Below are 71,408 nucleotides of genomic sequence, written 5' to 3'. Positions count from 1 at the left end.
CGTTGAATCAGTACGCTTTTAGACACTGGAGCTTGGCCTATTTTGTATATCGAAATTATTTAACTTTACTTGGTTATCTTACTGTTTTTCTTACCCTTGATTAGCTCGAAAAATCAAGAATAGATATGATTACTTGAACCGTTGTGAATAACCTGTCACCCCATCAAAATATTTTGCGGTTTTATCCTGTTACCAATTATCACAGAAAGAGAAGATGTTTTCCCGTACTTAAATCCCCAATACCTAGTATCACGTAATTTAGCATCAGAAATCATTTTTATACGTCATTGATATCAAGGTTTTGTTGTGCAACTGTCCATGTTATGTATTTTCAGTTTTATTTTGCACGTTTTTCTGTTAGCGCTTGAAGTATAGCGTGAACGAGTTCGTGGAGATTTCCCGTTTTTGCGATTTCTGCGGTATTATATAGCATGTATAATATATATTATATATCACTACCGTCCGTTAAGGCGTGAAAAAGAATATGCTGTCGTGGAAATGTTTGCTTTCAAAGCTATATCACTTTCTCCTGCCGTTAGCATATCCCGTAACAATCAAGGGCGACCACAAACTACCTCATGGTGTTCCTTTTGCTTCTCAGCTGGCCGGCGCCGTTCCGTTCTGTCCTCTGTAGCTACTAATAAGCCTTGCCGCATTCGGAGTGGGAACCAATGAACAGCATCATTGCAGCATTAATCTTATAAAAGATGGGTCCCTGACTCAACATATTACTAATCATAAAACTCGACTAATTTTATGTGTAATTAATAACTCATGGTAAAAACATGATGATATCTTGGATCATTGATATCGTGTTGTTAATTACATATTTTAAACTGCTGAGGAATTTGTTTGGTAAAATTTGAGGCAATATCTGATTATACTTCGTCGCACGATCTGTTGAAACTTATTTTCCTTTTGTATCAATATTATGTTTTATGTATAAATAATTTAATTTATCGATTCGGTTATACTCATGGTATTCAACGCAAGTTGCTTTTGTTTTGTAAAGTTATTGCATATTTTCCGAAGGAATTCTTGCTTTATATCGCAGATGTTCTTGTTAAACAAGGCGGTCTAGGGAAGTACTAATAGTACTCCGCGTGTATAGAGTATCAAATATTTCTCTTCTTTAATAGTCACTTTGTCTTTCATGTACTATCTGCTAAATCCACCAGAAATAATTTGCAGTCGCATGCATGTGTGCTTACATTATATCGGATTGGTAATATTTCTCTCCCAAAAATACTTTTTAAGTTTGATGTGGAAATATATTAATTCAGTGCTTGATATTCAATGAAGCAAATTGTAAAGTTATTTTGTATTATATCGGCGAACAGGCAGTTACTGAGAAACGGACTTGAATCAGTCATGAAAAGATTTCTTTCCCTTTGTCCTACTTCAAATTACCTCTGGTATCCTTGGATACTCATCGGACTATTGATCACTATAATGTCAGTCGAAATATATTAAATTTTATGTAAGAAAAAATATAAGGAGATTTTTGGCAAGAAGTCAGCGAAGAAGATTTTCAGAAGATAGATCATATTATCAAGAAAATAAATGTCGATTAATAGCCCATATTATAGCTCATTACCCCGTGGAATTCGTATTGCTTAGGCCATCAGTGACGAGAATGACGACTTATTTCCAATATTTATTCCAAAATATTTACAATAGCAAGGATTATTAATGAAACTTCATGAATTTGATAGATCACATCATCAAGGAAATAATTGTCGATTATCAGCCTAAAGTATAGTTTCTTCTACAGTTATATTCGAATCGCTTATTCTATCAGCTACGAAAGTGGCGACTTTGTAAACCCGTTTAAATTCGCGCAGGTGGCAAAAATCTAGAGACTGAGCGGAAATCCTCTATTTAAATATTCGTACACGTGATGTTAGAGATTAAACCTTTCTGATCCAGAACTGTTTCTCGGAGAAATTAAATTTCAAGACTTCTCACTTTAAAAATGTGACATTTTCCTACTCAGTCATAAATATTGTGGCAGCTACATACTTCGCTATTAAACTTGGCAGCTCAAAAGAACACGTAGTTTAAATCTTTGCTGAATAGAGCTAATATTTTTTTACATTTTTGATGTTACTGAGAAGTTTCATTGGGCTATAATGGGTCACATGCTAGTTTCTAATGACTTTTGCTTTTTGAGTTTGTGATTATACAAATTATTTTTGCACGCTATATCAATTACAGCTCATGCCACGAACTTTTTGGTGAGCTCGGGAGAATTGTGAGTGATGATAAGTAATGCTGGGATCACTTACCAGGACCTTCATGGTGACTTCCTTGCCTCTCAAAGAGCTCAGGGATGGATGCTGTCGGTGTCCGCGGTCGGTCTATATATACATCGTCCGCCCCTCCGCGCTTCACCCCAGGCCCCATCCTCCCCGCCACCGCCCTTAGTCTCCTTCCGTCTTCCTCATTGGACCCCACCCATTTCTCCTCTAGCTGTCTCTCATTGACCGAAATGATTCAAGACCTTCGATGAGTTCCCAAAATTATATCCGGTGGAAAAATAATATAGAATGAAATAAAATAATTTTGTTTTATGCCACACTTTATTTTAAATAGCACGACCCGGGTTTCAGCATCTAGTGCTATCATCAGGTGCATTAGTTGCTGAAACCCGGGTCGTGCTATTTAAAATAAAGTGTGGAATAAAACAAAGTCATTTTATTTTATTCTATAATGAAGCAATTCCACAAAGTAACGCCTGAGACTGTCTTATATGAAAAATAATATCTTAAGAGGACGCATCACTTTTTTTCTCCCGGACGTATTTTATCTTATTTTCTTGAGGATTTACTCACTTTAAATTACACGAGTGGGTTGGAGTCCAAGGGGTACAAGTGATTTCTCTTTTCTATACAGAGTGCGGTGCAGAAATTAGGTATAGAAATCAAACGAGATCAATTCGATACTTAGTAGTGTATTTGATTTTCCACTCGATCTCATCACAGAACAGAGACCCACTTGTCTCCCTTGGCAACTATGTATTTGTGTATTTGCTCTAACAATTAACTTTACCTTACTCTGTTGAGAAAAAAATCACTTGTACCCCTTGGCTTCCAACCAATTTAGATTAGTATCGTGAAGTTTGACATTATAAACTGTAAATTAGTGTTGTCAGGGAGCTGTTGATGAAAAAGGATGGGGAGATTGAGGAGGTGATAAGGATGAGGGAAAGTTGCTTGAAGGAGTGAGAAAGTAAAAAAAATGTAATTAGAGGAAAATAGAGGTATGTTAGAAAAAACAATCGTCGGACGCTAAAGCATATTGAAAACTATTGAAATATTCAGGGTATATAAAGTAGTGCTTATTCAACTTTTGCCTACAGCTCAAATAAAAAATAATAATTAAAGACTGTATGAAAAAAGTAACTTCAGTAACAAAAGTAGCAGTCGCGCACCCAAGTACAAAGTTTATGAAAAAATAATTACATAGGACGATGAGACGAGTGAAGCAACACACAGGTTGTATGTCAAAAATTTCAATAAAAATTAGACTCATTGGGATCAAAAATGCAGCATAATAATTATGTATAGCGGTAATAAAATCAAGAGTCGATCTCTCGTCAAATCTTTCGCTGAGCAGCTATTGCGACTTCACTGTCGTCGCTAGCGAAATTCGCTCTTGGCGAATGTTTAAATTCGCTGTATGCTCGCCAGACTGAACGAGAATAACTTTCCATCTCCAGAGAAACGAAGCAAAGCATTCCTGGCGAATTAGCTAGCGAATGAAAACGAGAATACGAATGCATACATCGTTCGCCAATCTTTTCAAAAAATCTCATTGGATTTAGCCAGAAAGAATCAGAATCAGGCCCCAGGTCTCTTTATTTCTTACTCTGATACCCTTGGCTGTCGGTTACCTCCTCGAAATATGTACCTATGACTTCAGTAGGAACTTTGCTAACGCATTATATTTCTGGCCAAGTTAAGCAAAGCCGATTAAACCGTTATGCCTCGAAGAACGTATTTAAAAGCCTTGCCGGCGGAATTGCAAAATTTCCGGATTTCATACTATATCGTTGTTATAAGATGAGTTATAGGTTGGAGTTTAATTGGTTTATGTTCTATCAATCCTTCGTTGTCACTTGGGTATTTTAACCTAACCTCAACTGCGCAGTGTGCTTAGTCGTGTCACGTTTACTTTATCGTAGTGTGGGGAAGGTCATACTCCATGTGCTTTTAATTTAAAATAATATTTAACAGTTTTTCAAGCTTTAAAATGAGGCTTGAAATTCCGTGGCATAGCCAAAAATGTTAACCCTTTATTAAGGTGGTAACGAATGACACTTAAAATGCGATTTATGACAAATGACTCGGAAATATATCAATTCCATTAAAAAATACTTTGTTATTGCATATCTATAGCAATGAATGAAAGAATAAAATAATTTCTGTGTTACCTCCTCGAAATATGTACCTATGACTTCAGTAGGAACTTTGCTAACGCATTATATTTCTGGCCAAGTTAAGCAAAGCCGATTAAACCGTTATGCCTCGAAGAACGTATTTAAAAGCCTTGCCGGCGGAATTGCAAAATTTCCGGATTTCATACTACCTGTATATCGTTGTTATAAGATGAGTTATAGGTTGGAGTTTAATTGGTTTATGTTCTATCAATCGGTTAGAAATATGTATGAGATTCCATAGTGTCAAATGTCTATGCCCTATTTTCAGTTATGTAAGGGTGAATTCATGTTCGTTTCTGTATTTCCTCCGGCCTTTTTGTACCATATTCTCCACGAAGAAATACCTGGTTAAGTTAATATTGATTTGGTTTATGCTTTAGAAGAAATTGTGCCAGCCGACAAGGTTAAATATTTACGACTAATTACTATTAACAGATGCGTTGCTAAGGCAAAATATTTGTCTCAGCATCGAAGCAATTTCATGAGGAGTCATAAGAAGCCTTTAACCATTAGCGCCACATGCACCAATAATAAAATAGAGAATGGGTTCTCTGCTCAGCCACTAGATATTTTTTACCCGCCGCGAACTTAAATGGGTTTACAAAGTCGACACTCGTGTCGCCGATGGAAGAAGCAATCAGAATTTAATGGAGAAACAAACTATACAGTGTGATTTTAACCGTCATTTATGTTTATGATGATGTGGCCTATTTAATTAATGACGGGACATCGAAGAAGTCGCGGGAGTTCTTGCGAAACACGATATATAGTGACGCGCTTTACTTGTGTCACGTAGACTGCCGACCTCCAATGCAAGGCCAAGGACCGCTAGCCGATGGAGATGCGAAGCGGAATATACGAAGCTAAGGGCACTTGCGGAGGGTTATGCATTGATCAAACATCAAGGGCTATAAAATGCAAAATGAAGGAACACCAAAGGGGCACCACGAATAGACAGTTTCGCTTATCCGCCATCGTCGAGCACGTATTGGAAGAACCAACGCGCATGTGAACTTAAAAAATGCGACATCATTGCTAGACAGAAAAATTACTATCCCCGACTCATACAAGAGGCTATCAAAAAAAGCCAAAACGTGTAATTTCAGCAGGGAGAACAGGTATTCGCTCTCCAGCGCCTGAAAGACCCTCTTCCACAAACCGCCAAATGCGGAGGCACTTGGAAAAAACCAAGGCCGTATACGACGCTCAAAAAATTGCATCCAACACGTCAAACCTAAAGACGCCTTCTGCAATGCCATAGACACTGTCGTCACGAAGATAAAATGACGCGGAGGAAAACCCGGATACCTTGATACGACCGAAGTTTCACTAGTATTTCTCGCGGTTGTAAATATTTAGGAGTGAATATTGAGAGTATAGTCGTCACTATCGTCGCTGATGGACCTAGAGATCCCGATTTCACTGTGTAATAATCTATAATATGGTATATAAACCAACATTTGTTTCCTTGGTGAAGTTATCTATATATTTAATGGCGTCTCATTAGTGTTCCTCGCGATTGTTAATATTTAGTCCCCGAGTAAATATTGAGACTATAGTCGTCACTCTCGTCGCTAATGGACTAAGCGATCCTAATTTCACTGGGTAATAATCTATTATATGGTATATTAACCGAAATTTGTTTCCTTCGTGATGTTATCTATATATTTAATGACGTTTCATCACTATTCCTTGCAATGGTAAATATTTTGGAGTAACTATTAAGAATCGCCCCTTTACCACGCTACAGAAACTTATAAAGCACTACAATGTGCCTTAAGAGCCCCCGCGTAATGTGAACTTTTATAAAGCAACTATTTAGTTGCTTTGTGGAAGTTCAAATGAAACACACGGCATTGACTGTGGCCCCGCGCACGGGCTACTTTTTAGTTGCGACATTTGAACTTCCACAAAGCAACTAAATAGTTGCTTTGTTAAAGCTGCCAGTGCAATTAGACCCTAAGTGGTAACAATGATCATGCTTTAAGGGTAACCACTGATGGCTCCTCAGTGCAGTCTCCTTGGTCACATACCGGGGAGACTCAAATCACTCGCGCAGCGCGGAGCAACCAGCGAAAAACCATGGCCATATTCCAATCCACTTTGGGGTATACTAGGCCCACTTCAATTTCCCTTGTTTCCTGATGTGATGTGGCGTTTTCCGACTATGGGCGAACTTCACACCCAATTTTAAGACGTAGAACGGCTAGCACAGCTGAAGGCGTATATCTTTTTCAATGATTTCTACGTATTAAACCTAACCAGCACCCACGTTTTATTCTCCGAGAGACGAAAAGCTAGTTTTTTAGTAAATTTTATGCACTTTGTGGATAAAACTTGTTTTCAAAATGTTTTTTATCCTACTTTTTATTATTTTCTTTATCTTATTCTGTGCTTACATCCGTCAGGCTTCGTTTTTGGCGATTTTTCCTTTAAAACATCTCATTACAATTGAATGGGTGAGAAGCCAAGGAGTACAAGTGATTTCGCAGGAATGGAAGGATCAACTGCTTTGCTTTTTCCGCATAGTAATTTATTGAGACCGACCATGGTTTCGTTACAGAGTAACATTATCAAGGTGCACCTTTCTCAATAAATTACCATGTGGAAATAGCAAAGCTGTTGATCCTTCTATTCCTGCGATTATGGATTTCCACCAAGTTACGCCCGTTACTATTAATTATACAAGTGATTTCATTTTTCTAAACAGAGTTAGGTACAGAAATTAGCTATCGAAAACAAACGAGATCAATTATATACTTGGTAGTGCATTTTATTTTCCACTTGATGTCAGCGCAGAGCAGAGACTCACTCGTATCCCTTGGCAACCAAGTTTTTGTGTATTTCTTCTAGCAATTAACTTTACCTGTCTCTGTTGAGAAAAATGTCACTTGTACCCCATGGCTTCTCACCTCCTCAATTAAATTTTATAATAGATGACTTTAAAATGATTATGATTAGCATGAAAAAATTTTGCTTTGAAATTCTTGTATTCTGAACAGTTTAATTTTTCGACATTATAGGTCCTTTTCAAACACTCATTTTCATAGGAGTTTTTTTTTTTGTTACTGACCATCCAGTCTGAAATCGTTGCAAGTGTATGTGACGAAATAATCGCGAGGTAGAGTTTATTTTTATTTCTAGTAATGACGAGCTTTATGTATGATTATTAGTATATACTGATTTATTCAAATAATTTTTCTGGTTCTATCTGGCCTGATGAGATTACCAATATTTATAAACAAATTTACTAAAATTTGTGCGTTTCTCATGCGGTTGACTGAGAGCATATCCGGATATGAATTGTTCTAGTTAATTTTTGATATTTCCAGTTCTATGCAAGTTTTAATTTTTAATTTAAAAAAATATCACATAATTACTCGGAACTGGTCGGCGTGAATTATCATGATTTTCTTTTCTAATCTTATTATGAAAGTGTGGTGAGGAGTGAGCAACTACTCATCACTTAACTTCAAGGAAAGAGAGTTGAATGAATTTAGACGATTTTATAACTTTTTAGCCAAACTTTTTTTCCATAAATAAAGGTGATAGCACAGTGCTAATACTTGACGAAGCATGGTATTTCCTTACTTTCCGTCCAAAAATATTTTAGTATTACCAGAAACCTTGTTTTTCATTTTGATTCTTAAGTTTTTTCTTGTAGATTTTAAATATTTATTTTTTACCAGAATTTTGGATTGCCGTGAAATCAATAATTTGTATATATAATCATAATCCGTGTGCTTCTAAAACCCTTAACTAATTTTCTTCCCTTATTTCTCCTTTAATTTCCTCAGTGTCCAACAGTGCTGATGCTTCGATCTAGGACGTAAGAGCTGGCAAGGACACATTAAAATGTTCTATTTATGGTATGAGGTAAGCGTTAATCAAGTACCACATTATATGTAGTTGCCTTTCCTATTTAATCCTATACTAAGTGCTCTTACTGATAAAAGTTTATTTTCAAAATGCACTAATCGTTATACGTTAGAAATATATGTAACTTGGAGGAAGCAATATTATTTGCCAATAGTATTCGATAACAGAACCGTTGAATAGCTACGGCTAATTCCTTTCCGGGCAAATATATTCAACAATAACTCTATCTTAACCAGAGCTATCCAACGTACACCAAATTGATGGCGTTTTGGATGTGTTGTCGCCGGCACTGACCTCATTGAGCGGCATGTGATGATTTTCCTGGTAAATATTCATGGAGAAATTTGTACGCCCTTGACTTATTTAAGCTGTTCTCAGTGTCCGTTTGTGCTGATGCTTTGATTGAGGTCTTTAGAGTTGGCAAGGTAACATTAAATGTGTTCCAGCCCTGGTATACGACGAGTGAAAAACGACCATACAAGAAGCCATTGTCACTTCAATTTATATTTCGCCGACTAGTTTATAGAGTAGATAATTTTTTTGGGGTTCGTTAATTGGAATTCAGGAGTGAATGATCGATTTGAAATAACGAGTATATATATCGAGTAACATGCACAACGTATGAACGTTGACGTGAAAAAATCACTCATATCAGCCGGGATTCAAAGCTGGATCTCCCAATTGCCGGTCAGGTGTGTTAACAGTTGCACCACCAAGCCATCTGCTCCTATGGAATCTCAGACTGTCTTTTACAGAACAAGGTGCTGGCGTCTCAAGTCCATGCTATGTCACGGGAAACAGAGGTTTAGTAAGCCACTATAGGAGAATAAATCCCTCATAGTCGCTATTCCGTGATGGATGTTTTCCAAAGCAATGAATAGAACAAATGATTTTGCACGCAATCACACGCACATGTGCCAAGTTTTGTTCATCAAAGATGAAGTTCACCATGGCGAGTATATAGAACATAAATTTGTAACTGTGGGCGTGACTGCGTACAAAGTCAATTGTTCTATGCAGAGATTTGGATGTATATCATGATTCGACTTTACTGGTTACTAGGATAAGCTTTTTAGGAAGAAAATTGGTGGTTAAATTCATTTTTGAGCCATCCCGAGTTCACAAATGCCATGAATGAAACGAATATGATGACTCAATCAGCTACAAAACAATTTCTTATTTTTGGCTCATATCTGTTTTCATATTTTGGTCTAGGTTTTATGCATTGAAAATAAGTGAGATTTCAGTCAATGCAACAAGACCTCTATCGCCTCTTAATAAAATATTGATCTTAGTTTCTGGAAGGATACATAATACATATAATAAAGTAGAGTAGTGAGAGATAGGGAAAATCAATAAGAATATTAGGATGAACAAAGGGAGCATAATATATGAAACATAAGATAGCTATCGGGTACTTTGAAGAGAAATTTTAACTATGTACAAATTTGGAAATTTTATTTCATCCCTAGGTGTAAACTTTTATTAAACAATGTACTTATCAGTTAATTTTTCCAAGCATTAAATGTATGGAGGATAGAATGGTGAGCTATTTTGTGTAAAATTGAATTAAAAACATATTTACTTGTCATACGATATCATACCACTTGTTATATTCAGAAATTGTCTTTAAATTAACTCGAAACTATAAGTGAAGCATAAATAATAAATCGCTATTGTACTTTCTGCCGTGATGCGCTACAGCTTCCGTACGAACCTATTAATTTAATATTTAGAGCGTAGATTGATGTGGAGACATTTTTATGTTCTCGTCATTTGAATCGCCCAGCCATTGAAAAACTGTATGCATAGAATGGAACAAATTAAGAATAAAGACGTGCCCCTGTTTTGACTGCTGCTTTTTCTGAATAAATGACTGCCTACCTTGAAGACGACAGTTATGATGAAATCTAGAGGTTTTAGTTAACCATCCATTGAACGGCATTCAATGAGGGATGATCAAGTCAGCACTTTTATAAGTGCAATATTAACTTTTTTTAAATGAAATTTATCTAACGCTCGAAAATTTCTCCTTCCCTGTTTTAGGTAGCCAACGCCCAACGATGAGACGGTTTTTGATGCTCCTATTTGCCGGTGAAAGGTCTCTTTAGTTGTTTATGGCGAGGTCAGATTCCTAATGGGTTGCTAAAAGACTCTGAAGGAATGAATGATATATTAGCTCGATACCCAATTGAAGGTACGGCCTGTTATATAGATGACTATAGCTCTAACGAATATCAAAGAATGAGATATTGTTCACGTACATTATTTTGATGAATCGAAGAATCGTCCCCTTAAATAGGCAGTGGTATTTAATTTGGGGCTTGATATAAACGAGCATTTTTGCGCTCCAATTCTTCAAGCCGGTAGCCGATAGATAAAGGGAAGTTGCTGTGTCAAGTGTGATTTACTATTGTGTCCATGAACGGAAAAAATAGGCAAAAAGTCACTCAATACGTCGAAAAATGGGAAGAAAGGAGTATGTGTATAATCATTTCGCCGTTAACCTTTTGAGTGCCAATCAATTTTCTAGGTACTAAGATAAAAGTGCCGAGGTATTTTTACTGATATTGCTGTAGGTTAGGAAAAAAATCAGGCCTCAAAAATTACTAAAGGTGTATATTTAAAAAATTTAGGAAATCCTTATTATATGCAGTTTCAACTTTTTAATGTATTGTTAGAGGAATTTTTGGTAATATGATTTAATTTTTACAATTTAACGTAAATAATTTATGTTAAAATAAAGTGATTATTGCCTATTGAATGGTTAGATGGGTTAGGAAAAAAATCAGACCTCAAAAGAACTAAAGGTAGATATGTATTCAAAATCTGTAGGATATCCGTATTATATGCGGATTCACCTCTTTGATGTATTGTTTGACGAATTTTTGGTTATATGAGTTAATTTGTATAATTTAAAGTTATTAATTAAAGTGAAAATAAATTGATTATTGACTATTGAATAATTAGTGACTACCAGCATCTAAGAGTAAAATTGCCGGAGGAGCGCTACACCGCTCCCGGCACTCTCAAGGTTAATAATACTTCAGGTTGCGTTAGCAACACCTACATGTACGGAAGATTGATGTATAACAAGAAATTTTCTTTTTCATAGGAAAATATTTATTTCTTTGTTGAGGAATATTTACAAATATTCACAATCAACTCCATCGGGGTCGGAGCTCTCCAGATGTTACGGGTGTGTCGGCCCCATAGATGTTCTCATGGAGCTGTGCCGTCGAGATCTAGTTCCTTGGTGTTGGTGGTAATAGGACTTAGTAGACGCGGACAGCCAGGGGGCTGCGGTAGGTGGTGTAGGCGACTGGGGACACGAGGGTGCGGACCACAGGGCTGGCATATCGGACGAGAGAGCTGCTGGAGTAGGACACGGGTGCAACGACAGCGACGGCACCGCGGCGGGTGCGGCTCTTGGCTTCGGCGTGAGCGGCGAGGTGCTCGGCGCGGGCGGCGGCGACCTCAGGGGTGTCCTGGACGGGCTCGGGTCCGACAAGCTCTGGGACTTCGGGGACGGCGGGGGCGACGGGGAGGTCGTTGGAAGCCACGCGGAATCCGTGGACGGCATCGGCGGTGTAGTGGGTCTGGACGACCTTTCCTTCGGGGTTCACGTAAGAGTAAGAGCCGGTGACACCGCCGAAGGCATCGCGGACGGCAGAGTGGGCCTGGTTGTAGGTGGCGTGACCGTATGAGGCCTGGCCGAACTCATCCTGTAAAGAATGGATGAATTTCGTGATAACAAATTGATTGTAAACCTTCTTTGAAAGAGGAACATGGGTATAATATCGAATTTTCAGTTAAAAGAATAAAGTTTAGGTGTTTATCCGGTATATTTCTTTTCGTAGTTACAAATGTGCATCCCAAAGTCTAATGAAGTGATTGAAAATGGAAAGTGATGGTTAAATATTTTTTTTTAGGCATTTCAATGTGAACACCCAACGAATGTTAGATAAGAGGTTAAGATTTTCAGTGTGAATTGGATTTTGGTAATAATTTTGTGAATTTGATTTATATGGTAAAATGTTTTTAGTAGCAAAAAACAGTAATTACTTTCATAATTGATGTTAACAGTATCTCTAGCACATACATTGATTTACGAGAATTATAAAGATAATTTGGGTGAAAATTCTGGAAAAAGCGAGTCTGTCATAAATTCGAGATGTGATGTAAGTATTGAAATGTTTTATTGGATATTAGATAATAGTAAACAGTGGCATGAACTCCATGCAAATTTGAGAGTGATTTATCATAATCGGGAATTTAAATCGGTAGTGGGTAAATCTAGCTTCTAAAATTATCCCAAAATATCAATGAAAATACATCTCATTTAAATAGCAATTTGTGGAAAAAATAGCATGCTGGCATTGAACTCACCTGAGCGTGATACTGGCTGCTGATTCCTCCGTGGTAGGCGTACGGTGCGACGTTGTAGGCGTAGGGAGCGGCAATGGGGGCGGCAATGGGTGCGACAGGGGCGGCGACGGGTGCGGCAACAGCGGCGCGGAAGCCGTAGTAGCCGTTATAGGGGTAGCCGGAGTAGGGATAGGCAGAGTAGGGGTAAGCACCGTAAGCGCCGTTCCAGTAAGGAGCAGCGGAAGAGTAGGCAAAGCCTAAGTTTCCAGCAGCGGCAACAGCCAGCAGGGCGGAGATAACGACCTAAAAGGAATATGAATGAGTTATTTGTGTAGAAGTATAGACTACACGGAGTTAACTCAATACCCCGGATTGTATGTAGCATGAGAGAAAGATTTCTGTACGATCCATTTCGATTTTACTCACCAGGACCTTCATGGTGACTTCCTTGCCTCGTGGAGAGCTCAGGGATGGATGCTGGTGGAGGAGTTTCGTCCTCTATATATACTGGTCTTCTCTTCCGGAAATCTGGGTCCGTTTTCCCTCCCTGCGTTCGGCCTCCAACCGTCACCATGCTCTTCCATATCTCACTCTCCTTCTTCCCAACCCACCCTGTCCTGCCCAGTCAGTATACCGAAAAGTTGTCGCGACCTTCGAAGGCTCTTGTTTCCACTTTTCCTTGCAGAGCTTGTGACACTAGGACAACTGTTAGTTTTAAAGTTTGTCTCTTGCTTTTGTAATTTTAATCGACAGTTAGTGATGCACTCGCGGGATGAAGATGAATTTTCTTACTCTTTTAACTACGATGTTTTGAATTTTTTTTAGTTTAAACGTCTATTTCATTTTAATTGAAGCTCCTTCTACATGTGAAAAAATTAACTGATGTTACATATGATTTGATACTTTCCCGGCGAATGATGTGGGTAAACTCTTTTCAGGATTCCCCCGGGTTAATTTTTCCATAATGTACTACGTTTCAAGCTCCGACTCGCGGTTCATCCTCAGGGTTAAATTTTGTTTTATTTGTTTGCCGTCGATAAGTCACATTGTTAAAATAAATTTATTTTATTAAAATATTTAAAAAACTATTAAATATGATTCCAGTACTTTCATTGCTCCTGTATGTAACCTATGAAACACTCTATTTCCTTAAGTGACTTTAAATTATCTTCTTTATCTGTATTAACGAGCAAATTTGGTCCAATGCATCATGATTGGCTACTTCTGTGACGCTAGATGGCGATAGTTCCGGATCTTACGTCTTCACGAACTTTCCGTCACTTATAACACCTTATGTATAACGGATTTCCAGTCATTACCGATGGCGTAACCATAATCTCAATTGAAGTTAATTTCCTCCAGCTTTATTTCCATAGCTTCCTTCGTGAGGCGATAACAAAACCTTTTGGTGTGGCAAAGTATTTTCGCCTCTTCAAATTTAATTGTGTGGTCTTGGCTCACGCAGTATTTACTCACTGTTGGCTCATACAATGGCAGATTTTTCCAATTTCCCAACTTAAGTGACCCTTATGCTCCTTGAGCCTAGTCTCGATATTTCGACCAGTTTCTGTAATATAAGTTTCTCCGCAATCACACGGAGCACCGGTAGACACCAGAAGTCTTGAGACCGACTAGGTCCTTTACTTTGAGCAGCTGCTCCCTTAATATGACTGGAGGCACGAGGATTTTTACAATATTGTGTCTCCTGAGTATCTTTGAGATGTTACCTGAAATTGTGGAGACATAGGACAGGCAAGCTTTGGTGAACGGGTTAATTTTTCCATAATGGTGAAACGTTGGCCATTGTGGAAAAATTAATTTGGTGGTAATCCCGAGAAGTGTTTAACTAGTGTAATATTCTTAATAGACATTTAAATGCTTTTGGATATATTGTTCAGCTTTTGGAGATATTTTTACCATTGCATGATATCGGTGGCGGCGGGGTAAAGTCCTCGCCTGCCTAACCAAAGGTCGTGGGTTCGAGTCCCGCCTGGGTAAGTTACCCTAATCCAGGGCATGGATGCGCTTGATTGTTTTAATGTTATCAACCCAATGTAAAGACCGAACAGTGCTGTTTTCGGTGGTGTGTATAATAAATAAATTCCACAAGTGAAAGAATTTTAAGACGCTATTAAACGAATTTTATTTGTTGCCTTATCCCTCAACGTAGTGGCCCGAGCAAAACACAAATGTTTTACAATGAATTGTTAACAGTGATCATCTGAAATCGTTCCTTTTTTCTTATTTCATTATACAGTGTTGCAGAAATACCTCAATAATAGTTTTTCTTTCCAATTGACACATCTACTTTTTTATCTTTTGTAAAAGAAGCTACGACGCGAATTCCTTTGGAATCCTACTGCAAATATGGCTTAGTGGTTTCTTTTTTCTTGTCTAGTTTTTTCCGTAATTACCAAAAGATTTTTTCCCTATAAAGAGATGTACCATATCTTTCGTGCGATTAACTCCCGCTTACATATATTGCTTAAATATATTCGCGTAATACAAAAAGATTTTTGTCATTACAAAAATACAGCGTTGTTTCATACCTTTCTTGAATCCAAGTTGCTATGTGGAGAGAGTTAATGCTTACTTAATATGTAACCCGTTCAAAAATGTCGTAATTTCACGTTATCAGGGAATAATTGTGTTCAGGAAATGGTAGAATTGGGATTTAAATAGAGAAGAAGGTGTATCGTAAAGTACTTTATTTATATTTGTATTCTTACAAAAATATGCAAAACATATGAATACAATACAGGTAAAAAGGTTTGGTACCAGGAGGAAAAATCATGATTTCTGCCACTGCATAATAGCACGAAATTTACAAAACTTCTTTGACTATATTAGAAGTAGAAATATTGTCGTCTGTAACATTTTGGGTATGATTTTCTTAAAAACAAGCATAAATTTCACGGAAATTGCGAACTCTGTCCATGACGAAACTGTCCATGCGAAAAAACGGGTTCTGAAAAGTTCAAATTTTTTTGTTATCAATACCGTTTGATAATAGTTCTTGAATACTCTTAAAACGATATTTTTATTTATTCGTGATACCCGTTATATTTTAAGTTCCTTATACACGATGTCTCTTTTAGAGAAGGTTAAGTCTTCTTAATACTTCTTAGATTTTACTTTTAACATTTTTAATTTTAAGTATACCGGGACCAGCCGCGGTAATAACTTTCTACGGAAGTCACCCAAAATGCACAAATTGTGCAAAAAATCCTGACCTAGGCGAATGATTTTTTTCACTGTGGATTTTTCACACAATTTAATAGTTTTGCCTCCTTATGTTAAGCGTCTTTGGTTGAGTTATGGATGATTTAAAATGGGCTTTTAAACCTTTTTTGAAGTTTAGAATGAAAATAATGTATGAAGTTGATATACCTTGAGTGAGTAATCGACATGGAAAAATCGAAACTTCAATTCTAATCAAATTAATAAAATTCAGGTCAAATTAATGGGAAAATATTGAAATTTGAGATTGAGATTGTATTTGCATCAGAAGCCGGTGATTTCACCTTTAAAATGATACGTAATTTATCACTGTAGGTCTAGCATTAACGGAGCATGTACGTAATGACGGAAAAAGACCTTACCGTAATAATATGTGATGGTGAAAGATTGAGATATGACTCGCCAATTTGAGTGCAAAGACCTGCCACCATTTGTGTGAACGAGAGAATTTTTCAAGAACTATGAATAAGGAGGAGTATAAGGATTATTTTCATGCACAAGTTATTCATAAAGTGCGTACATAATATTATTTTTATTTTCAAATTGCCATAATTTCGTTTCTGTAATGATTTTTGAATTTTTATGAAGCAATATAATTGCTATTATAATTTATTACGGTTGGAAAATATCTATGAAACTCTAAACATTAGTAGTAACCAGACAACTTCTTGGGTGAAAGTATATTTGATGAAATTCACGTCAGTAAAACAATGTGGTCCTACTATTTGAAATTCTTCTCTTTTATGATTTCTCCTGCAATGGGAACGACTACACGATAAAAATATACTTTACACTGAAAATTGTAGTGAAAGCACTTCATTTTTGATCTACGTACTATTCACAATATTCCAATTTGACATTGCATGCTAATCTTTCGCTCCAAACGTCCCACCGCCATGGTTGCTAAGCGTGACGTCAGAGTCCAGTAAGCAATATTTTTACCTGGTGGCGGCCAGTCTGATAGAAGACTACTTTTCCAAGTTGAGAAAAACCAAGGACTCTCTCGATACTTTTTTCTTAGAAAAGTTGATTTATTTTTATGACAATACGTGTGAATTTCATCATTAGTCATGTAACAGATTTGCCGGCCTTGGTGGCGGCGGGGTAAAGTCCTCGCCTGCCAAACATGAGGTCGTGGGTTCGAGTCCCGCCCGGGTAAATTTCACTTATCCAGGGTATGGTTGTTGGTGTACGTTTCATTGTTGAATTTGTTGAATACCCCGATTTAAAATGGCCAATGATAGCTGTATTCGGAGGTCTGGGAATAAAATAAAATAAAAATAAAAATATTAAATTATTAATAGGGCTATAAAATGTATGCATACCGGAAGATGCAGCTCAGTTAGGAAAAATAGCACTTAATACCTTTTTCATCCTCCTTATCTACGGTGACTTATACTGTATAAGATTTTGTTCTCACTGTATGTTCTAGTGTCACCTTAGCTCAAACAATGCAATCGCTCATTTTTTCAATTGAATATATCCAACGGCGGAATTACCTAATGTATCTCTTCCATACCTAAGGAATGCTAAGTAAATCGGCGTCAAATATGTTCCATTGACTGCATCAAAATCGTTAACTTCTCATATTCCAATACCGTGAGTAAATGACCGTAGTTAAATGAGGAACAAACCTTGTTCTAGATTACTAGCGAGTGGAATATTTGATAAAATTTGTATGGCCTTACAATTTTGCGGCTTTTTCACTCCAAGCCGACGAAATCGCCATGGCCGCTGAAGTACCATGAATTAATCCACCTAAGGAATATTCCCAGAATGCACCATTACGTTGGAGTTAGCAATTGTGCAATATGTACACCGTAAAATCGTTAAAACTATTCGAAACTGTTTTCACACACCCTTAAGTTATGAATCACTATCGAAGTTATTGTTTGTTATTGCAATAGAGCAAATTTGCTCGCCCGTATTCTGACGTCACCGGCCGTTCCTGTAGCGCGAAAAAATGTTGTCCCTTTCGCGAGCTTTGAAGCTCTATACCAACATGAATATTGAGAATTATTAAGTCATATTTTGCATACGTCAATAACATTAACTTACCTATCAAAACACGTCAAAAATAACAATATCAAATTTATGAGAGAACTCCATTTTAAGCAGCTATATAATAAACCACTATTAAATCTATCTATATATATAAAAGAAAGTCGAAAATCGTGTTAGTTAGAACACTTATAACTAGAGAACGGCTGCACCGATCTTAGTGACATTGGGCTCTTTGGATTCGTCTCAGCCCCGGATAACATATAGGCTATTAAAAATAGGAAAACTTCGAAAAAAATTCATCTTTATCTTAGAGATATATTTTTAGGAGTTGATTGTTAAGACGGTCAAAAAAGTAAGATTTTTTTTTCGTTTTTACTAATGTATTGACTGATCTTTTTAACAATATTTAAAAAAAATTTAAATGTTCAAACATGCTAAAAATATTAAAGTAATATTAAAATAGTATAAAAATAATTGAATTAGAGGTAAGCTCAGCTCGAATTGGGTGCTTTCCATTCATACGACTCACGCGTCGACTTGTGCCGACTCGCGGTAACTGTTTATAACTCTCCTATTCCTGTGCGTTACCGTTTGTTGACTTGTGTCACAACAGTCGGCGACACACATAGAATGGAACACGAAAACCGCGACGCAAGTCGACATGTGTTGACGTGTGTCGATGAATGGAAAGCACCCATTGAGTTGTAAACAAACACATAAGTACCGTGTGTGTAAACAAATCTCCAAGCAATTATTGATTATCAGTAATGTCCGTATACTCTGCATGAATTTAAATCTTTTAACTTTGTAATAAACGAAGACGAAGTCACCAACTATATATCTGAATATTTAAAGTACTTGGACGCACCTGGCTTACCACGGTACGATTTAAAGCTAAAGGTAGGCTCTGTGTTCAGCTGCTGGCCCAAGTGTCTAATTTGAAAACTGGGATGTAATCATGATAAATGGATCATGCAGTAAAATAATAATTTCGAAAACATTTTCTTTCTTCGTTAAGGGTAATCATAAATGTTGACAGTGAAAGTTATCAGTGTTTGACCTCTCAAAAACTCACAAAAAAGCAGGTGATAATAGACTATCGAGATCAAAAACGTATAATAGCATTGTATGCTGTTTTGACGAGATCAAAAAGTTTTGAGGTAATAGAAAGATGAAGGTAGTCTGAATAGATGTGGACAGCAAAAAGGCTGCATGTAGATGTTAATGCTGGCTTCTGGGTACATGTATCTTTCTATATATATAAAAGAAAGTGGAAAATCGTGTTAGTTAGAACACTTATAACTCGAGAACGGCTAATCGGAGAACCGATTGTAATGATATTAGGTTCTTTGGATTCATCTCAGTCCCGGATAACATATAGGACATTAAAAAAGGATAATTTTGCAAAAAATTCATCTCTTTCTTAGTGATATGTTTTTAGGAGTTAGTAACGCAACAACAATTGATAATGTTAGAGCGTAGGTTTGTACGATTAGGAATTTATTCTTGAGAATATTTGAGATTATTTGTGGACAATCAATTCCTTTAGTGTTGCGGCTATAAAAACATACTGATATTTTGGAAATGATTGGATATGAAACACATATCGTTGGATGGCCTCCGTGAACAAATTCCACAAAGATAGTCTCCTTAAGAGTTGAAATACCGACTTAAGGGGGCCTATTACGTAACTTTGACTCGGAAGCTAGAGCTATCTGTCACTCCGCCCGGATTTGTTTTGATTTTTAGATCCAACCCTATTTCGTACCGGCTGGAGTTACGAGAAGTCTCCGAAAGAATGCGGAGCAATAGTGGTTATGAAAAATTCGGATAGCAAATCTCAAGAAATGAGTCAGCTCATAGGAGCTTAGGTATCCGGTAGTCAATTTTTCTGAGCAGACGGGTTTAACGTGAATTTCGGAATGGAGTCCCAAACTTGTATTTCGTAAGTTAACGTAAAATAATTAATAATAAATATATAAACTATAAATTGTTGAAATGTTTATGCTTTAAAGCATATTCATATACAGTTATATGTCATCCATTGTATACAGTCATTCCTGTATCGTCGAATTCAAGTCTATTCTCTGTCCATGTTCCTATTATGACAATGAATACGATTTTAGATACCGGCAAAGGTCGGAGAAAATGAGCAGGAAGAAGTGCGCGGTGCTCACTAATTTTATGAGTGACCACAGAAGCCTTGCCCTTGGCGTATTCCAAGGAATAACCGGGAAGGCAACAATGAATAAAATGTGGGATGAAGTTACAAACCTCCTTAATATTTTATCGACAATAAAAAAAATGTGCAAGTGAGATTGACAGATGCCAACATTATAGTCTGCACATTCGCAAATGACGCAAACATGCAAACAGAGCGAAGATATTTGAACACTGACCGACACATATATTTAATACGAATAATGAAAATAAAAATGTCCAATATAATACGAAACGTTTAATTTCCTTCTCTTCCGTCAGCATGGAAGATTCAACATTACAAACGTCCATAGTGATATAATGAGAAATCTTTAATAATATTTGCCTGTTTTTCCACGCTTAGTCCAGATATTCTGCGTTTCCTTGGTGTGGGTCCCAGAGGCCGGCAGAATATTGAAAAATGTCTTTAGACACTCTGAAAAACATTCGAAAATGGTCTTCAGTTAATTCGATCGGATTGTGGGAATCACTTATTCGTCTCCTTTGTAGTGTCAGTTGCCTCCTTCTTCTTAAATACTCCGCAAACACTCTCATCATACTTCCCCAATTTATGTTTATTGGTCAATCCATTGCCAAATCCGCCAAATCTTTCAGATTCCGATGGCAGACATCAAAAAATGACAGCTGAGAAGCGAAGGAAATCGAGCTGGAGTTATCATAAGGACGGGTCTTAAGCCTGCGTTATTCCAGCCCCGAGATATCTCCAGTTCGCAAATCCTATCGGAGTTATTTTGACTAGGTACTGTAATCGCAAATTGAGCTAAGTCAGTCATCATAACTCTTATAGCTCCATAGCTCCGGAGTTATGACTTACATAATAAGCCCCAAAAATGCGGGACACAGTACGGCGCAAGTGAATGCTTTTGACGCTATGCTGTTGGCTCACCCTTTCTTACCGTATGTGTCCATTTGAAGCGGTTATTGATATGACTTTTCGAAGCCCTCATTATGATGATCAAGGAAAGGCATTCATGAGAAGGAGCGGTATTTAAGACGACAACACATTTTTCATAAGAAAATATTTATTTATTTGTTGAGGAATATTTACAAATATTCACAATCAACTCCATCGGGGTCGGAGCTCTCCAGATGTTACGGGTGTGTCGACCCCAGAAGATGTTCCCATGGAGCTGTGCAGTCGAGATCTAGTTCCTTGGTGTTGGTGGTAATAGGACTTAGTAGACGCGGACAGCCAGGGGGCTGCGGTAGGTGGAGTAGGCGACTGGGGACACGAGGGTGCGGACCACAGGGCTGGCATATCGGACGAGAGAGCTGCTGGAGTAGGACACGGGTGCAACGACAGCGACGGCACCGCGGCGGGTGCGGCTCTTGGCTTCGGCGTGAGCGGCGAGGTGCTCGGCGCGGGCGGCGGCGACCTCAGGGGTGTCCTGGACGGGCTCGGGTCCGACGAGCTCAGGGGCGGCTGGGACGGCAGGGGCGACTGGGAGGTCGTTGGAAGCCACGCGGAATCCGTGGACGGCATCGGCGGTGTAGTGGGTCTGGACGACCTTTCCTTCGGGGTTCACGTAAGAGTAAGAGCCGGTGACACCGCCGAAGGCATCGCGGACGGCAGAGTGGGCCTGGTTGTAGGTGGCGTGACCGTATGAGGCCTGGCCGAACTCATCCTGTAAAGAATGGATGAATTTCGTAATAAGAAATTGATTGTGAAACTTCTTGGAAAGAGGAACATGGGTATTAAATCGAATTTTCAGTCAAAAGAATAAAGTTTAGGTATTGATCCGGTTTAGTTCTTTGCATACTTACAAATGTACATCCCAATGTCTAATAAAGTTATGGCAAAAAGGAATGGGATTAGTGCTAAGTTCTTTTCAAGGCATTGTAATGCGAACACCCAAAGAATGTTAATAGAAGTGGTAATGATATTGAGTGCAAATTTTCTCTGGGTGACAATGTTGTAAATTCATTCTATCCAGTGAGTATATTATTGCAGTGGTGGATAAATTCTTAGATTACTCTATTTGACTTTTATGGCATAACTTTCGCAAAAAGTATTTGATTTGCTAAAAATAAAGATGTATGGTAATACGTTAGGCACAAAACCGTTATAAAATTGTTAGGGACGGTTTTGGAATGGTAAAATGGGATATTAGAAGATAGAAATCAACAAAATAGAAATCTATGCAGGTTAAAGGCGATTTGATTTCTTTGGGAATTGAAAAAAACATAAGAATTAGGTAGCTCCTAAAAACCTTCTCTAAAAATAAGTGGAAATGCATTCCATTTTCAAAAGAATTTGTCCTCAAAAAGATATTCGGACGTTGAACTCACCTGAGCGTGGTACTGGCTGCTGATTCCTCCGTGGTAGGCGTACGGTGCGACGTTGTAGGCGTAGGGAGCGGCAATGGGGGCGGCAATGGGGGCGGCAATGGGAGCGACAGGGGCGGCGACGGGTGCGGCAACAGCGGCGCGGAAGCCGTAGATGCCGTTATAAGGGTAGGCGGAGTAGGGATAGGCAGAGTAGGGGTAAGCACCGTAGGCGCCGTTCCAGTAAGGAGCAGCGGAAGAGTAGGCAAAGCCTAAGTTTCCAGCAGCGGCAACAGCCAGCAGGGCGGAGATAACGACCTAAAAGGAATGTGAATGAGTTATTTGTGAAGAAGTATAGACTACACGGAGTTAACTCAAAACCCTAGAAAGTATGGAGCATGAGATAAAGATTTCTGTACGATCCATTCCGATTTCACTCACCAGGACCTTCATGGTGACTTCCTTGCCTCGTGGAGAGCTCAGGGATGGATGCTGTTGGTTGTGTTTCGTCCTCTATATATACTGGTCTTCCACTCCGAAAATCTTGGCCCGTTTTCCCTCCCCGCCTTCGACCTCCATCCGTCCCAATGCTTCGCCATCCGCCATATCTCACCCTCCTTCTTCTCAACCCACTGTCCTGCCCATTCAGTGTACCGAAATGTTTCGCGTCCTTTGGAGGCTCTTGTTTCCACTTCCTCTTGCAGGGCTTGTGGCTATAGGACAATCCTTAGTTTTGTCTCTTTTTTTCCTTTTTTTAAATCTAGGAGTTAGTAGTTATCTCTTCTCGTTGAATATAGATCTCCCTCCTTGCTCTTATGATTGTAATATTGTGAAGGTGGTTGGTTATATAACTATATTTAATTTTAAAGGATACTCGCTTTCAAATATGAAAACGATAATTTTGTTATTCACGTAAAAATAATTTTTTCATATAATTGAATCTATTTTGTGATTATTGAAATTTTTTACATTATTGGCTATCATTCCCTCATTAAAAGTATTTGAAAGCGGTTCGTAAATAAAATTTACATATTATCTTATCCCTCAGCTTATAGGCAACAGCACAATGTCAGTTCTTTTATAATTTTACTCTTGTAATCACCAGGCATCGTTCCTTTTTTTCTTATTTCTCTCAATTGTTTTGCAGCAACCCTTCGTTAATGGTTATTCGGTCAATTTGACAATATTAATTTTTCTTCCTAAAGCAACAGAATTTCCTTCGTCTATTCCTTAGCATCTTAGTAATAATATTACTTATTAATAATTTTTTCTTTTGTACGTCTTGTTTACTAAATGTTCACCCCAAATATGTATTCATGTAAAGAGATATCTTACCATGTATTTTGTGGGAGAAACTTTCGATTTGCTAAATCTTATTGGGATAATTTCTATACCTATTTGTTATTTTTGTAAGATTATTAACTGCTTCTTCTCTAATTTTGCACACGCGAACTTTTTTATTAGGTACGTGTTTAGTATCTATCTAATTCGTGTGCTACGTATGCTAGCCCATGATATCATTACTTATTAAGTTGCTTAGCCTCTCTCCTCTGTTGCTGGTATTAATTTTGTATTTGTAAATAACTGTTTCTCCGTTATATATAATTCGGAATTGGTCGAAGAAAAGTTAGTAGAGATTTCACTTCAGGGTTCAAAGATTACTTTTATAAATGTCATTTCATAGTGGCCATTGCTTTTGTAGTCGTTTATGCTTGATGTTCAACTTGATCATGAATTTTTATTTAGGAAGTTCTTCATGTCAGACAGAGTTTAAGGTTGATATTTTGTCAATAATATCGCCACGTGGATTTGTAACTTACAGTTAGAGTGATCTTTAATTACCGCCTTGCAATTTTACTAATGGCAAATATTTTTAACAGTAGTACGGTTGTAACATAGCCTGCCAAGAGCATAAGGTAGTTTTTATTTTTATCCCTAAAATGCTTTTACACTTCTTAAGTATTCTGCATTTATTTTATATTTTTCATCCCTGTATATTTTTCTTACCAACTTCATTACCTATTGCAACGTAGTATTTTAGTGAGTGTACTCGATTCGTCCTTTATAGTGTTTCTCTTCCAAGTAGTATAGAGCTAGATAATGCTTTGATGAATCTTGATAAATAATTTAAAAATGGTTTTTATAAATAAAAAAAAATTCTGTGGACGAAATTTATTTAACATTATCACTTAAAGACATAAGTCCTCAGATTCAAATGGAGATCTTATTTGATTTGATATATTTGTTTGTTTTACCTGTTGTCTTACCGAATATGTGATTCAGTGTACTTCGACCCTCGAGGTTTAGGTAAAATTAAGGTTAGTTTAGCTAAACATTGCCGGATTCATTTTGCGTATTGGTGTTTTTGTTACTTCAAACAATTAATATTTCTCTGATGGAAAAAGTTTTCCAACTACTTTTTTTTTGCGGAAACACCGAAGTTATTTATTTCATTCCTAGCCGTATAGAAGGATTCAGAGTTCTGTTTCGAGAGTGTTTTCTTCCAAACTTTTAGCCTTGTAAAAAATATACTTAGTTGGGAAATGAATACTATTGGTAATAAAGTGTTTTTCATAATTAGGAACGCGAATTCCTTTAGAAAACTATCGAGAGTACCTTCTTTCAATTAATCACTGAGAATTTTATGCAATTACTAATCAAACTTATAAAACTAGTGAAACTTAAATTAATTATTTTTGGGGAGCGAGTGTTTGAAATCTTTCCCATTTCACGAATCATGGTCCATTTTTTCAAGTAGAGTTAAGTGTGAGCGATGCATTGAAGTCATTACACATTAAAACCTCTATTTGTCACAAAGATTTGTGCAACTACTTGGGCAGTTATTGGAACATGGTGGATTTGATTCCAAAAGTTTCAATTTCACGTTTTGAAATATTTATGAATAATTTTAGAAAGCGGAGACACGGAATTATTTCAAGGGTATTCACTAGGGTGGTGCATATTTTTTATTTTTTTTCCTCGGATGTTTGACTTCTACTCCTTAAAATATGCTATGGGATGCAGAATTAATATCCTAAAAAATCAGCTCGATTAATATTTATAGGTCGCTCAGTGCAATAAAATTTTATTTTCCGTTTAAAAAAAAATACCATTTTTAGGGGTAACGCACAATTTTACAGTCATTTAGGGCCAAAATTCGCTTCATTTTCAGGCCCACTCAACAGTTTTCCAGGAATAAAATAATTTTCCGCGAGCTACAGCCACGCGTCACACCCCTGACGGCGAACTGGTCGCTCGCAGGCCGCATTCATGGTCAACTGACAGGTCCTGCGCCCTTCACTGCCTTACGCCCCCCTCGCGCCATCTCTAACGACCGTCGGCGGAAGGAGGGAGGATAGATGTACTTGAAAACGTGCATTGTTTTTTTATTATTATAGTATTCTACCGATTAAGGTAGGCTTCCATGGAGTACTAAAGAAGTTATATCGGAGCCTCCCTTTCCTTCCAGCAATGCCTTCTTCAATTCACTGCAAGGCCTACTCCCTTTCAATCTATCTCAAAAATCCTATTCTTTTCCTTCCCCTCCCTCGTTTCCCTAACATTCTACCCTCTAACACCATTTTCAACATCCCCTCCCCCTAAGTACTCCTCCCATCCATACCTTCTGTTTCCTCCGTATCTCATCTAAAAGATCCTAAGCTAGCACTTATAAAGAGAGAGAGTTTACTAATTATTTTTCTTTCTGAAAAACTCGTATGCAATTATTAATTTTAAGTTTATGCTAGGACCAACATAACTAATCACCCACATCATAAGAATGATCGCATGCTTTCCCGGCGTATCGAATTGTGGAAGGTTACTCGGGATTTCCACCGGGTCAGGTTCTCCAACTCTATTTCGGCCGACGTTTCGATGGACGAGTTTTCCATCGTCATCAGGGCACGAAGGAAAAATTGGATCCGTTTGCTTGATATTGCCGCGGTAAATGCTGTAGAACTTATTCAAATGATGTGGAGAAAGTGTTCTTGAAAATACATAGGCGATCGGGATTCCCCGGTAGTATAAGTACCGGGTAAGTAAGTACTTCAAAAGATCCTAAGGCACTCATAGAGAGAGAGAGAGAGAGAGAGAGAGAGAGGGAGAGAGACAGTCTTCAAAATGCCCTGATGACGATGGACAACTCGTTCAGCGAAACGTCGTCAGAGATGGAGTTGGAAAACCTCACCCGGTGGAAATTCCGGGTAACCTTCCATAACGCACATCATAGAAAAATGCACGTATTATGAAATGTATTGTAAACTGGCTGGTTGGGGTGGACTTGGTTTACCGGGACAGCTATAACGCGCCTTTGGCTTGCCGAATAATGAGATCCTTAATCTAGTACGTATAGAGGCAGAGGAGGTAGAGAAGTTGGCGCGTCAAGTGGAGAGGAAGAGAGACATGACGAGTATCGCAGCAAGTCTGAATTAAAGAGTAAACAGGAAACTAAGCACGACTTGTAAAACTAAATCTCTATCGATTTTCTTTTCATGCAATGACATCGTTGTTAATGATACATTATTAACGATATTTTAATCTTTAGCAGTGAGGATGTTTCTGAAACGGATTCGATTGATGATACGCCAACGGAGTCGTCATGTAAAAGATATATTGTTAGGAAAATCCAAATTACAACCCAAATTGCACTGGCCTATGATGTCTTGGGCATTAGCGCGAGAGGAGCGGCAAAGGTTCTTGCTGCGGCTATGATGTAGTAACAGGGGTTACTGGCTACTAAAGGAAATATTTAATCATTCGTTGAATCAAGTAATTTAAATATTATTTTGCATATTGCGTCATTAAATGGTTCTATAAATCTCATGGCCGATTGATGAAAGAAAAACAACGTTACTGATTTCAAAACTAACCCGAACTGCCAGTGGGCGGTCCACTGCTAAGATTGTTCATGTCTGCGTTAAGGAGTGAAGATTAGCGAACATTTTCGATTGATTCGAAAAGCGTAAATAGAGGTAACTATTTGTTTTATATCTTTAGGGATCGAGTTTTAAGTCTATCATATCTTTTGGGAATTTCAACCTGAAAATTTCTTTTATTTAATCATATATCCGATATATATATATATATATATATATATATATATATATATATATATATATATATATATCGTAAACCCGAGTTGGTCTTTCGAGCATCCCGTTGCATAGCTGGCCTTTGAGTGACATCAGTTTAGTCGCCTGTGAAGAGCTCCTCTAGATTCCCGTAAGAAGGATAATGATACCCGACTTCGCCGTGGAAAAACTGCATTATAATATTTGAAGGTCCGTTAACCCATTTCCGCCGAGAAATACAATATCTGCTTGCGATTGTGAATACATATGTAGGTAAGTTTCTCCTGTTGTTCTCTTTAGAAATCCAGTGAATTACTTTGGTGATACATAGACTTTTTTCCTCAGCCTATTTGCCTCACTTGGTGGTGACGAGATCAGAATCTAATGTTGTTCAACTTCTACTAGTGTGTTCGATAAAAAGGTTGCCTCTTCAGGGTAGATTTATTTTTGGACGAAGGAAAGTTGAAATAACCTATGAAATCCCATTTCCTGTCTAAATAACTTGATATTTGCATGAAATTTGCAGGCAGTAGAAGTCCATTTTGAATTTCCGTTTTGTACCCATCTATTTCCGTCAGTGAATTCAATTCGACCTGCTTCACTAATAAGTAGAGTAACTGCAAGATTTAACAAAATATTTGTGACAGTTTTCTTTGATATTACACTATTACTTATACCAATTCTTTTTTACATAGCGCGACCCGGGTTTCAATGAATTATCATCATCTTCAGGCCGCAAATTATGACCTATTATGATATATAATTCGGCATAGATTATAATATATAATAAATCAAAATTTGAGCCTGAAGATGATGATAATTCATTGAAACCCGGGTCGCCCTATGTAAAAAAGAAGTGATAGTAATAGAGTAAAATCCGAGAACACTTATAATGAAATGACACAAAGCTAATAATGAGTTAGTGAATTTTATATTTGTGGTAGTCGGCAGTTTTTGACGGGATTTACTACAGCAAAATAAGTTTGAATTTTCCTCTAGAGCCTCTTTCTCTAAGAATGGTAGGATGTGGCACTATGGCCGGAAATGGGTTAGTATAGCAAGATTTTGGTGATTTCAAGAATACACCCATTCCATCCCTTTCTTGATGTCAAGATGCTAGGTGAAGAAAGTTGATCATGGCTTTTTGACTGAGAGATGTATGAACGTGATTGAGGAGAGTAACATTGAAAGATAGACAAAAATATATATATTATTGGCCAACGTCTTCAGTTTTGAGGCTATGAAAAACACGGTTATCTTCGGGGGATAATTGGATAAAAAAAATTACCGTTGGATGATATCCGTGTTAAAATATAACGAAGCTTCGTTTCTTAAGATTTGAAAGTCAACTCGGAGGACGCGGCAGGTGGCGTTGGCCACAGGGACAATGTACGGCTCATATACAGGTTTTAGAAATGTATGCTGTAGGATCAACTTATTCACTTGATTTTGTCAATTTGTATTTGAAACTGACATCTATATGAATTTATTAAGCCCTGAATCGATGATAAAGAAAACGCATTCGTGAGCGGGAGCGGGTTACAGAAAACAGCAGTTAGTTTTTATATTGAATATTTATTTATTTGTTGAGGAATATTTACAAATATTCACAATCAACTCCATCGGGGTCGGAGCTCTCCAGATGTTACGGGTATGTCGACCCCATAGATGTTCTCATGGAGCTGTGCCATCGAGATCTAGTTCCTTGGTGTTGGTGGTAATAGGACTTAGTAGACGCGGACAGCCAGGGGGCTGCGGTAGGTGGAGTAGGCGACTGGGGACACGAGGGTGCGGACCACAGGGCTGGCATATCGGACGAGGGAGCTGCTGGAGTAGGACACGGGTGCCACAACAGCGACGGCACCGCGGCGGGTGCGGCTCTTGGCTTCGGCGTGAGCGGCGAGGTGCTCGGCGCGGGCGGCGGCGACCTCAGGGGTGTCCTGGACGGGCTCGGGTCCGACGAGCTCAGGGTAGACGGGGGCTTCGGGGACGGCGGGGGCGACGGGGAGGTCGTTGGAAGCCACGCGGAATCCGTGGACGGCATCGGCGGTGTAGTGGGCTTGGACAACCTTGCCCTCGGGATTCACGTAAGAGTAAGACCCGGTGACACCACCGAAGGCATCGCGGACGGCAGAGTGGGCCTGGTTGTAGGTGGCGTGACCGTATGAGGCCTGGCCGAACTCATCCTGTAAGGAATGGGAATATTCCGTGATAAGTAAATGATTATGAACCGTCTTTCAATGGGAGAAACAGGTTTTGTGTTACGGGGACAGAAGCAGTCTTATTTTCCGATTATATTATACAGTTTAGATATTTGTTCTTAATTAGTTCTTTGCGTTATAAACAAATTGCATCCTAAAGTTTAGCCTAGTCAAATGAAAGTGAATTCGATTGATGTTTTAAGTACATTGGTAAGACATTCAAATCCGTATAAAAGCAGTGTTAATAAAAATTTTAATGTTAGTAATTCAAGACAAATTTGCTTTTTGTAATTGTTGTTCCGTTTTAATTTTCAAAGAGAAATATATTTTACATGAGGTGAAATTAGGAAAAAGGGGGTAAGGCTTATTTAGGTAGGTATTTTATGTTAGCCCTTTTTTAATTGCATGGCTCCCATGGCATACTCAAATTATAAATGAACTTATTAGCATCAGAATGTAAATTATCGTAAGAGCTTAGGCAATCACCGTTGTGAAATCGTAGAAAGCGGTATGGGAGTGGTAACATAAGGTATCAGATATTGCTATTAAATGGAATGAAGTCCAAGTAGGTTGGAAAGTGATTTATCTTATCAGAGAATTGAAATCACCTGTGGCTTTTACGAAATCCGAAACATTCTTTACTGAATGTCAGTTAAAAACATTTAACTTATAAAGGACGGTCTTTGTGATAATATAATTCGGGCGTTGACCTCACCTGAGCGTGGTACTGGCTGCTGATTCCTCCGTGGTAGGCGTACGGTGCGACGTTGTAGGCGTAGGGAGCGGCAATGGGTGCGGCAATGGGGGCGACAGGGGCGGCGACGGGTGCGGCAGCAGCGGCGCGGAAGCCGTAGATGCCGTTATAGGGGTAGCCGGAGTAGGGATAGGCAGAGTAGGGGTAAGCACCGTAGGCGCCGTTCCAGTAAGGAGCAGCGGAAGAGTAGGCAAAGCCTAAGTTTCCAGCAGCGGCAACAGCCAGCAGGGCGGAGATAACGACCTAAAAGGAATATGATTGAGTTACTTGTGAAGAAGTATAGACTACACGGAGTAAACTCAAAACCCCAGAAAGTACGGAGCATGAGAGAAAGATTTCTCCACGATCCATTTCGATTTCACTCACCAGGACCTTCATGGTGACTTCCTTGCCTCGTGGAGAGCTCAGGGATGGATGCTGGTGGAGGAGTTTCGTCCTCTATATATACTGGTCTTCCATTGCGGAAATCTTGGTCCGTTTTCCCTCCCCGCGTTTGACCTCCATCTCTCCCAATGTTCCTCCAGATCTTAATCTCCTTCCACCCTACCCACCCTGTCCTGCCGATGCATTATGCCAAAACGTTGGTTACTTCAGAGGGTGTGTCTTTTCACTTCCGCCTTAGAGGATGATTAACTTCGCGACAACTCTGTTTTAAGGTTTGCCTTCGGCTTTTGTTTTTTTTAAACCTGATATTTAGTCATTTGCTCGTTAAGAAATGATTGCTTTTCTTACTCCAGTGTAAAGATATTTTTATGGTCAGTTAGTTAAGACATCTAAGTAATGTTAAAGTAACCTTACTTTTAAATATGAAAACTTAAGGCAATACTAATGGCTTAAAATATATTGTCCTGTTTATGAATGTATTTTTATCATTATTTGGTACCAATCCGTCGTTGAAAATAATTTTTAGAGGTTAAAAATCTAATTTTACTCATAAAATTATCCCTTACCTAATTGATCTAGCAAAATCGCAGTTTTCTTGCTATGCTCTGTTTCCAATCATAAAACTTATTCCTTTTTTTTAATTTCACTTGAAAGTTTTGCAGCATTCCCTCAACAATAGCATTACTTTCCCCTTGACACAGCTAATTTTGATCTTTGGAACAGAAGGTACGTCGCGTCGCCTATTTGTTTAGATTCTTAATGCTAATATGGATCACTGAATTCTTCTTTCTTTTTGCATGTCTAGTGTACTCCCGTTTGACGCTTAAAAGTTCTCCTGTATCGATATATTCCATGTCTTTTGTGCGAGAAACTTAAGGTTTAATACATACTTTTGGGATTATATCAATCCTCTTATACTTTCACGTTGAATTGTTGTTCACTTTTTCTTAACTTCCACTTTTTCGCGTACAGTTATTTTGTGGCTACGTTTTTAGTAGATATTCCGTGTGCTACTTATTCTAATTCTTGAAGTCATAATTGTTTTAGTTTGCAAGCCTTTCTCTTCTGTATTTGATAATGATAATGTGTTCGTGGATTGTCGTTTATACGTCACATCATTCAGAATAGATCTAATAACGTTTGCATTTAGTTCACTACAGTGTTTATAAATTAGCTTTTGTGAATGCCTCTATTCAGTAAACTATGGCCTTATGGGCCTTTATAATGCATGCTGAATGGTCATGACCTTGGTAATGCATTATGATTTAGCCAATTCTACATTTCAGACTCAGTTTGACTTTTGCTTAATAAAGTCCCCGCGTGGATTTATAATTCTTTTTTTTTGTTTTTACTTAACTTATGCCCTATATTTTTTCCGTATTGAAAATATTTCAAAACATTAGCATGGTTGTAGCATATCTAACCAAGATATAAAAGCAGTTTTTATTCAAATTCCTGTAACGTTGTTACACTTCCTAAATATTTTTAATTAATTTTACATTTTTCATCCATGCTAATTGCTCTTACCAACTTCATTACTTATTCCGGTGGTAGTTTTTTCGTGATGTTAAGTTTGTATTTTGTTCATTTCCGACTTTATGAATTAGTTTTCAATAAATAGATTTATTTTATGAGGTACTTCGTAATGAGCCTTTTATGTTTGACATTTAACAGGATCATGACCTATGATTTAGCCAATTCTGCATTTCAGACACAGTTGAAGGTTGATATTAGATTAAAAATGTCGCCACCTGAATTTATAAATCACTTCCCAGATTTTCTTTATTTCAAGCCTTGCATTTTTTCTTTTGGCTAAATATATTATAAAGCTAGCGTTGCTATCTCATAGAAGTCAGAGTGCTTAAAGCAGTTTTTATTCTTATCCTTGTATTGTGGTTACACTTCATAAATAATATTATAAATATAGTCTATTTCGGTGGAAGCATTTTCGTTAGTATACTTGACACATCCTTTTAATAGTGTCTCACCCAAACAGTCTCAAGTCAAGTAGTTTGTTAATGGTTCTTTATAAGTAATGAATATACGCATTTTTATTAGTTACAAAATTATCGATTTTAACCAAATCATGACTTGTGCGCCATATTCTTGCACCCTATTACGTTAAAGACGATTAAGTCTATCTACTTAACGCGCGTCAATGGTAACTGGTGAAATCTTATAGCTTAATGCATTTCGGTTTCTGTCTACATTTTGGAATTGGAAATTAGTCTGACCCAGAAATTATACCCATAAAGCGTTCGCATTAATTCCTTTTGTTCCAAATAATTAACTGATTTTGTGATACACATTTTGATTGCACGAGAGATATCTATTGAAAATATGCTCCTATAACGGATTTCCTTCTTTTCCTTGGCTATACTCTAATTTATCGTTCTTTTGGCTAAAACGATTCTCTACCTGTGTTAGGTATGTTTAATTTGGCGAAGTCTCTTCGGGTTTTCCACCAGGTGAGCTGCTCGTAGGACGACGTTTCGAAGGGTGCCATTGCCATCGTCCTCAGGGCACGGAAATCAAGAAATGATGCCTTCCTATTGAGCAGCCTGCTTTGCGCTAAAAGCTGTCAGCTTCCTTCTGATTGGCTGGCGCTAATTTTCTGCATTTATTCCTAGATTTTTCGTAGAGCTGGGTTCCAAGCGCCGCTTAAAGAGTAGCCTGTGCCACGGTTGAAATTTTTTGTTTCCATTCGGATCTCAATTCCCTCCCTCATCATCCGGTCCTGGTAGCCGTTCGAAGTAATGTGATGTTGTTAAAAAGTATTCTTTGATATTTGTCAATACTATGCTCTGCCACGGCGGATTTCTCAGGTTGGCCAAATCGGATGCTCGTCGTGTGGTCCTTCATCAGTGCCTCAATGGCCCGTCTCTGTAATGTACGGGAAGCCCATCCACAGCGAACTGTTTTGGAAATATTAAACATAATTTTGAAGAGAAGTCTTTCGATTATCCAGAGCACCATCCGAGTTCATCTTCCGGGGTTCTGTTCATCTTCTGGGTTCATCTTCCGGGTATTCAGTTGCATAGGTAGCCTTTGAGTGAAAACAGTTCGGTCCTCTGTTGTGTGGACTTCCCATAAATTTTTGTAAGATGGATATTAATAATAATAATTATAAGTTGCCTTTATTCGGGCGAGGTTGAGACTAATAAGTCCCCTCCTCCACCTAACACCTCGATAGCGTCAATCCAAACATTTAAAAACGGTATTAAATTAAAGTTTACAATACAAAAAATACACAATGCACCCTATTGGTGAAATGTCAATTTACAAGATAAACAAGTATATGTGGAAATTTGTGTAGGAAAAAAGATTTCTGTTAGTGGGAAAAACATGAGGTTAAGGGAGTAGTAGCCTTCAGCAAAAAAACCCTAGGTGCCGCAGTGGAAAACCTGCAGTCTCTTTTTTTTTACTATAAAACCTGATAAACTTCATTGTTTCAGGCGTAACTTTGTGAAAATCCATTGTAAACAATAAAAAGGCATGGTACTTATGGTATGGTAATTATGGTATATGGTATGGTATGAAATGGGGAGATAGACAAATCGCATTTCGCGAAGCACCTTGGTGACCACAGGAGCGGTTTTGTTCCGGAAGTTCTCTACCTTGAGAAAAAGGGAAGAAAGATGGACTGCTTGGAGGAGTTGGAAAAATTAGGAAGCACATCAAGAGTGGAAGTTTTGCAAATGAGAATATTTTTGTCAACTATTCCCCCCTCTTGGAAATTCCCCTGAAGTTGTGTTACGCTCCAACCCCAACGCAACCCTCCCCTACCAACGCGTAATCGCGACCAAATAAACAACAAAATAACTATAAAATTGACGATTTCTGTACCTGAAGATGTCGCTTCTGCAACGAAACCGGTCGTTTGAAATAAATTGCGTGAAAAAGTACCATACATTTTTATTGTCTATAAAACTTACTTTCAACACATGACTGAAAGCTGACTGATTCATTCAAATGTGTGGGGTGAATGAGACTGGATGCGACAAAATTCATGGATTAGACCCCCTCGAAATGCGTCTCAAAACTCGGGAAAAAAGGGGCGAAACACTTAATTCTTTATCAATAGATAGTTGAGCTATCTACCACTAGAATCTGTCAACAGTGTTGCCTACTGCCTCCATGTCTCTTCTTTTGTTTTCGGTGGCATTTGGGGTAAAAAGTTGATTTTTGAAAAGCGTCATTTTTAGAATCTAGACCATGTGATACGCCGAAAAACCAATTTTCAGACCGATTGGAGCACTTGTCATTTTTACCAAATTGTGTAATGTCACTATTTCGTGAAATATTATCTCAACAAGGGGGGGGGAAACAGTTTTTCGATCATGATGAATAATCATGTGATAAAATTCGTCATACTAGACGTTTTGCGTCTTAAAGAATAACTGGAAAAAGCCGCAACCTTTTCTGGCGGGATCATGGAGTAGGGGGAGAGAGTCTTTCTAGCGAGCAAAGGCGGGTAATATATATAGGTCCGTTGATATGTCAAGATTTTAGTGATTCCAAGAATATCATCCAATTCCACTCCTTTCTTGAAGCCAAGATACTAGTTAAAGAGAGTTGATAATAAGCTTTTTTACCTGGATATGTAGCCCTAAGTTGAATGCAAAGGCCATTCACCACCTGTATCAACGATAGTATTTGTCATGAGCTAGCAATAAGGAGGATTATTGTGGTTATAATCATGTGCGAGTTATTTATAAAATACGTAAATAATGTTATTTTTATTAGAAAAATGGCAACAGCTTCGTTTATTTTAATTTTGTTTTGCATTGTAATAATCAAGATTTTTGCTATTAGACATTTTTTACCGTTGGAAAATATCTATGAACTCATAACATGTACAGTAACCTTATGAATTCTTGTATGGAAGCTTATTTGATGGAATTCACGCTAGTAAAAGTAATTTTGTTTTGCTATTTGAAAATTGTATCATTCATGATGTCGATCCGTATCTTTAAAAACTAAATAATAAAGCACTATTAAATAAATTCTATATTTAAATTTCAATTAACGACACAAAAACTTTAGGTAGCACTAAATAGAATCATAATAAAATACAACCATCGTTTTCGCACATTTAAGTAATTTCATATCGTAATTTCAGGCCTTAATATATGTATAATATTGATTCATAGGGATTTTGACAGCATATAATTTTTGCCGACATGATTTACGAAATGTCTTAGGGAAAAGAAACAGGCAGAAGTTATTCAAAAAGGAATTAAATGACATATTCGGGTGTATGTATTATTGGCATATGAATTGATATTAATTGTTCAATACTGGCCGTAGCGCCTAATTTGAAAAAAGCGGTTCAGTTAATCTGGATAATGCAATAATAACTTAATTTGAGAAAAATCTGTCAACGTTAAGAATTTTTAAAAATAGTCAGCCAACTTCATTGCTGTCTAACACCTATAAAATTCACATAAATTCGGGAAATTATAGGTTATGGAGATTAACAACATATTACAGTCTTGCAGAGCTGATTTGATGATATCAGGAAGTTTCGAGGTTCTAAAAGGGTTGAAGCTGGCCTTAAAAGATGTGGACAGGAAGAAGACTGCATGCAGATGTAATTGTTGGCCTCCTGGTACACATATATTTTGTGATGTTACAGGTATTCTTAATATTGCTAGATGAATGTCTCTAGTGCAGTCTTCTCGTTTTTTCACCAGTATCATGCGTCGGTAAAGAACAATATCGTATTAATGTCTCTAGATTTTGAATTAGTATTCCATATCAACGTCAATGCCTCATTTATATAAAAAATTGTAAGCAATTGAGGAGAGTAATATGTTACAAAAGGCAAAAACTTATTATGGGTAATTGTAAATTTGTATAATGTATAATAATAACAAACTGTATAATTTTTTCATGATAGTTGGAGGGCCTTTTTTCAAACTCTGATCGCTCAGTAAAAACACCGTACAAGCGACAGACGCGTACTGCGCGGATAGGGCAACTTTGCGTTCTTCGCACCACACGCTCAAGTCATTTCCGATCGTAATTTGTTAGTTAGGCAACCTCATTAGTTCCACCGCCTCAATTGATTCTGCTCCCAAGTGTGCACTATGGCGCGACAGCCAGATAACACACCCAATGGCTTAGATTGATATGACTTAACCTTTATGTCGATAAAAAAGATTTTTTAAAAATGCACTGTGGCTAGATATGCGAAATATTACGCCAATTCCGATTCAAAACAGAAGAAGTGGCATAATGACTTTGGGAAGTTATGATTCATGACAAAGCCCGTCATCTCAGTGCTTATGCAGTCCAATTGTTCTTGGAGCAATTTCAATGGGACATTTTCGATCACCCGCCAAGAAATGTCGTCCTAGTGCCAAGTGAATTCCATCTTACTGATTAAATGAAGCAGTTATTGGCGGCAACATCCTATGATGAAGTAAAGCTTGTGTACACGTACGACTAATTCCTCAATCGCTGAGGCGATTATGTCGAAAGGAAACCACAAGCGTGATCAATATTTATCTATGAAATAATTGTTAATCAATTAATTCGACATCTGTTCATGGCCCATCGGAGCTAGAAAAAAACGGCCCGCGTATGTATGAGTATTTATGGCAATCTCATTCCATGTCGGGGATAAAAACAAACAAAGCGATATTCTGGGAATGATTGTAATTGCAACGATTAACGTTGGATGATCACTGTATGCTCATGTCATATTGGTTGGCTGCATAGGAGTTGAAGTTCAAGTTAGAAGACGCGAAGGGCTGTGTTGGAGACTGGGGACAGAATAAGGCGCATATGACGATTTTAGAAACGTGTGCTATAAGCTAAACTTATTTTAGTGAATGCGTAAATTGAGATTTGAAAAGGTCATCAATATGAATTTATAAAACCTTCATTTTGATGATCATGTAAACAAATTTATGAACAGAAGCAGTAATTAAGAACACAATAGCTTTTTTCTTATTAAATATTTATTTATTTGTTGAGGAATATTTACAAATATTCACAATCAACTCCATCGGGGTCGGAGCTCTCCAGATGTTACGGTTGTGTCGTCCCCAGTAGATGTTCTCATGGAGCTGTGCAGTCGAGATCTAGTTCCTTGGTGTTGGTGGTAATAGGACTTAGTAGACGCGGACAGCCAGGGGACTGCGGTAGGAGGTGTAGGCGACTGGGGACACGAGGGTGCGGACCACAGGGCTGGCATATCGGACGAGAGAGCTGCTGGAGTAGGACACGGGTGCAACGACAGCGACGGCACCGCGGCGGGTGCGGCTCTTGGCTTCGGCGTGAGCGGCGAGGTGCTCGGCGCGGGCGGCGGCGACCTCAGGGGTGTCCTGGACGGGCTCGGGTCCGACGAGCTCAGGGGCGGCTGGGACGGCAGGGGCGACTGGGAGGTCGTTGGAAGCCACGCGGAATCCGTGGACGGCATCGGCGGTGTAGTGGGTCTGGACGACCTTTCCTTCGGGGTTCACGTAAGAGTAAGAGCCGGTGACACCGCCGAAGGCATCGCGGACGGCAGAGTGAGCCTGGTTGTAGGTGGCGTGACCGTATGAGGCCTGGCCGAACTCATCCTGTTAGGAATGGATTAATTACTTGATAAGTAAAGGATAATGGACCATCTTTGGAGGGAGAAAGACTGGTTTGAAATCGAATTTTCATGTTACATAAGAAGGTTTTGATATTTCTCGGTTTAAATCATTGTTAAGTTAAAGTGAGTGCCCACCATAGTCAATGATAGTCTTTAAATAAGTTTGATTGACGTTGAGATTATTGAGAATTTTATTGTTTAGGCTTCTAATGTGTCGAGCTAGGGAATGAGAAGTGTCATATGGGGCGTTAACTTATTAGGCCTTGCCAAACTAACCCTGTAAATTAAGGGCGTAGTCTGTGAAAATAAAATGGTTATGGACCGTCTTAGGAGGAGGAACATGCGTTAAAGATCGAATTTTCTGGTTATAGAATGTAGATGAAGGTAATGGAAGTGTAGATGTTGGTCCAGTTTTGTTCTCAGCCAAATTACGCATTTGTACCCTAATGTATAACAAAGCTATTTGAAAAGAGCTGGTGTGGATTCTGTACATTTTGATTTTTTATGTTATTTATTTTAAGTTCTTCGCATTTAATACATCTTATGTCATTTTAATAAAGGTACCTCTTAAAATAAAGTGAGAGAAGTAGCAATATCAATAATTAACTTTTAACTTGCTGATGATGTACATAGTCAGTTAAATTCATCAAACGATCATTTTAACGGGGAGTATATAAAAAGTTCGGAAAATCATCGTTCGAAAATGTTGAAGTGCGGCATGGGAATTGTAACTTAAATGATAATTAAAATCCATCAAATTGAAGGGCATACTGATTAAACATAAATTTCTCACTTCAGGATATTGCAACTAGCCGTAGCTGAAACTAGCTTCCAGAGAATGTGCCAAATATCCGTCTAAATATTTTTCGTCAACATGGAAATATCTTCGTGATAATATAATTCGGGCGTTGAACTCACCTGAGCGTGGTACTGGCTGCTGATTCCTCCGTGGTAGGCGTAGGGTGCGACGTTGTAGGCGTAGGGAGCGGCAACGGGGGCGGCAATGGGGGCGACAGGGGCGGCGACGGGTGCGGCAACAGCGGCGCGGAAGCCGTAGAGGCCGTTATAGGGGTAGGCGGAGTAGGGATAGGCAGAGTAGGGGTAAGCACCGTAGGCGCCGTTCCAGTAAGGAGCAGCGGAAGAGTAGGCAAAGCCTAAGTTTCCAGCAGCGGCAACAGCCAGCAGGGCGGAGATAACGACCTAAAAGGCATATGAATGAGTTGTTTGTGAAGAAGCATAGACTACACGAAGTAAACTCAAAACCTCAGAAAATATTGAGCATTAGAAAAATATTTCTGTGCGATCCATTCCGATTTCACTCACCAGGACCTTCATGGTGACTTCCTTGCCTCGTGGAGAGCTCAGGGATGGATGCTGTTGGTTGTGTTTCGTCCTCTATATATACGGGCCTTCCCATCCGGAAATCTTGGTCCGTTTTCCCTCTCCGCGTTTGACCTCCATCCATTCCAATGTTTCTCCGTATCTCATTCTCCTCCCACCCAACCCATTCTGTCCTGGCCATTCTGTATACCAAAGCGTTGGTTCGGGTGTGTCTTTCCACTTCCGCCCTGGAGGATGTTTAACTCGGGGACAACTCTCAGTGTTCAGTTTTGTCTCTTAATTTTTTTAAATCCGTGAGTCAGGCATAGTGAGTGCTCGTCGTAAATTGGTGTTTTTTCTTTTCTACAGGCAATGATTCTATCATAGCTTGTGGGTTTTGAGCGGTTGTTCAATATTTTAATAATATTGAACATACTATTTACCAATTCTAAATTCTAATTTATTCACTGAATAATTAGTTAAATACTGATTATTCAACAAACTTTATTGACTTGAAAGTCAACATGTAATATAATTGCATAAGTTGGTTGGTGTTTTTAATAGATTTTATAGTGATTTTCATTTTTCAATGAAAATATGGTTCCAATATTAAGTATTTGTTTTTTTTCAAAATTTTATTATTCATGTGTATTTAGCGTATCTTTGGGCTACCTTTTTATCGGGCATCCTATCATCAAGAATTGTTTCATTTTTTAAATATATCCTCACTTGATTTTAATTCCTTTCTTTACGCTTTTTATTTTTCCCTGCTTGAATGTCGCCTAATCTTCTCAAAATTTCATTGTAATATTACTTAGTTGTTACGCCTTCCTTTTTAATTACCGACGCACTTGCTTATTTATGCAAATATTTAATGTTGTTCTTTATGGATACACCTGACCATTCTTGTGGGCACTTTGGTATTTATAGAATTATCCTCAGATTTTTACTATAGGCGGTAGTGAAGCGTAGCCCAGTGGCGTAGCGAAGTACGGGGAGGTGATTGGTAGTTTCCCCTCACGAAATATAAAAACACAATTTATTTCCCTCATAAATGAACACAAAATATTGAAAAACCATGAATTTACAGTTGATTTCTTTGGCAAATGAAGTTGTTTCCATTATGAAAAGTGTTAGAATTAGTTTTAAACTCTCTAATTAGTACCGTGTTTTTCAACAGTTTTCCCCTCTGGTTTTGGAACCCCCCCGAACGAAATTCCTGGCTACCGCACTGCCTCTTCCATTCACATAAAATTGTAGTTTTGATTTTCATTATTTTTTCATGCCTCGTTTTTTGTTGCCTAACGGTAAGTAGCCGTAGTAGTAGTAAGTAAGTAGTTGTGCGCTGTTTAGTTTATCCATTTGAGTCATTTCTCAAAGGCAGTTACAATGTTCTTAGAGACGCATTATAGTCATATTTTGCCATTAATGACCTCTTAGAGTATTCAGGAGCTCAGTTTCTGCGGAAAATCCAGCATGCCAATTACATACTTATTTATTAAAATATTCTATCGATACAAGTTAGTTTCCGTTGGCTAACGCTGGAGTATTTGAAAAGTATTGTGGCAGAATCTCCTGCATCAGACTCTACACTATTCCTCAACCTCTGTCTATGCATGATATAGTGTATGTGGCATCTCCCCGTATGCCTTAGCCTCTTCCATGTGTTCCTTCGGCCCCTGTGATGATTGAACCATGTGTTTATGATAATTTTGCTTTTCTCCTAAAAAAAGTGCTACTTTATCTTCCAAGTTATTTCGTATTCCTAATACAAATTATCCTATCCCTCCAATGACTGAGGCGTTCCAGTCCGTCATCGCTACTTGATTTTTCTTACCCGCAATTTTCCTAATACCTTCCCTGAAACTTTTCATTCACTTATTCATTCCTACTGGGCATATAAAATTTACCAACCACAATGTTAGTGAGTCGCGCCTTAATTTTTTACGACCAGAATCCTATCGCTTAACTGAACTACGCCCTAACCTGTCCGACCCATCTTCCCGTTTGATACTCAAGCTACCCCTCGTTGACTCCTCCCCACCACTAAATATAACCCTGCCCAATCACTACAGTAGTTTCCAAAATCCTTCCACTGCACTTCGCTTAATCCAAAGATATCTATCTCCCTTTGTCAATTTTCCTTTCGATATTTTTTAGCTTCTGCGCACGTATCATTGTTCTGGCATTCCATATTCCTACATTTATTGGTGCTTTTTTCCTCTCCATATTCTTGGTGTACTTTTCTTCTTTCTTGGATGCCGCTTATGATAATTCGCTGCAAGGGTTTCGCTTGTTGACGACCTCGAGGATCTTGTCGACCTCGCTGCCGTGAACAACACCCACACTTAACGGACGAGTCCCGTTCAATGAGTTTCCGATGCTAATTTGATTTTACTCCATATTTTCAAGGAAGATATTTTTCGTAGTGTTTGTCAATACCATTCCAACACTATTTTATACGTGACACTATAACGTGGACCTCCTTTTACGTGGCCTCTACCCTTCGACCTATATGGCACGGGTGGCCCTATCAGGGGTAATCGAGAAATAATCCCGCCAGTTCAGCTATAGGGGCCATAGGTACACGCAAGCCTTTCCACCGAGGCTAGGTTATAGCGTAATGGAATGGATTTCTATTACATTATGAGATTAAAATAGTACCTAATATAAGTAATTATGTAGGATTATGTATGCAGGTAGATAAGTACGATTTAGAAAGTTATCAGTTTTAATAAAGTAGGTATGTATTTGTGAATTAAATCTGAGAATTAAGAATAAAAAAAATACTTGAGAAGCTCGATTTAATCAAGTTCTGTGCCATTAATGCGAGCCATTTTCCGCTTACATTATTTTTTTCGATCATGATTCATTAGCGTTTATTTTTCACGTTTGAAAAGCTCTGGGAAATGTTTTTTTAAATATAGAGGCAGGATTATCTTTAAGTGATATTGCTCAATGAAAATTTTCAACAAATAAGAAATGAAGTTTTCAAATAAATGATCCAGTGGTTTATTCAGCTTAAAATATATTGATAGTCGTATGAAAGATATGATACTTGAAAATATCTCTGCTTGAAAAATTTCATTAAGATACAGGAACATTTATTTAAACAGTTTTTCTTGCCACTATCATGGAAGTCTAAAACATATTATTATATTATTGTACAAGTTACAAGTTGGCTATTTGCCAGGTGGTAAGAGTTTCTACAAAATAAAAAGAAAAACAAAAATATTGCAAATGAGAAAAACATTACCAAAATGAAACTAGAAAGTGAATATTTAAAATTCAGTGATATTATTTTCCAATATTAATCCTCTACACCTCTTCTTGAAAATCCTTACGTTGTTAGGGTAGGGCTTAAACAATTCTGCAGGGAGTCTATTCCATTCCGTAATCGTCCTGTTAAGGTACGAGAATTTCTTTACGTTAGTCCTTTGCGGCCGGCATTTCATCTTGTATTGGTGATATAACTCGTTTGACTCTTGACAGAGTATGAAGAAGCGATGATGCTCGGTTGCTCTCCTCCATCTTTGCGAGAAATGTAATAATGGGCTGTACAATTGTTTTCAATCGCGGCTGTGTATTTTCTGTACGGCTGCTTTGGGAATCAAATGTTTCAGTGGCTTAGATAAGGTAAAAGAGGTTGAATGATCATGATGAGTAATATGAGTCATCAAATAAATGATTCAGTAGTATGATCAATGAAAGGGCGCGTTAGTTAAAAATACTTTGTTTTTTATGATTTAACAGCGCATAGTTGCTGACTTTTACCATCTTATACCATCCCTTTCTAAACACGAAGTTGTTAGGCAAAGAGTGCGTATGATAGGGTACTGACTGATGCATGAATACCACGCTCAAATGAAGGGAATTACCAGTGCCTCCGCCGGAAAGAGTCAGCGGAAATAATCTGTTTTTGAATGCTCCAGGATTATAACGAGTATACTTATCTCAGGTCAGCTGAGAAGAGGAGGAAAACCTCCTAGGCATTAGAATAATCTGGGCACTGTCTTATTTCTTCCTTGTTACTGCTCTACCATTTCAGTTTCCACTTCGCATTTGTCGTGTATTTCCTTATAGCAAGAATTGCAAAGAAACTAGCTAAGCAATTTTATGACTGTTAGTCACCAAACTGGCATTCATGATGCCCAGGAGATTCTTTTAGCAACACTGCATATTTCTTAGAGTGATAGGATGCTTTTATTTTATGTAATAATCCTCTGTCATAGTAATACTGATATTCAAAACTATTCAAGTTTGTTTCAGCGATGCCTTAACACATGTTTCCGAATAAATTTTGTTTATGTACATTGCGTTATTGTTTATCATATTGTCTTCCCAGGTGTTAGATTTTGGAGTTTTTTTCGCGCATATTTGGCTACCACAATACTAAATCGCTACAATATATGATATGGGAGCGAAATATATTCATTGAAATTCCACGATATAGCTATCAACTAATATGCTTGTTGATTTATTTAATTTTTTACGTTTTTAAAAATGGTACATATAAGATTATAGTATTCATTTATTAGATAGAGCAACAGTTTTTATCTCTCTTCCTTCATTTTTTGTGCTGTTTCAGAAATCAACTTTTTATTTCGCCTCTTTTTTTGCCTTCTGTTCATACGACATTTTGTAATAGGTAATTTCAGCATTGCAAACTCTTAAAATGACTAAATTCTAGTTTCTTGAGTGTTTTTTTCCGCTGATTTCTTTGATTTTGTATGAAAAACTAGTTTTTGAAAATTTTACTGTAAAATAATTTTTTTACAATATATAGAGTGCATAATTTATACTAAAATTTTGGAATGACAAAAATGCCTGAAACCAAAACATTCTTGCATTTTCGGTCACAAAAATAGGTATTTGCGGTAAGAATGTATCATATTCATGAGTGCCGAGCTTTATTAAAATTAAATGGGAGACTCGTCTGTTTACTACGTGGTGAAATCATCAAATTAAAATGATGGTTTCCTATCGTTTACAATTATATTTTACATGACGGATACCATCATTTTTATCAATCGTATATCAAACCGTTGTTGGTACTAACATTTAACTAATTACATATGCACGGCGCGATAACGTTTTTAGTCACATAACCGATTTCAAGTCATTTTATCGCGGAGAACAACTCTTACATGTTATTTCTACACCAGGTTTAAAAAAATATTGAAATGCCTTTCAATGGAAGTGTTTAATTGAAACTGGTGGAATATTCTAAGATTGACTAATGACTTTCAAAAAATATAAAGTTAAATTAATTAATAAACAATATGTTCTTCGGATTTTTGTGCATTATTAAAATGGCTTGCATAATTACATACCTCACTGCACTTCCTCAGTTCTCATTTGAAAATGGTCTATGTCATTCTGGGTAATATTGGAAAAATGTTTTTCGTTATTATTTTTAATGTTTCGTATTGAACTATTTAAATATATTCACAGCATATTCAAAAAGGAACTCTTGTTTAGGAGCTCCTCAATCACCGAACTTCCAGAATGACTCATTATAGGATTTAACACCGTGAGATATCGGGCTAAATGGTTGATTTATTGATGGTTGATCGTTGAGATGGCTCAGCCTATTTAGTCGGGTCAGAGATAGGATATCATTTTGCTGAGAACATTTGAAAATATTTACCGCCAAAACCATCAGCTGTAAAAAGATTCGTCGATCTTCAAAGGAAGATTGACTGTGATACAGTTACCGTTGGATTGCCTGAGATGATAACCGAGGTGAAATCACGAGGTATAATTCCAATGATTTAAGGAGACGCTGAGTAGAGGCAGTGATGTACTACTGCGGACACAAAATGAAATTTTTTTACAAAAGTAAATGTTTTTACATAATACTCTACATATTGTCTTGAATGTGTCACTTAAAATTTGAAATATTCATCGGTCAACTGATGCCCCCATTTAGGTGATCAAGAACACGCATTTGGGAGCAGAAGAGGTATTTTGAAAAATAACTGCCTTTTCATAAGAAAATATTTATTTCTTTGTTGAGGAATATTTACAAATATTCACAATCAACTCCATCGGGGTCGGAGCTCTCCAGATGTTACGGGTGTGTCGACCCCAGAAGATATTCACATGGAGCTGTGCAGTGGAGATCTAGTTCCTTGGTGTTGGTGGTAATTGGACTTAGTAGACGCGGACAGCCAGGGGGCTGCGGTAGGTGGTGTAGGCGACTGGGGACACGAGGGTGCGGACCACAGGGCTGGCATATCGGACGAGGGAGCTGCTGGAGTAGGACACGGGTGCCACAACAGCGACGGCACCGCGGCGGGTGCGGCTCTTGGCTTCGGCGTGAGCGGCGAGGTGCTCGGCGCGGGCGGCGGCGACCTCAGGGGTGTCCTGGACGGGCTCGGGTCCGACGAGCTCAGGGGCGGCTGGGACGGCAGGGGCGACGGGGAGGTCGTTGGAAGCCACGCGGAATCCGTGGACGGCATCGGCGGTGTAGTGGGTCTGGACGACCTTTCCTTCGGGGTTCACGTAAGAGTAAGAGCCCGTGACACCACCGAAGGCATCGCGGACGGCAGAGTGGGCCTGGTTGTAGGTGGCGTGACCGTATGAAGCCTGGCCGAACTCATCCTGTGTGAAAATAAATCGAATTGGCAAATTTATAATCATTGTCATTGCTTGAACCCAAATGATATTTGGATAGGCTGTGCATAGAGCCCACCCCTCGGTCAAAGATCCTTGCCTATTAATTCTACTCATTCTAGAGTTAGAACTATTTTATTTCCCTAATCGTATTCCATTTTAAAAAATAAGTTCGGGTACATACACTTTGATACAAATGAAATTGCTAAACCAACGCTCTGTAACATTAAATCATATCCAAATCGATTCCAGATACCCTAAACACACTGCTTTTCCCTTAAAAGTTAGGTTATTCGCTATTCAATCAGTGATTTAGTGCGATGTTATTTCAGCAATTTCAACATTTTCCATGGTTATTTAGTAAATAGAGATGCACTATGCAGTCTTGTTTCTCATTAATAATCGGTATTTTTAAAAGTAGCATGAGTAATCTATACAGTAGTAAAACGTATTTCTCTGCTATCGTATTGATGTTTTTGAGTGAAAAATAATAGAATGATCTACTATAACATGCTTTGCTGCTCCACATGATTGGTTTAAGCCACCAGATTTTGTAAAAAGAATCTTTTTTTTAATTTGAGTCGTCAAAATTGACATATTTTTACAAATTTAATAGGAGCAGGTATAGGAGAGGTTAAAACGTCATGGTAATTGCGCAATGTACTCACGAGAACGTAAACAAAACCGAAGAATATTAATGAGCAGTTATTTTGTGAAATATATCCCATGTATTAGTAACTGTGTAGCGAAGGCATAGATTTTCGTTAAACAGGTGTTTTTTTCACAAGTTGAACTCACCTGAGCGTGGTACTGGCTGCTGATTCCTCCGTGGTAGGCGTAGGGTGCGACGTTATAGGCGTAGGGAGCGGCAACGGGTGCGGCAATCGGGGCGACAGGGGCGGCGACGGGTGCGGCAACGGCGGCGCGGAAGCCGTAGAGGCCGTTATAGGGGTAGGCGGAGTAGGGATAGGCAGAGTAGGGGTAAGCACCGTAGGCGCCGTTCCAGTAAGGAGCAGCGGAAGAGTAGGCAAAGCCTAAGTTTCCAGCAGCGGCAACAGCCAGCAGGGCGGAGATAACGACCTAAAAGGAATACGAATGAGTTATTTGTGAAGAAGTATGGACAACACGGAGTAAACTCAAAACCCCAGAAAGTACGGAGCATGAGAGAAAGATTTCTGTACGATCTATTCCGATTTCACTCACCAGGACCTTCATGGTGACTTCCTTGCCTCGTGGAGAGCTCAGGGATGGATGCTGTTCGTGGTGTTTCGTCCCCTATATATACGCGAATTCCCCTCCGGAAATCGTGGTCCGTTCTCCCTCCTCGCGGTTGACCTCTGTCTCTCCCGAAACCTCACTCTAGTTCTTATTTCGCTCTCCTTCAACTCCACCCATTTATTTTTTGGTTGAGTCCCAAGCATCATAACTCCTACGTGGCCTTCTAAATTACTGGTTGTTCCGCCCGACCTGATCAATGTTGGACAAAAGTATTTGTGTGACATGTTTTCTCTTTTGATGAATGTGTATTTATTCGTTCGATTCTTCCATCGTAACATGATAAATGTTCTGAATTTCCTTTGCAATTATTTTCAATTCTCAATTCGGTATCGATTAGTTTCGTAAAAAAATTCAAGTTCGTAGAAATCATTGTGTGAGGCAAGATGCTATAGAAAATATAGTAAGGAAAAATGAAAGCTATCAACGATGTGAGGCGAAATATTTTGGAATAGAATAATGTTAAATATAATCTGCAATGGAAGCAACTAATCCACTTTAATGTTGACTGGTACAACAATTGAGAGTACCTGAAGATGTCTTATGAATGTGCCGAAACTAGTTGAACTAGTCATAATTAAAGTGGAAATATACCTCATTCTTTGCAGCTTTCATTTCAAATCAAGTTTACTATTTATAATTTTTAAGTTTTGATTGGTAATGCTTGTTTTTCTGGTTTTATCCCGTGCCCTGGGTATTAGTATATTAGCAATTTTAACTCCTTTTTCAAATTATTATTTAGGTATTTATTTTTTGTGAATTATTTTATACCCATCAAGCGACCTGTCATTGGTGGGGATTTACTTGTTTTTAATTTCACCACTGTTATTCTTTAAGGACTTATGTAGAAGAGGGAAAATAAATAAAATGCGCGTAAAACCACTTCACAATTTTGAATCACAGGAAAATAGAAAAAATTGGCTCTTAGAATTACCTCTTTACTGAAATTTGTGCTTTGGGTCGTCACCCCATGCACTAAAACATGCAACACAGTTAGGTTCCATGTGATTTCATCGGAAATTTGTACTGAAGCTCCATTTGTGTATTTTTGTGGATGAATGCGGCTGATAATATCTAACTTTAGGCACTCTTTTGATTACTTGCTCGTATATTTACTACATGATCTAGGTTTACGTTGTATTCAAGACTTTAGCCAATTTTTTAATGATATGTCCTATTTTTCGTTTTTATGACGAAAATGGAATCCAAAGCTAGGCAAATTGCGTTTCTCCCTTCCTCTTCCAGTCAAAATATATCAGTTGTGTATTACTCATTGCATTATATCCATTTCTTTTTTCATTTAACAATCGTCAATATCTCAAAATCTCTTGACTGGAAATTTTCCCATATCATATTTTTCCCATATCAAAACAACGCTGAAATATAATGTATCGAATATTGGTGAACAAACCCATTATTGGCTGATATTATCTCATCAGAGATGATTGTTTTCAAGTAAATGATTGTCAGTCTTAATTGTAGACCAATATTTGTGAACTACTTATCTCTTTTACCTCTTTCGGATGTTATTTATCTCCAAAAATAATAGTGCTTCTTCTCATCTCCTCGGTCTCTTTTCTTCATATTCCTCCTTATGCAACTATTAAGTTTAATTTTGAGCTTCATAAGAAATCTGATAAGCATGATTTGGATGTAATAACATATTCCAAACGAAATATTTTCAAAATTTAATTAGACATCAGTAACTTATGTATTAGGACATTGCAAACGAAGAGAACTCTTATCATTAGACTAGTGTGTTGAACCATATATAATCATTGAAATTGTGGGTAAATCTAAATTGTATATAATTTGCTGTTCGTAAATAGAAATTTAAATGGAAATTATTTCCAACCATGTTTATGTGCTGTTAGAGAAAGAAAAAGGCAATTTTTATTCACCCTTTTAGCATGTCATAAGCTTTATTAGCCAAGTTCTTATATAAAGGGCGGATGGAGTAATAGGCCCTGGAGCTCAACATATCTAGTGAGTAAGTCATGCCCTAAACACGATGGCAGAGGCAGCCATTGACACGTTGGCCTGCATTCGTCTCACCCAGAGTAAAACCCGAGAAGACTTAGCTTAATACGCCAGGAAAGAACCTGGTCATGCATCAAGTATGATCTACTCTTCAGCTTAATACGGGTCTTTCCTCTTTCCATTCAAAAACTTGGGCACTGTTCTCCAATTTGTGAGTTACCTGAAATTCTACTGTACGTCACTGATTACTGTGTCACCAAGACACTTTACGTTCCATGTTCGCACGCATTCATTTATTACCTCCACCTCACTATTTTCATGGATTTATTATCTTCGTTCACCGTGTTCATTTGTTTTTCTGTTGTACTTTGGCGTTTGTAGGTTTGAAGCTTTTATTCAGTCTCTGTACTATTTCATTGATTCCACGATAATATGCGTAATTTTGTGTACTTTAAGTTCATTCAGACTTGGATATAACTAATATACACGGGGCTCTGTCATTTTTAATTTCTTTTGGAAAATTCCGTACGTCGTTAACTTTTCTGTATTTCTCTAATTGTTATTACTTTTTCCTTTCTCCTAACTTATGCAGTAACAAAATTGGCATTATTTTTTCGCATGTAGGGAACTCTTCTCTTTCCCTTGCCTACTCTTCTGAGATGTTTTACAAGAAAATACCCTTTAATTTCTGAAGAAATTCCGAGATAAAATCGAAGCACTTCTGATTGTACTCCTGGAAGTCCTGTCGATATTATATGGGAGTCTCATTGCTTGTTTTGGCTAACCTACCTTTTGTGCTAGAGGAAGAAATTTATGTATTATAAGGGCGATGTGATGTTAAGGATGCTTTATATTATTCCACGTTTTTGTGTGCCATACCGTAAATGGATTGTTTACAGAAGCAATTTGTTTTAGTTATTCAACACATCTCATTTATTTAACGAATTCACAAAGTAATTATTATACCATCTAAGTTTGTTTGTTCACATTATCGTTGCCCAAACATAAGTTTGCTTTTATGTATGGACCGCCAACTTTGATTCCAAGAACGACGTCATCCAACCCTCCATTCAGCCTTCACTTCCCGTTTCCTCAGATTAAGCTCCAAGCAGCAATGATGACGAAGGAGAACCTTGACCTACCTCAAGGACTTAAACTGTCCACCTCGATTATTCGTCGGCTGTCCTCCACCCTAAAGCAGTTCGGTTACCGCAAAAGTCTAGTGAGCAATGCGTTCCTCCAAAATACTTACATCTTAATATTTCATTACATTATTTTTTAATTATCGTGTCGAATTTACTTATAGGTTGAATACTCGAAGTATGATTTGGTTCAGTTAAAGTAACTGGCCTCCTACCCTGAAGGTACTAGTTTTAAACGCCTGTAAGTTTTGGCCCCTACCCCAACCACACCTTGATTCACTGCGTGACTGGCTAATTTATCCATATAAACCATTGTCCAAAAAGGTAGAACCAATATTCGTTTGTGGTAATGTGCGAATATTTCAGGGGGCAAAATCGAACGCCGATCCTGGTTATGGTAAGCGATATTTCTCCTTTAGAATTTTCGAATTAAGCGTACCCTTGCGGGTGATTCCATTCCATAATTCCAAACACTGGGCACTTCGCGAAAATTTACTGAAAAACATCTTATGAAAGTAAGTGCGTTTCTATATTATCGTGCTCTTATTTCGTTAGAATTATTTATGTAGTAACATGCCTTGCAGAAATGAAGATAGCAGAGTTAACTTCGAACCCGTAATGCCGATAATATTCAGTTTGTTTACCAATATATTGTGTTGAGCTGTATCAATAGCCTTTTTGAAGTAAAAGTAGATTGCTTGCAATTGAGAACAGTTATGGATGGAATTCATAACATTATCTGTTCATTTAGTAAGGTTTTTCATTGCTGACCTATTAACATCGAAGCCAAGTGAAGTATTAACTGAATTTTTTAGCTGGTTATCAGAAAGTATATATGTTTACATAAAATACCCAAAAATATATTTGAAAATATATTCAATGTTCTCATAGCTCTACAATTATTAAGGTTGTTTCGTTTTCCCTTTTTTAAATGGGATATATCTTAGCAGTTTTCCATTTCGTGGGAAATACTCTACTTTTTAAAGAGCTGCCAAACAGGTGACATAAACGTTTGGTCTCTTGCTAGGGCATACAAACGTATGTTTTTTTATGTTAAAACCACATTTTTAGAAATTGGCGTTGCTGCATAACTATTCTCAAAGTCTAGGTTAAGGACTGAGAGTGATAGATTTCTCTTCACCCTCCAGGATGGAACGAATTCCTCCACCATGGTGGACTGGGCAAAACACAAAACCTTATTCATACATATGAAATGACAAAAAAGAATGTTCAATGTAGCAAAATTTTATTATAATGTTGAGGAATATTTACAAATATTCACAGTCAACTCCATCAGAGTCGGAGCTCTCCAAATTATAGCGGTGACTGAGGATTGGTAGTGTATGTTGGAAATAATGGTTTTACAAAATAGTCCCTTGAAGCTGAGCAGTCGAGATCAAGTTCCTTGGTGGTTGCAGGACTTAGTAGACGCGAACAGCCAGGGGGCTGCCGTAGGTGGTATAGGCGACTGGGGACACGAGGGTGCGGACCACAGGGCTGGCATATCGGACAAAAGAGCTGCGGGAGTAGGACACGGGTGCCACAACAGCGACGGCCCCGCGGCGGGTGCGGCTCTTGGCTTCGGCGTGAGCGGCGAGGTGCTCGGCGCGGGCGGCGGAGACTTCAGGGGTGTCCTGGACGGGCTCGGGTCCGACGAGCTCAGGGTAGACGGGGGCTTCGGGGACGGCGGGGGCGACGGGGAGGTCGTTGGAAGCCACGCGGAATCCGTGGACGGCATCGGCAGTGTAGTGGGCTTGGACAACCTTGCCCTCGGGATTCACGTAAGAGTAAGACCCGGTGACACCACCGAAGGCATCGCGGACGGCAGAGTGGGCCTGGTTGTAGGTGGCGTGACCGTATGAGGCCTGGCCGAACTCATCCTGTAAAGAATAGGAACATTCAAAGTTGAGGCAAGGATTATTGACCACCTGGGATAGAGATACACGTGTTTTAAATCGAATTTTCAGATTCATCAAAAAAGGTTTATATGTTGTTTGAGTTAAGTTTTTTGTTTAGTCAATGGATAAGCCTACCAAAGACTAGCAAAGACATTCCAATAGTTTGATTGATGTTGAAATTGTATAATGATTTTTCTCACCGCGATCTTATGCATCAGTGTAGAGAATTATTTTCTTCTCCAGATGTGTATTTTTTTTCACAAGAATTATGAAGTCACGCGTTGACTCACCTGAGCGTGGTACTGGCTGCTGAGTCCTCCGTGGTAGGCGTAGGGTGCGACGTTGTAGGCGTAGGGAGCGGCAATAGGTGCAGCAATTGGGGCTACGCGAGAGCTTACCACAGGCGCGGTATAGGGAAGTGCAGAGTAGGGATAGGCAGAATAGGGGTAACCTCCATAGATGCCGTTCCAGTAGGGAGCAGTGGATGAGTAGGCAAAACCCAAGTTTCCTGCAGCGGCTACAGCCAGCACAGCGGAGATAACGACCTGAAAAATGAGATTATTGAGATGTAATATGGTATTATTGATACAAGCTAACTGAGCCTAGTAAGACTTCACTTGGAATATGCTTTTAGCGAGTGGGAATTTTTTGAAGTAGAACTGATTGCTGAAATCAATAGAGTTCAGCGCTGGGAAGTCAGATTCGTGGTTAGTATTACGATAAAAATAGCATAGTGTCCAATATGTTAAGTGAGTTAGGATGGCAATATTTACAGGAGCTTAGATCAAAGTATGGGCTAAATTTACATGTAAATTTAGCCTATAATTTTCTTTACCTATTTAGGAATTAATTGAAAAATACGGAACAATGACACTTAAAGAGGAACAGAGGCAGATATATCGAAATGCATTACTATCAGAATGGGTCTTGGACACGCTTGATAATTAGCTATAGAGTATGAAGTGATATCAATTTCAGCAATAAAGTAGAGGATAAAATGAAAGGAAATCCACAAAAGTGGTGGTCAAGATGCACATTAATAGCTGCTAAACTAAACTAAACTGCTAAGCTTCGAAAACTGGATATGACTCAATAATCATGCAGAGTATTACAATCGAACGAGGTTGGATTGAAGAACCGTTGTTAACCAGAAGAATTTCTTCGTAGGCTAAGGGAACGCATCTAGCAACGCATTATCCTTTCGATTCGTATTACTTTCTGCAATCTTCCGCTGTCATCTTGAAATTCTGCGAATATGCTGAATACATTCTTTTCAAACATACTTTATTCTCTAAATAGAAAATTCTACCTAGATATTTTTTCAGATTGAATTTTTTTAATTCTAGGTACAGGCTTAAAATGACAAAGTTTGAGTCCACTTATAATGAAAGTTACATGAGAACGCATTGTATCATTAAAGATAGATACGTAGAAAAATATTTTATGCTCAGGAAAAAAATCCATTATAACAAAAATAATATAATGCAGTTTAAATAGAAAGTTAAGAGTATGTTTAGTGAGTTAATAATAATATTAGGGTATTCAAGTTTTAAACGAGAAATTCCATTAGAGAAAAGGCAAATTTTGAATATTCGAGGGGGAGTTCTCTCAGCACTAGAGTGGCAAAATTCGGAAAGTTGATATCTGCAAGGCAGATGAAGCGTTTTCAGTGAATGGTATTTTTGTCGGGATCGATTCACTCACCAGAACCTTCATGGTGACTTCCTTGCCTCTTGGAGAGCTCAGGGATGGATGTCGTATGCGGTGTGGCTTGGTCCTTATATACTGTGTCCCCTCGTTAAATACCTGAGGTGTCCCCAGCCTGTCAAACCTCTCCCACCCATTCTCACCAGGACTCTCAAATCGACTCCGCCCAGTTATTGTTTGCTCCTTTTCTTGCGACTTGATCGCTCCCCATGGCTTTATCACATGGGTGGCTCTCAGTAAAAGCGTGCACGTTCTTTTATCCTTCGATTATTATTTCTTTTTTGGCACTTGCGCTTAAAGCTGGGAAATAACTCCCAAGGTTTGCATGCACAAGTTTTTTGAATTCATTACTCGTTCTCCACTCCTCATTTGAAGTCAATCGTTCCTATATGCAGTCAGTCTTCACCGTAGTTCTTTTTAAGTGAAACTGATTGACTGTCAGTGTCAAAACTTGTTGGGTAATGTTAAATCTTGAGCTGTTGGAAAGAAATCAGAAAAAAACTCTCTCCAAATAATCTTGCCAATTAACATTATATTCATCTTATATTTCAATTAGCACACCAGCATTGTCTACGATAATTTTTCGGTCGATTTATTTTTAAGCGCATAGTTAATTCTTGATAATTTTTTGCTCTCATACATCTTTAATAGTTTTACTTTAAACCACGTAATGTTGCGGTTTTTCAACATCTTGAAGGTTAGACATTTAGTTAGTCTATTAGGTTATACTTAGATAGTGTTGTTCGATAATTTTTGATTTTAGCTTTAAATAACTTGCCTAATCTCACCTATTAGCAGAAGACACCTTAAAAAAGTTTGTAAAATCGTCCATTTCTAAGTTGGTACAGGATATGCTTCGTATTTTTTATTTCCACAGGTATCCATTTTTAGATGAAATCTCTGGAAATTTATCAATATTATTAAAATTATTGTAAAATCTTGATGTTTTAATCTTATCTGACTCATATTAATTCTACCTTAATTATTTATCATGTTCATAATAATTTTATGGATAGTTAATTACTTACTTATTCTTTGCAATTTAGGCGTTTTCTGTTGAGGCTAACGTTCATCCAGGCGATATTAGCACATAATGAAGAATTCCGTGAACTACGCAGGCTTGGAAATTTGCTGAAAAGATAGGGATTAAAGAAGAGGTACGTACGTTCAAAGATTTTAGGAAGTAAGTATCCACTTGAATGTACCGCACCGAAAATAACCTATAGTTTGAGGTTATTTAACTGGTCATGTAGAAAACAAATGCCCTTTTTCAAACGTACCGCGGAAAATTACGCTAAGCTCACTGGGTACATATTGATGCATAATTCATTTATTCACGTAGAGTTGTGAATACAATAGTTGTTCACTAGCTTTCTACGGTTTTATGATATTTGAAGGAGAGTAAATACGCTTTCTTTTATCATTTCAATAAGCTAAGTTGATTGTGCTTTTGAAAATTCGTTAGACAGGTTTATATTTTCTTAATACTATCGACCCCTTTTTACTTTTCGATCGCTTATGAAGACACTATTAGCTTTCAGTATTTTGAAAGGCTGAGGTCCATTCTTGTTTTTGAAAAGAAGGCTTAACGTATTCCTTGGTCACATTGCCATTAGAATGTTTCCTTATACGACAGTTATTCCGACTAAAACACTCCAATTGTTAATACTTTCATGTGGTTTATTGGAAAGCACTAAATACATAAAATTTTTATTCCATCAGTTGGACGCTCAATATAATGTATTATGTAAAATTTCAGACAGCTGTGTATGGTCATTATTTTTTTCTCTTTGAATCAATCTAACATGCAATAGTAAGTTGTCGAAAACATTAAAAAGTTACGGGTATCCAAGACAACGGGTTTGAGGCAAAATTTTCATCATTTTTATGGTAGAATTAATCGTTTAATAAGAAGAATAATGGTATTAGAATTTCTGCGGCTCCAAAAACGGGTGTAATTTACTTGACCATTGTTGCATTGATATTTATATTAATTAATTTTACGAATTTGTTTGGGAAAGTTATATTGCCCATTAGTAATTAGACTTGTTTGATTGAAATTGGAATCACTATAGCGCGCAATTTCAAACTCCATTTTTGCTATGCACCTTGAAGGACTGAGAAAGAGTGATGATTTAATGTTTACACTAAAGAAAATAATGTTTAGGTTTTCGTATAAATCTTAAAGTATAAATGGAGCAATTTCATCTACCTGTACAAAATACCTTGCGAGCCACCTCCAAGGTGTTTGGCAAAAGGTGGTCAATCACCAGCATGCAAGTGGATTCCCACATGCAGGCCATACGGTCATAAAAATGTCACGAAAACTAACTAATTATGCTTCCACATTCATGCAAAGACAAACATTTCTGACTACTCATAGAGGAAATCTACCTACGAAGCTAGAAAATGCAAATAATGCTGTCAGAAATACTTGGAAAATTCAGAAACATGCATTAAGGAATATATAAGATAGGCAACGCTACAAGCAAACTAAACTATTAATAAGTCCAAACGCTCGCGTTTATTATAGTCTCATATCGATCATGGAGAAAACGACATTTTGAATCTATCTGTGCTACAGTCTATCACTCTTATTTTATTTATATGATCTGTTCTACCCGATGCCTCCACTGCGCAAGTCCTAAACAGTCGCCCACCGAATCAAATCCGCTCATTAAGGAGCCCAACAATACGAATGCGCTCAGCTGGCAGTAGCCGGAGGATAAACGCTCACCTCCAATTCTCGTATCTTTGGAGGTGGGCGTTTCTGCTCTGGCTGTTGCCAGCTTAGCGGATTCGTATTGTCGAGCTCATAGATGAGCGGTTTTGATTCGGTGGGCAATTGTGGAGCGTTTGTGCAGTGGAGATATCGTATGTTGGCGTTCGTACGATATGGCTAACGCCGTCGAAAAATAAACTGCTCCTGAATCGACATAATAGGTTTAGTCTAGTCTTCAGTCTACGGTGTAAGGCAAATCATAACATATTCAAAGTCAGTTCGTTGTTATAAATGGAATTGATTTCAATGCAAATTTTACGTCGTAATTTTTATTGACATATTCTGAAAATATATAATAATTGTTTAAGTAATAAGTAATTGTATGATATCCAGGAAAACTTAAGATATAATTATTTTTTTCTCATAGAAATGCAGTTATACCGTCTGTCTATATCTGTCTACCTTGGACGACCAAAATCCGTCAAAATGACGGGTTGTGCGTTTCTATTTTAAGATTTCTTTGACAACTTTCTAGATTTCTTTGGAAGCAAATTATTAGCAAATCTTCACGAAGCCTATCGTAACGGAGTGTCCGTTAATCCATTTTAGATGCTAACTGAATCAAGGGGCTCTACGGTCTGAAGAAGCAATCTGGATCGCTTAAACTGTCGTCGCTTATTTGTCAAAGGCGGAAATTAGCAACCTCGTAAGTCAATAGCACTCCGCCATTTCAGATATCAGTACAACTTTTTCCCTGACTTTAAGCCATTATTAAAATCATAAGATGTGTTAGCAGCATGATATTTCTCATGAAACTTAATTATTTCTATTTTATTTATAACGGTAACGTGTGTTTCATTCAGGAAATATTTAAACTATATTGCGTCTGGCCATGTTTTAGTTGGTAAATTTACGCACTTAACATTCCTTATCACACCTTGAAGGGAAATAAGCAGCGTGTCTGCCATTCTAAGGTAACTGGTAGGCCAGGGCAGGGAAAGTAGGAGCGACGTGACCGCTGTTCATTTTAAATTTTTACTGTGAAATAATTTGTAAAAAAAATGCTCAGTTGTATATGCAAAGAAAGGAAACTTCTTTATACTCAATGATATTACCAATTAATTTTAACACGAACGAAGAAATATTAAAAATAATGACAAACTGTGAAAATGACGGGTATAGTCTTTCTAGATATCCATTTACCCCGCTCCTTCTAGTTTTAACTGGCATGATTAGTCGTTTCGTCAAGCGTCGCAGTTGAAACAGAAACAAATATGTCGCGATGTTGTGGAAAGAAATACCTTTGTCTCTAAAACAACAGAAATTTTCTTCCAAAATTAATAATAACTTCTCAAAGACTTGGCTGGAAGATTCTACTGAAACGAGTACGGCTGCAACATTGGAAAGACTTCTCTAGTTCCGTAGATAACTTTATTTTCTAGGTATTAATAGAAAGAAATGATACACTTCGGCGGCACACTGTAAGCGCGCCGTTGAAAAGTTAGCAATACCGTACCGACCTTAAATGTGGACATGAAGAAGCCAGCTGTATTTCTTGAAATAATGTCGTTAGTTATTTGACCAACGCGGAAGCATGGCCAAAAGAATACATACTAATTGTAAGATCACTTCTTATATTTTGACTTTTATAATAATACAATCGCAATTTTTCATTCAAAATTGCTAAATCATATACAAATTCATTTCCCTTTGTTATTATACACTTATGATTGCATTCGACCAGTTTTATTTCACTTTGTTTTCAATTAGATGGGAGTCATCTTTGAATGATGGCTTCAAAACGTATCAACTACCACAGCAATAACCAAAAATCCTATTTAACATAACGGAATGAGAACTATTGGGTTCGATTACATTTTAATTGAAAGTAACCTCGCTATTATCACTATCGGAAACGAGTACGAGAGGTCTTCAGCATCAACATCGTAGTTCAAGAGCACCCCGCCATTATCATATATTAGTACAACTGTTTTCCTGAGCTTAAGCCATTATTAAGATCATAAGATGTCCTAGTAGCATGATATTTCTTTACAGCTTGAGTTGAGCCAAACATTTTTATTCATAAGAGTTGTTAATGCATTAAAATTAATTGAATTTCAATAGTTATCATGAGGCTAAGTTGTCAGAAATTTAACTGAGGAATACGATGATATTAATATTTTTGCTTAAGTTTTACCATATTTCTATTTTAAAGGCTGATTTTAGACTTTATAAACGGTTGATGTGGTATATTTTTTCATATTTTTTGGTAGACCTTGCAATCATAGGATAGGAGATATACACAATAAAGAATGCCAGGTAGGTTTTGATTGAAATAAGGTATTTATTAAACTTCAGCGCTGGAGCGGCCGATTCAATAGAATAGATGTTGAGGGAGACAGCAATTAGGGAAGGTTGACTCATTCACTCTGCTACACACACTCACAGTCATCACACAACGGAAAGAGGATGGAAACGGCCTTCAGGAGCTGTCCTCTGGAGCGGCCACCTCCACTTGCAGTCAGTTCATCCCGACTTGGATGATGGTTTGATGGAAAATTCTTCGACCCTTTACCGGCGCAGGTGTTGGAGCCGGGCGGGAATCGAAGCGTCGGAACTTGTCAGTAAGTTTCGCGAATGTTCGGATGTTATTTCGAGCTTAGTCGACGCGGTAGGAGTAGGCGTGTCCGGGGTTGTTGACAACGGTGGTGAGGGTGGCAGGGCGAACGTGCTGGGCGGCGTAGGGGAGGACACCGTGGGCGTAGGGAAGGACTCCATGGGAGTAGGGGAGGACTCCATGGTGGGCGTAGGCGAAGGGGCTGAGGATGGCCTGGCGGCGGGAGCGGCTCTTGGCCTCGGCGTGAGCGGCGAGGTGCTCGGCGCGGGCGGCAACAACCTCAGGGGTGTCCTGGACGGGCTCGGGTCCGACGAGCTCGGGGTAGACGGGGGCTTCGGGGACGGCGGGGGCGACGGGGAGGTCGTTGGAAGCCACGCGGAATCCGTGGACGGCATCGGCGGTGTAGTGGGCTTGGACAACCTTGCCCTCGGGATTCACGTAAGAGTAAGACCCGGTGACACCACCGAAGGCATCGCGGACGGCAGAGTGTGCCTGGTCGTGGGTGGCATGACCGAAAGAGGCCTGGCCGAACTCATCCTGTGGAAAATGAAAGAGAAATTGTCGTAAGAAGGGGAATAAACCATTGGAAAGTGCTAAAATATGCGGGAATTCAATTTTATTTTCGTTATTCATGTTTGATTAACCAAGTCTGATAGAGGGAATTGGATCATTTTGCAGTTTTGTATACCATATAAATTTTATTTAGGTAAGTACAGACTTTAATATTTTTACTTTGATATGACTATCTAGAGGTAAGAAAAATTTTTCGTTTTAATATGGGAAAAAAATTAATGCAATTTAATTGGTTACAAATTTTACATGATTTGATTTCGGCCGTTGAAACCTCCCGAGTTTTTTGGTGGTTTAAAGTAAGCTTTGAAGAAGTTCCTTGCAAAATTAATGCATTGTAATATTTTTTCTTTGACGTGAGAGGCTTTCTGTGTGGACTATCTCTTTTTACTATTGGTTTATTGAGTGAAGCTTTACTTTTGGGAATAAATGGCTCGGAAAGTTAATCATTTTAGGCATTGAAATCGCCGAAGCGTAATTCTAGCTCTTGAGATATTAATAAGCAGTGCGAATGTTTGCCTAATGCAAGTACGCATGGTGCTTCGGTTGGAGATTCGGGCGTTGAACTCACCTGAGCGTGGTACTGGCTCTTGGTGGCGAGAGCTCCATAGGCATAGGGGGCGACGTTATAGGCGTAGGGAGCGGCAATGGGAGCAACTGGAGCGGCAACGGGTGCGGCAACAGCGGAGCGGAAGCCGTGGAGACCGGTGTAAGGATAGCCGGAGTAGGGATAGGCAGAGTAGGGGTAACCACCGTAGATGCCGTTCCAGTAAGGAGCAACCGATGAGTAGGCAAAGCCTAAATCACCAGCAACGGCAACAGCCAGCACAGCGGAGATAACGACCTGTGAAAGAAAGAAATGAGTTCAGTAAAGTGTCGGTATTCCAACTTTGTTGATTTAGCGTTAATCGTCTATTTTTTTTTGTCCATGACATTTCACCAGCCCATCTTTTTTCTCTCCTGGATGCTCATGATTTTTTTTATCGCTTTCCTTCGAACTGAACCAGATTTCTTCGCGCAGCACCTGTTCTCTTGGTTTCACTTTCATTTAATGTAAGTCATGGCCAATGTTGACGGCGAAAAGCGGGATTGCTATCCATCAGAGGTGATCGTTTGCTTCCCTTTGCATGAATGGAAGTTGATTTTATCAAATTGTCTACGTGATTGATTTTAAGAGAGCGGGCCTATTTTAGTTTGCATGTGCAATTTTCTTACGTGATGTCTGATCTATTTGCTAATACATTAAGAAATCGTGAAGTAGATATAAGAGCGCTACTGTACTGTAATACTTGGTACTTAGTGAATGCATCTAACTTATTTAGGCTTGCTGCGTGTTGTTTAAATGCTGAAGTGAAAGCGCGGCCATAACTGGGTGCAGTAAATGATTGTTAATCTGATTATTTCAGCGTCAACGGTTTGAATGCTAAACGGGATTTTTGGAATAAATATTGATGTTTTTAGTAAATACACCTGTGAAATGTTACTATGGCTTTCAAAAGTCAACAAAGTACTATATATTTTCTTTCTTTATGCTTCTCTAAAGAAATTTATAACAACTTGCAAAGAGGAAATTTCAATCGCTGAACATGGATCGCTGAACTTTGTTATAATTATTTAAGATAGCATGGGTTGTATAATTATGGAGCCTGATATTTTTATAAAGTCGAATAAACATTAAAAAGTTGCGGTAGATATGAAACTATTTTGGATTGCAATTTATACGTTTGGATGAGATGCCAACAGCAACGTTTGAAGGCATCAAAATTTCTCTGGTACAACAATTTTAGATAGCGTCAGATGTATCTTAGTATCCAAAAAGTTCAGGATTGCGATTGACGTATTTCTGCTCGGAATATATCCCGTGTGAACTGATTTGGACGTAGAAATCAAAGTGGCCGAAGTGCTGTATTCAGTGGGTACTCACCAGGACCTTCATGGTGACTTCCTTGCCTCTTGGAGAGCTCAGGGATGGATGCCTTCCGAAGCCGCAATCCGTCTTTATATACCCTCACCTCTTCCCTCTCCTCCAGCGTCTATCTTTTCGCATCCAGCTTCCCCCAACCCCTTCAGCCCCACCCTGCCCCTCCCAAATCGAGAGCTTCCTCCTATCTTCGCCGGGTCCGGACGCTTCGAAGGTCCACACCCTGTTGTCAAGGTCGCGGGCGGCTAGTGTGGTGGGGTTCCACGGCATCCGCCTCTGATTGTCCCTCCCACTCCGGTAAATCGGGCCGAGTTTTTCCCATCCCTCCCACCACCTCCACGAGGCCAAAATGACCCTTCGGACTCGGTCCAGTCACGGTGGTGGAGCACTGGTAAACTCCTTCAGCGGGTCGCCCTTCGAGAGCGTCGGACAGCCGAGCGAGGAAGACGGTGCCCATGGCCACTAGGTCTGGATAGTTTGGAAATTCAGTTTCAGAATACGATAATTTTTAATACCGATAATTAGCGATTACGGTAACTTATATTGGGAATATAACTGTCCGTTTATAGGTCCCGATAAAAAAACGCATCTCTATGAAATATGTTCAACGATTCAGGCTTGATATTGGGGAAGTTCTACGTATTCAATGAAAGTTAGTTGTACTTTTCAGCATTTATTTATTGAAATTTATTATGATTTCCACAGTTATTTATTAAAATAACTGTGTTACAGTGCTACTACCTCTCATTTCAATCTATAAAATAATCTTTTATTGCCCCAAAAAACATTTCTCACGGTATGATTTTACGTTAATACGATATAATATCGGGATATATTCGTTTTATCTGGTAACTACCTGACGTTGAGTCGTTTTATTTTATTGGAAAGTGATTTTTGAATTGGACGGTCACGACGTTTATCAAACAGTCGTACATCACCAATGTTCAACACTCAATATTTTGCAAATATATTTCAATATTCTTAATGTTTTTTTTCAATATCTTGATATATCGCCAAGGTTTACCACCTCGTTCGTTGAGCGGTGACATAATCCTTTACTGTCCGTCATGAATATCAGAGTGAGTCGAGCAAGGAAAGCGTTTATTCATTTGTAAATCACCACCACTAGTTTTTAAGGCCGTTTTACACGCGACTCGTGATTGCACAAACTGACGTGTGTACGAAGGCGCAGTCCAAATTGAGCGGTGAATTGCTAGAACGAGTGCGAGGATCATGGACGTGAGTTGGCAATATGGCCCCAGTTTTAATTTCGTTCGTGCATCCGCGAACCTTAAATTTGAGATTGTGTGGACCTTAAAAGAAGTAAGTTTGTTTAATGCAGGCAGAATTTAAGTTTTAATATATAATTACATTTTAAATGGGTATCTACCCGCATATTTTCATCTGATGCGGTGGTGAGTGAGATAGCATGACCGGCTGATGGACTAAAGGTTTTAATATATATTTAGTAAAGGTTATTAGTTTGATTTCTCCCATATTTTTTTTTTCTTTCCACCATAAGAAATAGGTTTGCATACCATGCTTAGCAACTTTACCAGCAAGCACTTGAAGCTGTCAAATTTTTCTTGCATTCTCGAAATTTCACTCCATAATTAGAAATTAATGCAGTTCTAACCACTGCACTTACGCAGTGGCGCAGCGAGGGGGGGGGGTTTGGGGGATAAACCCTCCCCCCCCAGATCTTAGGAATTTTTTAAAGTTAAACCCATTTTACTTAACTTCATTAATATTACTTGTATAATTTTGTTAGGATTTATAAAATATCCCTCAGAAAGTCGTAAAACTGACTATTTATCCTATTTTTTCTCAGGGAGGGCCCCCGCACCCCCCGATTACCCTGGAAGGTATGCCATACCCCCAGACATCAACGTATTAGTTGCGCCTAAAACCTCTCCTAGCCTTAATTCCTAGCTGCGCCCCTGCACTTACGTGCCTCGTGTAAAACGGTCCGTGAATTCAGTGCCTCCTTAAATCCTTCTTCCGCTCGTGGGCTTTGGGCGATATACAAGATGGCCGTTGCCCACCGCCGGGGTGTGGTCTTCGCCCGGGATGAATTTATTCCGGGCGGCCGCAAATTGGCGGTTGCTGAAAGTGGGAGCATCGGAGGACACGGCGAAAAAAGGGAAGTCCGACCGTTTTGAGGCACGCAATGTTCCATCGGCTGTGGCGAGGGTGATTTGGGTCCGCTTGCGGGAGAGGCATCTAATTACGAGGATCTCTGGCGCCGCAGAAAAGCAGTCGTTCGTCTGGATAACCGAGGAGCTATTTAGTGGTTGCTCTTTTGTTTTATTATGATGAGTCCCAGCAGATGTTGTACTGCCTTTGTTTTTCGCCTTACTTGTGTAGGTTAAACGTTAAAAAAATTATGCGAAAAATTTATATTTGTATGGAATAGAAATAGAATAGAAAATGAAATTTATTTTTCCGGGACAAGTTTGTCCCTTAGGAACATATATGGTTATAAATATAATAGAGTCAGATATATTACAAGAATAAGTAGGTTTACATTATACATCGATTTCACAAAATGCGATTAAATATATGACAGAGTAGAACAAAAAAAATACATGTGTTTGTATAATTAACAGCAAGAAAAACGTATGAACTTATAAATACATCTGATTTTATTATATTAGGAGTTATACAGAGTTCATAGGAACCTTCAGCACTCTCCATAATCCCAATAGGAATTAAATTTCAAACTCGTGCTCCAATCACTAATCAAAGCCATTATTACTTTTATTTTCTCTTCGATAGTGAATTAAATGCGAAAAAAATCAAGTATATAGGCAAAACGTGACAGCTTCCTACTGAAAACATATTTTTCAAAGAAACATGTTTTCAGGTTAAAGAAGCACTTATGAAACTGAATTGAAAGATATTCTGAAGTTCTTTATGTTCCATCAATTCTATAAATTATTCTTTGACGTCTTTATCTAGCGGGTAGTACGTTTAACAAGCCAAAAATCTAAACCACCGCGGGTAATCTTTTTCTTAGCATATGGATCAATAGGGGGTGCTTAGGGGGCCTTCAGGATTTGTTACAGCTAAGTAGATAGATGCACGTTGATAAAAAATGAGCAGGTATCTTGGATTTTTAATTCTTCTAGACATTTATATTAATATATCAGTAGATTTGTTCTTCATATTTAGGATGCTACTCCGCATAAGAGATATATACTTATGTAGGTATCTTGTTTCGAATAATTTTTCTTTGCTTCGCGAAGGTTTAGTGTTCAATAATTTTTACTTATCCCTATTCCCCTCAATTACGATCTCTAATGGATTTAGAAGTCTAACTTGTAATCATTCGTTGGAATTTCATTCGGTGGTCAAGCAATTTGAGAGTGTGTAATATCAATCATATTAGTTCGTGCTGTGAGGAAATCTTGGATGAATTTTTTAATGTGACACTTGGATTTACGATGTCTTTTTCCTCATTTTGTGAGTCAGGTTTATTATAATAGCTTCAGTTTAACTTAGCTTCTATGGAACGGCACTCGGTAAGGTAATATGAATAATTCTTTTTCTGGCCACTCCACATAAAATCCTGATGGTGGTCATATAAAAAGCATGTAAAACCATCATTTCACTAATTCACTGAGTTAAATCTCGCATTTTGCGCTATTGTAGATGGGCATTTCCATGAAAATGTCAACTTTTTCTCTCAAATAAAAATTTAGGCTGGAAATATTTTATCTTGATAAATCAACAGCTAAATGATCGAATTTTATCAGTATTTGAAACATAATGCAGTGCCTTATTAAAAGATTTCAAATTATACTTCGTTCCACAGAGTTTTGAAGATATTTGATATCATTACACTTAGAAGGTTGACCTGGAAGTAATTCCGTCACATGTTAATTTTGGGCATATTTAGAAGGTATTTCCAAAATTAACTTTGTTTATGCATATCAACATCACCTTCATAAATGTTTTTTGATCATGCTGAGTTAGAAGTTTTGCAATTTTTTGTTTTTTTTTTACAATTTTATCGAAATATCCTATTGCATAGTTTTCTCTTAAGGTAATTCCGTCACAAATGGAATTGCCCAGATACCAATATGAGATCAATTTTTCAAGTAGTTTTCTATCTAGTCATCTCAGTGTTACTCTTCGTAGGGTCTCTTCCGCATGAAAGCTATACGTCATGGGAAAATACCTCGGAAGCATGAGCGGCTAATTGGGGCGAAGAGGCTTAAGTATCAGAGTGCCGTAGTTCCTATAGATTCCTCATTGAAGTCTATGTCCTTTGCGGTATTCTGACCTTGGTCCTTGTCAAAGTGGTTCAGTTACCTATGCCAAGGTCTTTTAAATGCCCAGGAAGTAACCTAATCCTGGAGTTGAGAGTGAATATCCAATGTCATTGTACATATTGTGGCCGTTATTGCTTGCATGTTTTTCATATTAGAAAGCTACGTGATCAAGTACATGATAATTTCATGCCCTAACAATTCGCGTTTATGCTAGAAAAATATGCATTTTGAGGACCTAATTTGAGTAAATTCAATTTTAACAAGCTTGCATTGCAGTGAAATTCATGTCAGTATTTAAATTTCTATTTCATTTATCAAATTTGATGATTTTTGGACACTTAATTATGAATCTTTTAAATTGGCGTTTTAATAGGGAGCTCCTCAAAGACGCAGTCAGATCCTTTTAAACAAAATTGAGTTGAAGTTGCAATTTTTATTGCGTTTTAGTTTTTATGCTTCCATTTCAATAACAATCCACTAAAATAATGGATTTTTCTGGATTACGCAAGATATCTCTAAAATTTCTCCTCAACTTTCAATTCTCTCTTTGGCTAATAGTCATTTTATTAAGATAAAGATAACTTATTTTAATATAGTGAATTATTGCTCGGGATTACCCAATTGGGGGTTCAATAAATATTTTATGCTATGAGTAATGGCAATATTGATTCAGATCTTGAGTCTTGTCCTGATGTTTTTTACATATGTATTGATTTTTACAGTTGTATTTCGATTTAGCCATTAAAAATATTAGGCAATGGCTCATAAATCTACACAACGTGATTGGATAACTATATAACTACAATCGATAATGAATAGTTAATCTCCGGGTCCGGAGGGAATACCCTCGCGTGTCCTTAAAGAGTTAGCTCCACAAGTCACTCCTTACTTAGAGATACGATAATATTGAAGAAGTCTCAAGCTGAAGGAAATATACCAATATAGACTGGAAAATTGCAAGTGTTTCACCGATATTCAAAAATAGAAACAGACAAGACCCAGCCAACTATCATCCAATCTTGTTATCATAGATTATAGGAAAGATACTTGAGCATATCGTCGTTAGCAATAAAATGACTTTCTTGGATTGTTGTAACTTCCTCCATAGCTGTCAGCACGGATTCCGAAAAGGTAGATCATGCAAAACACAGGTCTCGCTCTATCTTCACGACCTTCTCAAATCTGGTGAATCGAAAAGACAAGTTGACGCTTCATTTCTAGATTTTAAGAAAGCTTTTGACACGGTACCTCACAACCAACTTTTATACAAATTAGTCATGCGGATTAAACGAAACAGTGGTAAACTGAATACGCATCTTTCTGAATGATCGTAATGAAAAGTAGATCTTGACGGAATTAGCTCTGATGTAGTGACATCGGATGTTCCACAAGGAAGCGTGATTATTTTGCCCTCTTTTGTTCATTATATATATGTATGACCTCTGCTCCCGATTTTGCAGTAAAATACGTTTATTTGCTGACGACGCTGTCATCTATCGCGGAAATAGTGATCACTCCTACTTTGAAATTCTATCATCGGATCAAAACAACGTTCATTTGCGGAGCCAAGAGTGGGGACTCGAACTTAATCTGCACAAATGCATGTCGGTATATTTTTTGCTGTGTTCGTCGAACTATAACTATCTTTATGCTGTGGATGGTATTGACATAAAGACAACAGACGAAGTGAAGTTCCTGGGAGTCATGGAATACATCTAAGGAATATTTGCGGTATAGCCCTGAAGAAATTAAGATTCGTCAAGTGTATTGTGGGAAAATTTTCGGATGAGAGCAAGGTGCTATTTCGCACTCGTCGGAGCACACCTTGAATATGCAGAGAGCGCATGGGATCCGGTGCAGAAAGACTTAATTCGCGAACTGAATAAAATACAAAGGAAGGCTGCGCGGTTCGTCAAAAACCACTATGGGCGTACAGACAGCGTTACCCAAATGTTTAGCGAATTAGGCTGGGAGCCGCTGGAGACTCGGAGGCTGCGCGCTAGGCTTAGATTGCTAGAACAATTGAGAATGGATATCTTTAAGATCGTCAAGGAGAACATAGTACTAGAGCCCCAATACATTTCTCGGTCCGACAGAACGGATAAATTAAGAGAGATGTTTTTCCGAACGAATAGATATGGGAATTCGTTCTCCCCTGAACCATAAAGGACTAATAAATGCTAGCCGTAATTTCGTTGGAGCACTTCCTACGAGGCGTGTTTTTAAAGTAAATACCGTTTTGACATAAAAAACAAGAAGTAAATAAAAAAAATAATGTATTGACTTGAAAGACCATACTTTACTCTACTTTTCTACATAATTCCCTTTACTATTGAGGCATTTATCGTATCTTGGGACCAGATTTTGTACGCCATCGTCAAAGAAGCTTGCCGCCTGATTAGACAACCACTGCTTCACGGTCGTTTTCACTTCGTCATCATCGGAATGGCGCTGACCCGCCAGATGCTTCTTCAAGTGCATAAACAAATGGTAGTCGCTCGGCGCTAGATCGGGACTGTATGGAGGGTGGTTTAATTGTTCCCAGCCAAAAGAAGTGATAAGGTCTTGTGTTCGATTTGCTGTGTGTGTACGGGCATTATCGTGGAGCAAAACGACACCTGCACTCAGCATGCCACGCCTTTTGTTTTGAATAGCGCGGCGCAGTTTTTGTAAAGTCGCACAGTACGCTGTTGCATTGATTGTGTCGCCGCAAGTCAAAAAATCGACCAGCAACACACCCTTAATGGCGGGACAGCGCCATTCCGGTGACGACGAAGTGAAAACGACCGTGAAGCAGTGGTTGTCTAATCAGGCGGCAAGCTTCTTTGACGATGGCATACAAAAGCTGGTCCCAAGATACGATAAATGCCTCAATAGTAATGGGAATTATGTTGAAAAGTAGAGTAAAGTATGGCTTTTCAAGTCAATACTTTATTTTTGAAAAAAAATTACGTGCTGTTTTTTTATGTCAAAACGGTACTTACTTTAAAAACACGGCTCGTATTTATGTTCATATGGCTGGTGTCCTAACACTCTCTGCCACACGCCTTTTAGGCGGTTTGCGGGGTATTATGTAGATGTAGATAACTAGTTGAACTTATAATTCCTCTTTCCAAAAAATGGCAGAAAAATTACACTTGAATTATTCATGCACGCAAATTTGCTAGGCCTGATGTTGAATATTCAATATATAACGTTTTATACTGCTGAAGTTACTGCTCTTCTGGGCTTAATGCTGCGTCGGTTTATATTTATTCCGGGCTGCAGAAGTCCGGGAGAAATATCGACCTACGTGGAGTAAATCCCGGAAGAGCTACATATTCAATTACATCAACCCGCGGAAGTCATCACAAAGATTTTTACTGTAATTAAAAATTTTAAATTTTTAGTGTTTATCTATAAAACTAATAACTGTGGCTTCAGCACTTCAAAGTACGTTCTCAAAATGAGATCATTATGAGCGCACTTGCTTTTGATGCATAACTCGAGTTCTGGGGTGAAATTTATTAGTTTTTATCTATTACTCACCCTGGAGAATAATGAAAAAATGAGAAGCAGAAAGCCCGTATGGAAGTTTTTGTTGTTCTTAAGCGGAAAAAGTAAAATTTGGGGCAATATAAAATCACCGTGAAAATATTGTAGTCGTTGTCGAAGGTGACCTCGAAAATTATGCTAAGGTACTCAAGTTTTTTTGAGGAGTGTTATGATATCTTTCTTCTCGGTGTTATCTCTGAGGATATCTTGATTTACATCAATGGTCCTTGATTGCTCGACAAGCCGAACCAACTTAGAGGCTCCTTTCTTTTCACTACGTTTTTAATCATTAAAAATGTCGAATCTCTTAGCAGCACAATAGTGCCCTATGAAGAAAAAATGTTCCTGCCAGAGAAAAGGAATCAAGCCAAAGACAAAAATATTCACCATCAAAATCCATTGACTATCTCAGTGAACTCTATTCGTATTCTGAATATAGTTTATATAAAATATACTCCATGCCCCATTTTTATGCAAATTTACCAAGCTGATTTTAACATCATGTTTGATTTTGGTAGTAGAGAAAAATTTCATTATTTTCTTCAAAATATATTTCGTAATTTAGAGCTCATTGAATGCCATTTATCTCTTTTATTGCGATAATATTATATCTTCTGGTTTTCTGACCATATTTTCGGTTGCTATTGATAGTGATGTGCGTCTTTCAATGAGTATTTTCTTATTTCTTAATGTCAGCAAAAATCTGCCTGTTGATACTGAAAGATAAGATACTGAATATAAATTTGTCTTATTCAAATATAAAATAATTTTGACTCCTAAACTCCTCTGCCCTTAACGTCACAATGTATCTGACGCATTGCAATTCCCATTAATAACTGGCTTTTTTATCAGTTGAAAACATTATCGCTGACAATATTACTGTCCTGAAAGTCCTTAGAATCGTAGAGAAGTCAATGAAAGCTCTCGTTATTACATTAATGTGAAGTCGAAGGAATTAGGTTCTACGCCTTCGGAAAAAGTTAAACTAAAATCGTATAACGTTTTTTCATATCATGCTTTTGGCAAATCATTCATAATTATTCGCCTCTAAATAATTAAATTAATTGGAAATTAATACCTAATTCATAATTGTGGAAAAGTTCAAGTACATTTAATTTCATAATGTCAAAATTTCACTGTATCACACTTGAATCGGTTGAACTTAGTCATTTTATCTTTATTCGATACATCTGAGGTAATATTTCATGGGTTATGTTCAATGAAAGATAATGGAAAAATCGTTTTCGAATCGTCATTTTTCTTTCGGATAGTTTTTTACTCGGCGTGCGGCTTCGTGGTGACTTCGCTTTGCGTTTGCCTCGTCTGTTTCTTTTCCTTGACGTCGGACCACTCCAGTTCATTTCCATCGGGATGAGTCAGAGTGTTGACCGTTATCAGCACCGACACCTCATTG

The 71,408-nt window shown here is 38.2% G+C and overlaps 7 protein-coding genes and 1 long non-coding RNA gene across 8 annotated transcripts in view; all 8 read right to left on the bottom strand.

The window, feature by feature from the left end:
- Positions 1 to 2,332, bottom strand: part of LOC124169533 (larval cuticle protein A1A-like) — a 5,509-nt gene extending 3,177 nt beyond the window's left edge. The window contains exon 1 of the mRNA XM_046548170.1: positions 2,289 to 2,332. Within this exon, the coding sequence (XP_046404126.1) occupies positions 2,289 to 2,300 (12 nt within the window). The 5' untranslated portion in view covers positions 2,301 to 2,332. The remainder of the gene's footprint in view (positions 1 to 2,288) is intronic.
- A 9,104-nt stretch (positions 2,333 to 11,436) lies between these two features.
- Positions 11,437 to 22,920, bottom strand: LOC124168717. Its single transcript, XM_046546983.1, has 5 exons — positions 22,859 to 22,920; positions 22,442 to 22,735; positions 21,343 to 21,777; positions 12,710 to 12,991; positions 11,437 to 12,045 (listed from the first exon to the last, which is right to left on the bottom strand). Exons 1-5 carry the CDS (start codon positions 22,868 to 22,870, stop codon positions 11,596 to 11,598), a joined length of 1,473 nt encoding a protein of 490 aa, XP_046402939.1. The 5' UTR covers positions 22,871 to 22,920; the 3' UTR covers positions 11,437 to 11,595.
- On the bottom strand, positions 12,923 to 13,182 carry LOC124169534. The gene is made up of 2 exons (XR_006867150.1): positions 13,115 to 13,182; positions 12,923 to 12,991 (listed from the first exon to the last, which is right to left on the bottom strand). It is a non-coding gene; the product is annotated as an uncharacterized LOC124169534 (long non-coding RNA).
- Positions 22,921 to 29,182: 6,262 nt separating the features above from the next.
- On the bottom strand, positions 29,183 to 30,869 carry LOC124169262 (cuticle protein 7-like). The gene is made up of 3 exons (XM_046547819.1): positions 30,808 to 30,869; positions 30,403 to 30,684; positions 29,183 to 29,672 (listed from the first exon to the last, which is right to left on the bottom strand). Exons 1-3 carry the CDS (start codon positions 30,817 to 30,819, stop codon positions 29,214 to 29,216), a joined length of 753 nt encoding a protein of 250 aa, XP_046403775.1. The 5' UTR covers positions 30,820 to 30,869; the 3' UTR covers positions 29,183 to 29,213.
- Positions 30,870 to 37,819: 6,950 nt separating this feature from the next.
- On the bottom strand, positions 37,820 to 39,798 carry LOC124169399 (cuticle protein 7-like). Its single transcript, XM_046547999.1, has 3 exons — positions 39,737 to 39,798; positions 39,332 to 39,613; positions 37,820 to 38,396 (listed from the first exon to the last, which is right to left on the bottom strand). The coding sequence occupies exons 1-3, from the start codon at positions 39,746 to 39,748 to the stop codon at positions 37,947 to 37,949; spliced, it is 744 nt and encodes a 247-aa protein (XP_046403955.1). The 5' UTR covers positions 39,749 to 39,798; the 3' UTR covers positions 37,820 to 37,946.
- A 5,921-nt stretch (positions 39,799 to 45,719) lies between these two features.
- On the bottom strand, positions 45,720 to 47,601 carry LOC124169626 (cuticle protein 7-like). Its single transcript, XM_046548272.1, has 3 exons — positions 47,555 to 47,601; positions 47,150 to 47,431; positions 45,720 to 46,339 (listed from the first exon to the last, which is right to left on the bottom strand). Exons 1-3 carry the CDS (start codon positions 47,564 to 47,566, stop codon positions 45,890 to 45,892), a joined length of 744 nt encoding a protein of 247 aa, XP_046404228.1. The 5' UTR covers positions 47,567 to 47,601; the 3' UTR covers positions 45,720 to 45,889.
- Positions 47,602 to 51,977: 4,376 nt separating this feature from the next.
- On the bottom strand, positions 51,978 to 54,453 carry LOC124169625 (cuticle protein 7-like). Its single transcript, XM_046548271.1, has 3 exons — positions 54,351 to 54,453; positions 52,937 to 53,191; positions 51,978 to 52,628 (listed from the first exon to the last, which is right to left on the bottom strand). The coding sequence occupies exons 1-3, from the start codon at positions 54,360 to 54,362 to the stop codon at positions 52,170 to 52,172; spliced, it is 726 nt and encodes a 241-aa protein (XP_046404227.1). The 5' UTR covers positions 54,363 to 54,453; the 3' UTR covers positions 51,978 to 52,169.
- Positions 54,454 to 59,399: 4,946 nt separating this feature from the next.
- On the bottom strand, positions 59,400 to 62,282 carry LOC124169531 (cuticle protein 7-like). Its single transcript, XM_046548169.1, has 3 exons — positions 62,187 to 62,282; positions 60,834 to 61,106; positions 59,400 to 60,229 (listed from the first exon to the last, which is right to left on the bottom strand). Exons 1-3 carry the CDS (start codon positions 62,196 to 62,198, stop codon positions 59,735 to 59,737), a joined length of 780 nt encoding a protein of 259 aa, XP_046404125.1. The 5' UTR covers positions 62,199 to 62,282; the 3' UTR covers positions 59,400 to 59,734.
- Between the last annotated feature and the right edge of the window lie 9,126 nt (positions 62,283 to 71,408).

This window comes from Ischnura elegans, chromosome 12, assembly GCF_921293095.1.
Source record: "Ischnura elegans chromosome 12, ioIscEleg1.1, whole genome shotgun sequence".
Taxonomy (NCBI): Eukaryota; Metazoa; Arthropoda; class Insecta; order Odonata; family Coenagrionidae; genus Ischnura; species Ischnura elegans.
The sequence above is the reverse complement of the archived record's forward strand: the minus strand, read 5'-3'. Positions and strand labels throughout refer to the sequence as shown.

What these genes read in the sequence shown, in the direction of transcription:
- LOC124169262 (XM_046547819.1), bottom strand. An exon ending in GCAGCCAGTACCACGCTCAG is followed by an intron (nt 29,673 to 30,402) that starts GTGAGGTCAACG and finishes CATTCCTTACAG; the next exon opens with GATGAGTTCGGCCAGGCCTC.
- LOC124168717 (XM_046546983.1), bottom strand. An exon ending in GCAGCCAGTACCACGCTCAG is followed by an intron (nt 21,778 to 22,441) that starts GTGAGTTCAACG and finishes CATTCTTTACAG; the next exon opens with GATGAGTTCGGCCAGGCCTC. An exon ending in GCAGCCAGTATCACGCTCAG is followed by an intron (nt 12,046 to 12,709) that starts GTGAGTTCAATG and finishes CATTCTTTACAG; the next exon opens with GATGAGTTCGGCCAGGCCTC.
- LOC124169626 (XM_046548272.1), bottom strand. An exon ending in GCAGCCAGTACCACGCTCAG is followed by an intron (nt 46,340 to 47,149) that starts GTGAGTTCAACT and finishes ATTTTCACACAG; the next exon opens with GATGAGTTCGGCCAGGCTTC.
- LOC124169531 (XM_046548169.1), bottom strand. An exon ending in AGAGCCAGTACCACGCTCAG is followed by an intron (nt 60,230 to 60,833) that starts GTGAGTTCAACG and finishes CATTTTCCACAG; the next exon opens with GATGAGTTCGGCCAGGCCTC.
- LOC124169625 (XM_046548271.1), bottom strand. An exon ending in GCAGCCAGTACCACGCTCAG is followed by an intron (nt 52,629 to 52,936) that starts GTGAGTCAACGC and finishes TATTCTTTACAG; the next exon opens with GATGAGTTCGGCCAGGCCTC.
- LOC124169399 (XM_046547999.1), bottom strand. An exon ending in GCAGCCAGTACCACGCTCAG is followed by an intron (nt 38,397 to 39,331) that starts GTGAGTTCAACG and finishes CATTCCTAACAG; the next exon opens with GATGAGTTCGGCCAGGCCTC.